Source organism: Plecotus auritus (genome assembly GCF_963455305.1).
Source record: "Plecotus auritus genome assembly, chromosome: 15".
Lineage (NCBI taxonomy): Eukaryota > Metazoa > Chordata > Mammalia > Chiroptera > Vespertilionidae > Plecotus > Plecotus auritus.
In genome coordinates, this window is record NC_137781.1 from 3,273,740 (window position 1) to 3,343,693 (window position 69,954).

Below are 69,954 nucleotides of genomic sequence, written 5' to 3' on the forward strand. Positions count from 1 at the left end.
CTCGCTGGCCGCGTCCCACGTGCTCAGTCACCACATGTGGCCCCCCGGTCAGGTGGCTCGGCTGGTTGAAGCATCGCCCCCCCCCCCCCGCCCACACACGAAAAAGTTTCGGGTTCGATCCCCAGTCGGGGCACCCCCCCTCTCGGGCCTTTTCTTCCCTCCTCCAGCCCCCCCCCCCGGAGTGACAGGCACCCGGTGTGGGTGGATAAGTAAGTACAGGAGGCATTCGATTGCATGTAAGCTTATTTATTTATTATTATTATTATTATCATTATTATTTTAAATATATTTGTATTGATTTCAGAGAGGAAGGGAGAGGGAAACACATCGATGTTTCCCTCCCTCTCCTTCTCTCCCTTCCTCTCTCTCTTTAAAAATCAGTAAAAACATACTTAAAAACGAACAAAAAATCATCATGGGACAATGATGCATTGAGGGGCAGCCTTGTTGTCTCGGTTCAGTCCCCTTTTCTGAGAGCGGTTGATTCCAAGTATTATTATTATTTAATCCTCAGTCAATATTTTTCCCCATTGCTTTCTAGAGAGAGTGGGAGGGAGGGGGAGAGAGAGAGATAGATAAATAGATAGATAGATAGATAGATAGATAGATAGATAGATATAGAGAGAGAGAGACATTGATATGAGAGAGACACATCGATGGGTTGCCTCACACACACACCCCAACGGGAGCCGGGGTTTGAGCTTGCAACTGAGGGGCCGGGGCCGGGGTGGGTGGAATTCTTTGGGGGTTACTCCTAGGGGAGGAGGGACGTGGGACACTCAGCATTCTCTCCTGGTCTGTGTGTCCCCGGCTGGCTGCCATCCCTGGCACAGGACCAAGGCCGCGCGGGGCGTTTCTGGGGAGCGAAGCTGACGGGTGACGTCCCGGTTTATTTCCTGGGCGCTGTTTCCAGCATCGTGTCGAGCTGGACGGCCTCCCCTGCTCCGTCCTAAGATATATGCTTCCTCCATCCTCTGGTCAAACCCTGTGAGAGGGCCATTTCGCACGGGGTGGGGCCCAGGGGGGCTTACAGTGGTCCGGGTAGAAAATAATAAGATAATGAATCAACAGCCCTGGCCACGTAGCCCGGGGGGGGGGGGATTCGCGTGTCGTCCCGATACAGCCAAGTTTGGGGTTCGATCTCCGGTCGGGGCACATACAAGAATCAAGCAATGGATGCATCAGTGAATGCAAGTCCCACCCCCTGGGGCTTGTCTTCCCTCCTCCAGCCCACCCCCTCGGAGTGACAGGCACCGCGTGTGGGTAGCTAAGTAAGAACAGGAGGCATTCGATTACATGTAAGCTTATTTATTTATTATTAGTATTCTTCTTCTTTTATTTATTTATTTATTTTTAAATATATTTTATTGATATTTTACAGAGAGGAAAGGAGAGGGATAGAGAGCTAGAAACATCGACGAGAGAGAAACATCGATCAGCTGCCTCCTGCACACCCCCCACTGGGGATGTGCCCGCAACCAAGGTCCATGCCCTTGACCGGAATCGAACCCGGGACCCTTCAGTCCGCAGGCCGACGCTCTATCCACTGAGCCAAACCGGTTTCGGCAATTCTTCTTTTAAATATGTTTTTTATGGATTCAGCAGGGGTCCTCAAACTTTTTAAACAGGGGGCCAGTTCACTGTCCCTCAGACCGCTGGAGGGCCGGACTATAGTTTTAAAAAAAAAACTATGAACAAATTCCTATGCGCACTGCGGGCCCGGGACGCGTCGGCTGCTACACAGGACAGGCAGCGGCACCCGGCGGGCCGGATACACGTCCTCGGCGGGCCGCCTGGGGCCCGCGGGCCGTAGTTTGAGGACGCCTGGATTTCAGAGACGAAGGGAGAAGGAGAGAGAGAGAAACACCAATGATGAGAGAGAATCATGGATCGGCTGCCTCCTGCACACCCCCTACTGGGGATGGAGCCCGAAACCCAGGCATGTGCCCTTGACCGGGAATCGAACCCTGACCTCCTAGTTCGTAGGTCGATGCTCAACCACAGAGCCACACCGGCCGGGCCACTTCCCGTTCCTAGTTGAGACTCCCCGACGTGCACCCCTGTGGAGGAGGGGTGTCGGCCCACGGATCTGAACACGGGGCGATGCTTTTCACTGCATCGTCCTGGGCACACGTGAGGGACGCTGGCCTCAACCAGAATGGACCTGGTCTCCTCTCGCATGGCCCCCTCCCCCCCGCCCCTTAATGATGACCTCCCACTGCTGTTACCAGTGCCCTTCCTCCCCTCCCCCCATGTGGACGAGGACAAAGTCCCAGCTGTCAGGACGCAGGAGGCAGATGAGCCCAAAGTCGACCCCCCTCGCCCCCCCCCCCCCGGGCACCCACCTCCTCCCCGCCCCATCTTTAGCCCTGTCCTGGGCGGGCGAGAAGCTCGATTGATTGGAGTCCTTGTCATCTCCCCACATTTTTTTTTTTTTTTTTGGTCTTTCTCTTCGTTCACTTCTTTCTTAGCGCTTCTTTCTCCTTCCTGACATCGCTCCTTGGAGAGCTCGGCCACCCTGTGGTCCAGAGGACACATTTGGGGGGAGGTGTGTGTGTGGGGGGGTCTTGTTCAAATGCAGATTCCAGGGCGATCCCTCCGACCCATGGACCCAGACTCTGGGTGTGGAGGCCTGGGCTGGCCGCGCCCCAGCCAGGTGCACCCACAGAGGCTAACTAACGCCTCAGCGGCCTCCCTAGCTTTTAATTGTTCATTTTGCTCTCAGGAGCTTGACTGACTGAGGACGCTGGAGCAGAATCGATAATGTGTGACTAAACCCTGAGACCCAAATGAGGTCGAAGGCGCTGCCGGCTTCATCTCTCCGGCCCCCCCCCGTACGGGCCCCCCCGGCGTGAATAAGCGGCAGGAAGTGAGTCTGGGCCCACTGGGGGCTCGCCGGGCCGCCTTGGCAATCATCAACCTCATTAATGCTCCTAACGTTCCCGGCGGCAAACGCGTTGGGAGGCAGGGGAGGGGAATTAAGCTTATTCTGTGCGGGTGACTCACACTGGCTCATGGCTGGGCACAGTCCTCCTCCAGCAGCGATTACAGATCAGAAGGCTGAGTGGGAATTGGGGCTGGGGGCGGGGGGGTCCTGGGGAGCCTGGCCAGCCGTGTCTGGGGGAGAAGCAGGTCCCTAGCAGCATCAGGGGTGAGAGAGACCCCCCCAGGGGCCACCCAGGGGCCCCTCAGCCGGACTGAGCGGCAGCGGCCCAGGTGGGTGCGGGATAACGCACCTCTCTTGGCCTCCTCCCACCCCTTCTCCCCCCCGTCCTTACTTCCTACCCAGGTGCTTGAATCACCCCCCAAAAGAAACCCTCGGCACCTGGCTCCTGGTCTCAGGATCTGTTCCTGGGGGACCCTCCACGGGAAGACAATTTCCTCTCTCCGCCCGCCAATTCGTCAGCGTGCACGGAGGGCTTAGCGCCAGGTCCTTGGCGAGATGCGGTCTTGTTAGTCATCACCACGGCATCCCTTTTAGAGGGAAGAAGCCGAGGCTCCAAGGAGATCAGCGGCCCAGCTGGCCAGTGTGGCTCAGGGGTTGAGCATCGACCTAGGAACCAGGAGGTCAGGGTTCGATTCCCGGTCAGGGCCCCGTGCCCGGGTGGCGGGCTCGATCCCGAGTGTGGGGCGCGTGCAGGAGGCAGCCGATCCATGATTCTCTGTCATCGTGGATGTTTATGTTTCTCTCTCCCTCTCCCTTCCTCTCTGAAATGAATTAAAAAATGTGTTTTTTTTTTAAAAAAAACCCACAACAATATATTTTATGTCCTGACTATCTACATGACGATGTGAATATAGCCCTGGCCTTTTTATAATCATCATGGTGGTTGACTGTCAGGAAAAAAAAGAAAAAGAAAAAAAATAGAACCAAAAAAAATTTAAAAAGACGACCTTTAGGGATTAAAAATTGCGTGAAGCAACCTCTCACAGAGCTCAACAGTCAGCATTCGCATGTTGATCATCTCCTCTGCTTAGTGTCACGCAGGCATAAGCAATGTTGCTTACCAACTCTATTCATGAGTCTCCCCTCGCCAGATGTTTAGCTGAGAAAAGAGGGTAGCTGTCTGCACCGATTTTTTTTTTTTTTTTGGTCTCTTCTGCACCATTTTAAATATTTTACTTCACCGAAGCACTTCCTTAGTGCATTAAAAAAAAAATATATATATATATATATATATATATATATATATATATATATATATATATTTTGTCCGAATCCCTAGGACAACCGGTGTGATATGTATTTAGAAGGGCATTAGGAACACAAAGGCGGTGGGCGTGATTTCAAAGAGCGCCGGCGAGGGCTGCAGCGTCTCTAAGGGGGGCTGCATTGATTGGCGTGGAGCTGTTTTATTCCGAGCGGCTCTGCTACGGTGGCGGTGGCGGCAGCTGGCGTTCAGTGAGCCTCCGCCTCCCTCCCACCCTCCAGCTGGGTGCCGGCAGGCACAAAGGGACCGCATGGCCAAGGTCAACGCGTAATTTGATGGGACTTCCAGGTTGTGGGTTTTTTTTTTTTTCTTTTTTCTTTTTTTCTTTTTGCTTGAATGCCTTTCTGATGCGGTCTTGGATATCGGTGCCGTTAGTGAAGATGGCTGGATGGAGGAGCAGCGATGTGAGGGGACTTGGTAGATCCTCTTGTTCTGTGTCTTAATGCCATGCGCCAGCATGCTGAGGTCTCCCCCGTGGCTGCTGCTGCGTACGCTGTTGCTGGGGTTCACAGCCGGTTACAGTTTCCTGCAGTGAATTAATTTGCCTGAGTCTTCTGTCCACCGCCCCCCCTGTCCTGCCCCTCAACACGCACGCACATTGTGTCCGAGGGTATATCGCTCTGCTCACACAGTTGCCAAGTGAAATAGCCCACGCATTAGACACTTTCCCAGCCACCAAGACGCGTGTTGGGGACGCAAAGCCAGGCCAGGGCCTCACCTCTCTCCAGGAACCTGAGCGGGGAGGGGGGTGGGGGGGACGGGCTGGGCCACAGCCCTGCCTGGACGTGGCCGAAAGGGGACCCTGTTTTCTGCGGGCACCTTCGCCGGCAGGAGGTGCCGAGGGCCGTGCTGTGACGTGGCCCGTGGCCCCGCGGCTTTGAGGCTCACGCTTCCACAGTTCACGTTGGGTAACACTAAGGGTCTCGCCCAAGGGAGGGGCGCTGGGACTCGGGGAAAGAAGCGGGTGCTGTGACATCATCGCGGCCAGCATGGCCAACCGTGACGACGGGAATAGCGACAAGGCAACCTTCCCAAGGCCCAGGTCCCTGTCCGGCCCCAGTCCGCTCCTCTCCGCGGTCACCCCGTCTCAGCCAGCGGTGGGATGTGGCACAGGTGCAACGGGCGGGTTTCATTTTATTTCATTTTAGTGAATTCTCACCCGAGGATATTTTCCCACTGATGTTTATTATTTTTTTTTTTTTAAATATATTTTATTGATATTTCACAGAGAGGAAGGGAGAGGGTAGAGAGCTAGAAACATCGATGAGAGAGAAACATCGATCAGCTGCCTCCTGCACACCTCCCACTGAGGATGTGCCCGCAACCAAGGTACATGCCCTTGACCGGAATCAAACCCGGGACCTTTCAGTCCTCAGGCTGACGCTCTATCCACTGAGCCAAACCGGTTTTGGCACTGATGTTTATTATTATTATTATTATTTTAGACTTTATTTATTTTTTAATTTTATTTTTTTAATTTAATTTTATTTTTTTTAATTGCTTGAATATGTACAAATAATAGTACATATGTCTTTTTTTTTTTCCCCATTGACCTCCCCCCGGCCTCCCCTACCCCCCAGTACATGCCTTTACCTGCCCCCCCCCCCACCCAGTGTCTTCTATCCATTGGTTATGCTTATATGCATGCGTACAAGTCCTTCGGTTGATCTCTTACAGCCCTCCCCGCCCCCACCCCCAACCTCCCCTGCCTTCCCGCTGTAGTTTGACAGTCTGTTCAATGCTTCTTTGCCTCTGTATCTATTTTTTTCCCCCCATTTCTTTCCTTTGAAAAATCTTGCCTCTGCAGACTAGAAATAAACATATAATAACAAAAAAGGTTTGAGTCCCAATTTCCATGTCCAAACCGTTCTGAGTCCCCGTGTCAATGTCCAACAGTTCCTTATGTGTACACGTCAGCAATGCTATCTGGATGGTGGGCCCATGGTGGCAATGCAGGTCCGACCCTCTCTGGTTTGGTCCTAGGCAACCTGCCGCGACGCACAGCTGCTGACCGCTGGCGTGGCAAGGTGTCGTCAGCGTCTTCCATCTCTGGACTGTCTCTCCTCTTGTCTTCGTGGTTGGAGCAGACCTGTCCGTTCCTCTCTGTTGCAGGAATCCACATGGTCTTGGAGTTGTTTTCTGAAAATATACAAACATATTCTCAACTAAAAGTTAATAAAGGAATCTTTTCTATATAATTGATTTTGGGATCCTTTTTATCCCGCTGATATTTAAGAGAGTAGCAGGGAGGGGGAGAGTCAGAGAGAGAGAGAGAGAGAGAGAGAGAGAAACACGGATGTGAGAGAGACACATCGAGGGGTGGCCTCCCACACGTGCCCCAACCAGGGCCGGCGATCCAGCCTGCCACACCGAGGAACGTGCCCTTGACCGGAATCGAACCCGGGACCCTTCCGTCCCCAGGCCGACGCTCTACCCACGCAGCCGCACCGGCCAGGGCCAGCAGGTGAGACACGTCGAGTCAGAGGTGCCTGCAGAGCACCCCGCGGGGATCCCATGGGGCCCGACCTTTCCGAGTGAGGTCTGCGTTCCAGGTCCCAGCGTGGTCCCTCGGGGACAGGGCGGGCGGCTGCAAATGGCAGGCCCGAGGCGGCGGAGCAGGGCGGACGGAGAAGACAGCGGGACGCAGGGAAAGAGCGTCTGCCAAGAAGGCTGGAGGAAGAGGGCCGGAGATGCCGGGGGGACTGCCCAGCTCACACCCCGAGGCTGCAAGGACACCAGCAAGCTCCATCCTGGCCCCAGTCTGGCGTTCAAACTTTCCACACTGAGTGATCGCAGACGGAGGATTTAAGAACAGGAGAGGGAAGGGCAGGGGCTCAAGTCTTTTTTTTAAAAAAAAAAATCCTCACCCGAGGGTATTATTTCCATTGCTTTTAAGAGAGAGTGGAAGGGCCCTCACTGGTGTGGCTCAGTGGATAGAGCGTCGGCCTGCGGACTGAAGGGTCCCGGGTTCGATCCCGGTCAAGGGCGTGTACCTTGGTTGCGGGCACATCCCTGGTGGGGGGTGTGCAGGAGGCGGCTGATGGATGTTTCTCTCCCATCGATGTGTCTAACTCTCTATCCCTCTCCCTTCCTCTCTGTAAAAAATCAATAAAATATATATTTAAAAAAAAAAAAAAGAGTGGAAGGGAGAGGGAGAGACAGAAACACCTGGGGGAGAGAGACGCGTCAACTGGTTGCTTCCTGCATGTGCGCGGGCCCCCCCCCCCCCCCCGCCCGCCCCCTTCCCCGGGCCGGGAACGAGGACGTGCCCTTGACCGGAATCGAACCCGGGACCGACGCTCTGTCCACGGAGCCACACTGGCTAGGGTGGGATTCAAGTCTCGAGAAGACTCCCCACCCCCCCCCCCCCCACTCCACCAAAAAGAACAAAGCCATGAGCGGTGGAGGGGAAGAAGGATGGCTCACCCTGTAAGGCAGGAGGTGGGGGCGTGCAAACGGAGGCAGGTCTGTGGGAAGAAGGCGGAGGTGTGAAGGTTCGTGCCTGAACAATGATGGAGATCATACTATTGCTGTTACTAAGCACTAACATTCACAGAGGGCTCATCATATGCCACCCAGTGTTCGTCATGGAGCTAATTTTGCTTCCCCGGTCTTTTTTTTTTTTTTTTTTTTTTTAATATATCTTTTATTGATTTCAGAGAGGAAGGGAGAGGGAGAAATAGAAATATGAATGATGAGAGACAGAGTCACTGATGGGCTGCCTCCTGCACGCTCCCTTACCGGGGATCGAGCCCGCCACCTGGGCACGCGCCCTCGACCGGAATCGAACCCGGGACGGGACTCTTCAGCCCCAGGGCCGACGCTCTGTCCGCTGAGCCAAACCAGCCAGGGCTCACAGTTTATCTGACCTTTGGGAATAGCAGGCAATAAAAAAATTGTGTGGGTTTTTTTTTTTTTTTTTCATTTTGATTCACCAGTTGTGACTCACATGGACAAGGAATTTTGAGCACTGAAAGAATCCTGTCAAAATATAAAAACTTGCCCTAACTGGTTTGGCTCAGTGGATAGAGCGTCGGCCTGTGGACTGAAAGGTCCCAGGTTCGATTCCGGTCAAGGGCATGGACCTTGGTTGCGGGCACATCCCCAGTAGGAGGTGTGCAGGACGCAGCTGATCGATGTTTCTAACTCTCTATCCCTCTCCCTTCCTCTGTAAAAAATCAATAAAATATATTTAAAAAATAAATAAATAAAAATAAAAACTTCACCAGCAATTGGAGGCAAAAATGTTTAACTGAAAAGGGTGAGTATTAGAAGGCATAGGTTAGTGAGTTCTCCCATAATCACTGAAATGTTGGGTCGTTCAAAAAACGTGTCCGGTTTTACAGGTGTGACTTCCTCTAGGGCTGCGTTGAGGACAGTGAGAGGGATTGCCAATCTCTTATGGTTTCCCCAAAGCCTGGCACAATTCTGGGTTAATAGTAAAAGTTCAAAGCTTGTTAGAGGAATGAACGCATTATGAAAAAAAAAAAAAAAAAAAAAAAAAAAATCGAACCGCTTTCTTACATGGCAATGAGGCAATTATTAAACACCTGGGTTTCATTTTGACTGGAAGTCTAAAAACCTTACTACTTTGTAGATACTATGGTGTTTTTCTGGGAAAATGCCCGTGAAGAACAATATGCGTCTGATTTGGGAGAAAAAAAATTTATTCATAAAAACTGCTATATATATATATTATATAGAGACAGACATGAAACACTTATCAGCATGGTGAGAATTCCTGACAACATTTATGCTGCTAATTTCTACCAGCAACGTTTTGAAAGTTTGAATATGGATAAGGCCAGGAACACAGGGGGGTTCTTGCCTCGTCTGACACTAGCATCACTCGACAACACCTATTGAATATTCATGAACTAAAAGGGCTGGTGGGGGGGGTAATTTCTCCAGATTCCAAGAGCAGGTTTTACTGATTTTTTTCAGGCAACTCTTTGGGAATTCAGGTATTTCTGCCACATTGTGATATACCAGGTTATTTATAAAAATTACATTTTATCTACCCAGACAACTGTTGCTTAGGAGGAAGCATAAAAGCGTCGTCAGATGCTAGATACTGTAGCAACATGTTGCTTCAATTACTCAAAGTCTTTAAGGATTTTCATTCTCATTTGCTTATTTTGATGATCTGTAAAGATAAGTCCTTAAAAAGGCTGTAATTTTAACTAATCTTTTCCATAAAATATTAGTGCAATTAGTTTCCAAAATGAGGCTCTGTAATGAGGGGAAATGATAAAGGAATAAGGAACCGAGTCGAAATTGTACATCATTTAATACCGTCACTTATCATTAGCGGTCGTAGAATAATTTCAATTCCTCTAGCTTGTTTTTTTTTTTTTTTTATAATGGGTTGTGGTTTTTTTTTTTTTTTGCTGTTTGTTTTATTAATCCTCACCCGAGGATATATTTTTTTCCCCATTTATTTTTGGAGAGAGTGGGAGGGAAGGGGAGAGACAGAGAAACATGGATGGGAGAGAGACACACCCAGTGGTTGCCTCCTGCATGGGGTGCCCGCCCCTGAGCAGACTGGGCCAGGGATGGAGCTCGTAACGGAGGTCCAAGGCGCCCGTGACCAGGAAATTGAACCCGGGACCCTTCAGTCTGCAGGTGGACGCTGGCTCCCTCTACCCACAGAGCCGAACGAGGGCATCATTGGTTAAATTAAAAAAAAAAAAATAAAAAAAAAATAGTTGGCTATAGTAGGGGAGCCTGGACTCTATAAAAAAACAAAACATGTTCTCGAAACCACAGCTAAATACTTTGTAGCGATGCTTGTCCAAAGCGTGAACACCAGGACTGGGAGCTCAGCTAGCGTTTCATGCATTTTATCAGCAAAGTTGCAAGATGTCCAGACAAGGAATTGTGAGGGATTCCATGCCAGCTTTGATGGTTACGTGTGGCAGAGTCACACCAAAGAGAAAAAGAAAGAAAGAATCCTATTAAATAAAATGGGGACGTTTGGCCTGGCTGGTGTGGTTCAGTGGTTGAACCTTGACCTATGCACCAGGAGGTCATGGTTCCATTTCCGGTCGGGGCATGGTGTCGGGGCACATGCCCGGGGCACAGCCGCCATCCTCCGACAGGGGTGGGTTTGCAGGAGGCAGCCCAGCCGCCCCTCGATGATTCTCTCGGCGTGGACGTTTCTATGTCTCTCTGAAATATATAAATAAAACCTATTTTATAAAGTTAAAAGGGGTGCTTCGGGATTAGATGTGAAGACGCCATGGCTTTCAGTGGGTTTCTTTTGTCATACGGATCAAAATGCAGCCTCCCTGCCAGCGGGGGTCGACCAGCAGGCCGCGTCCCCTCCGTGCACAGCCTCCCTGAAGGTCAGGCCTGCAGGTGACCGGCTCTCCCTTTTGTCAACGATGACACCACGTGTTGGCAAGAGCCTCCACCGGTGACCTTGGGCCCCTAAACGCGGGGGCCCAGGCTCTGGGGCTGCCTCTGCCTTGTGTACCGAGGCCGCGGGGGGAGGGGAGAAGTGGGGGGGTCGGAGACCTCGTGTCCCCTCTGCTCCCTTGTCACCGTATCCGTCCCCCCAATAAAACGGGGAGCGGTTAGGCCGAGCAAGGAGGGGGCTTTACCAACATTCCCGGAGACTCCAGGGGGAGGTTTCCACACGCGCCCCCTTCTCTCGGTCGGACCACGCACAGCACAAGCTGCCAAGTGACACTACCCCCTCCGCCCCAGCCCCAAGATGGCGACCGACCCTGGTGGGCGACACGGCGCGCGCCGCTGAGCCCCTTCCCCTTCCCAGCGGCCCCTGCGCCGGGCGACGCCGGCCAGCGGCGAAGGGGGCGTAGCCGAGCGCGGCGTCGCGGCGTCGCCCCTGCGTCGCGGTTGCGTCGCCGCGTCCCCGCCCGGAGCCCTCTTCAGGCCCGTGGCGCGCGCTGCCTGCCGGGATACTCGGCTCGCCCCGTCAGTCCTCCCGGCTCGGGCCGCGGTCGCGCGATCCGCGTTGTTCCCAAGATGGTGGCGCTGGGCTCCCGGGTGACTGCGGGAGGCGGCCGAGTCTGAGTGCCCCCCCCCCCTCTTCCTCTCACCACCCCTCATCTCCCCGCCTCTGGGCCGGAAGCTCGCCACGCCGCCCTCCGCGGCCTTGCGCCCCCCGCCGCCCCCGCTCGTGCGTCACCTCTGCCGACCCGGCGTGCGCTCACGGCCGCGGGCGGCGGCGCCTCCCTCGGCTCCTCCTCGGGGCCGCGCTCGTAGCAGCTCGCAGCCCAGCCGCGCCAGGCGGGCCCCGCAGCCCCCGGTGCGGACAGGCAGCGTCGGAAGGGGGCGGCTGGCCACCAGCTCGGGCTTGTTGTGCGGCCTCGGCGCCCGCTTTCCCGGCCTCGGTCTCCGGTGAGGGAAGCGCGGGTCCCGCATGAGCGCGGGCGGCGGCGGCGGCGGCGGCAGCGACAGGGGAACGAGGCGGTGGCGGCCGGAGGCGGCGGGCGAGGGCGACCACGACCAGCGAGGCGGCCGCAGCGGCGAGGGCCGCAACCCCGGCGCGGGGGCGACCACAGGTCAGCGTGGCCGGGACGCCGGGTGGGCAGCTCCCCGGGTCCCCGCCGTCGCCCGGGGCACCCTTTTCGGGGCCGCTTCAGCGAGGGCAGGGGCGCCCCCCACCCCCAGGGCGAGGGTTTGGGGCGCGTGGTCCGGGGGGCCGGTGCCAGCAGCAGGCCACGGGGGGCCGCGGCTGCTGCTGCTGCTGCCGTAACTGTCAGCGTCGGGGTGGCGGAGGGAGGATGGGGGGCCCGACGGGGGGCGCCTCAGGCCCGGAGGAGGGGGTGGCCCCGCCGGGAGCCGCGTTCGCCGACCCCTCCTCCCCGCTCCCCCCCCCCCCCCCCGCAGTCCCCCGGCCGCCGCCCCCGGGGCCCAGCCAGGGGAGGGCCGGCCTTTCCCGGCCAAGGGCAAAGCTCGCTCTTTTCTGGGTGTTTTCAGGGTCGGCGGCGGCGGGGGGGAGCATCGAGACGTGTGCTTTGGGGTGGGTTGGGGCTTTTTTTTTTTTTTTTTTTTTTGTCTCTCTTCTTTTTTCCTTTTGGGCGTGACGGGTTGGAGCAGGGAGCGCGGAGGGAGCCATACGTGAAAGGCAAGGGTTGTGTTTCCCGATTATTCACGGATTTTTGGAATGAAACGGGGGGCGGGGGGGGGGCCCCTCTTGGCGTCGGGCAGACCCGGTTCCGTGCAAACGCGCAAACTGTTGGCCTTTCTCCCCCCACCCCCACCCTCACCCCCACCCCCCAACCCCCACCCCTCACCCCACCTCCACCCCCGCTTTCAATTGAGAAAATGGAAAGGACTCCCTCCTCGCTCGTGGTAGGAGTTTTTTTGTGTTTTTTGTTTTGTTTTTTTTGTTTTTTTTTTTTTGTTCTTGGTGGTCGAGTCAGAATGGAATAGGGCACACGCTTTCAGTCCTTGAATGAAATGGTTCCGAGTCGCTGCACACAGGTGCGGTTTGGATGAAGCTGACAATCCTCGAAAGATAATTTCGCCTCTGAATTTTTTTTTTATTTTATTTTTATTTTTTTTTATTTATTTTTATTTAAACACACACGCTCACACACAACCAACCACGTCCTGATGGGCCTGCTCCAAGGGCTGTCACTCACAGCGTCTGTTTTGGGGGGTATATCTTTGTTAAATGCTGGGGTGCTGGCGGCAATGTAAGCTGGCGGCCTGTATGGGCCTTTTGAAGTCACCCCCCCCCCCCAAACACGGACACGTGTGACTGTGACCCCCCTCATGTCCAGTCTCCTTGCACTGCCTGCAGTATTGAGAGAAGCGGCAGATAATTCCATATTTTTGGGGGGGAAAGGGGAGGGGAAAGGACCTAAAGTTTTGGATAGGACTGCTGAAAAGTTGGGTCTCAGCCACACGAGGTGTACCTGGTCGTGAAATGGTTGTGAATGGGCTGTGGACAAGGAGGGTGAGAAGGAGGCGGCCTTCCTGGGGGAGATGGGTGTGTAATCAGAATTTAGGAAGAAGAAAGGGGGGAAAAATAAAGAAGAAGAAGAAGAAGACGGTTTTGTCCTGGGTATTGAGTGGACATCGCGCCGGAATTGGATCCCGCTTGTAAATCTGAGCTACTTACCACATTTTTAATGAACCGAATACAATATTAATCGAGGGCGGCTGGAAGCCCTTTGAGAGAAGGAAGAAGAATCACGACCAGACCGAAATATGAAATAGACGGGAGAAGGGCAGTGACTCTGTTTGCAGACCTGGGATGTGAGCTGGGACAGCCCGGCTGTGTCAATATTGACCGCCCCCGGGCGCCGGCTCGCGGGCACCCGTCCTCTGGACTCGGTCAGGGTCCTGGGGGTGCAGCGGGTCAGTGTGTGCTTCCTGGTCGGGGGCTCTGTGAGCTGGTGATGTCCCTCAGCGTTTTTCTGCAGTTTTGTTTAGATCTCGGCTCGTATAGGGTTAAAACGTAGGAACACTATAAGTACACGTGCAATTGTTCTCTCTCCCCTCCAAAAGTACCCTCTGACCCCCAGCCCCCCAAAAGAAGACACGTTGCTGTTCCTCTCGATACGCAGTCGGGGGTAATCCACACCCAAGCACCTGAAATGATGTTTACAGTTGCCCCATTTCTTTTTTTCTTAATGTCACCGTCTTTTTTTTTTTTTTTTAATAATTTTTATTGACTTCAGAGAGGAAGGGAGAAGGAGAGAGAGAGAGGAACATCCATGAGGAGAGAGGGTCGTGGATCGGACTCCTCCTGCACACCCCCGAGTAGGGATCAAGCCCGCAACCCGGGCACGTGCCCTGACCCGGAGTCGAACCTGCCACCTCCTGGTTCACAGGTCGATGCTCAACCACTGAGCCACACCGGCCGGGCTACAGTTGCCCATTGACCTGTGAACCAGGAGGTCGCTGGTTTGAGTCCAGGTCAAGGGCATGTGCCCGGGTTGCGGGCTCGATCCCCAGTCGGGGGTGTGCTGGAGGCGTCTGATCCACGACCCTCTCTCCTCATGGATGTTTCTCTCTCTCTCTCCTTCTCCCTTCCTCTCTGAGGTCAATAAAAAATATATATTTTGGAAAAAAATAAAATGATTGCTGGTTATGGTCTTCAGTGGTGTTTGCGGTTTGTTTAGATCTAGGCCTGTGTGGGTTAAGATGTAGAGACATAAAGTACGTATGCAGCTGTTAAGCATTAGTTTTCTGATTTTTACGATTGAGGTCAAATTTTCACACGTGATTTTTCAAGTAAAATTTTTGGGGAAAGCCCTAGACGCCCGCTTCATGATGATGCAGGCCAGCAGGATTTTGGCTGATTTTGATAGCGCGCCCCCCCCCCCCCCCGCTAAGTTGAAATACAAAAATGGAAGACGTTAGATGCAGTGGGAATAGCTGGGGAATTGGATCTTGTTTCGGATCCTGCCCTTCCTGGGGTCGTCCGGCCCTTGGCAAGTTCCTTCATCGTGGTGAGCTGCAGGTGTTCCGTCTGTACAATGGGATTGTGAAGCTGGTTCAGGGTTGCTGCGAGGAGGGACGTACGGAAGGCGGCGAACACAGACGCACTCCATAAACGGGAGCCCCCTTTGCAGCCTCCCGGCCCAGGTTCCCGACGGGTCTCGGCGCCGCAGTGCGGAGGGGCTTCTGACGCACTGCCCTGTGTCACCTCCTCTGCCCTGCTGTGGGCTCGCGCTCTGCCGGCCGGGACTGCCCCTGCTCCCGAGGGAGCGTGGGGCGTGGAGGACTCTGCTTCCAGCAAGTCAGTCAGTGGTCAGACAGCATCGATGGGGTCAACCCCACTGAGGTCCCCGAGCTGAGCTCCAGAGGTCGGGGCTGCCGACAGGTGTCATGGCCCTGTGCTTGGGAAGCTTCTAGTCGAGTGAAGCCCCATCCCATCGGGAGACTTGTTCTCCCGCACCCTTCCTCCCCAGTCCGTGGGCCCCAAACCTCCCACCCCCAGCTGCCGTCCCACAGAATTTGTTGTACCCCTTTCCTTTATACAGCTCTCTCACACATGGCCGATCCTTCATACCCTCACGTCGTGGCCCCAGTTCTGCCACCCAGTGTCCGGCACACTGTGTGTGTGAGTAAAATTAAAAAAATGGAACAGCTGTGTGTGAATACGCGAATATTTTCTGAGGTGTGGTTGTCGTCCATCTTCCGATTACAGATTCGTCCAGTTTTAAACCCGAGTCTCTGGGCTCTAGCTAGGCCTCGGGGCGCCTCCTGGTGTGCGCTACCTGGCGGAGAGGAGCAGGGGGCCTGCCCCATGGCTGGAGATGCGTGTTCCAGCCTTCACAGGGTGCCATCGGGGACCTTTCCTGACCATGACAGTCAGGGCAGGAGATAGGGCTTTCTTTTCTGATCAAGGAAATGAGGTAAAATCACAGTAAATAGCAGTGGTGTTAATCCAGAAACTTACATCCCATGTCCAAAGCGTGAGATGTTTGAAATGCTTCAAGATGCTGTATGAGTGATTTTCAAATGAAATTGCTTATGAATAAATACATAAGTCTCTTTGCGAGCTTTCCTTCCCACTTAATGTCAGAAACGTCCCCCGTAGTGCTTCGTCTAAGTTGCCTTTAACAAGTAAATACCATTGTGGATGACAAGTCAAGGAGATTATTAAGGCCTCTCGGAGAATGAAATAAAGCTAGTGCTTTTTCTTTTAAATGCTGCTATTTGCACGCAGCTGACAGTTGTCACTGCTGGGTTCTGAGCCTGGTGACTGAACTGGGAAGATTATATGTAAGATTTTAAGTGCCTCAGGGCCTCAACAGGTTCGTGAACAAAAGCCCCAGCAGCTAATGTGGAGGTGTCAGGAGATCCTGTGGGTCCGTCCTTCCTCCGCCGCCGCCCGCTGTGACGAGCAGGTCATTTAGCTCCCTCAGCCTTTGTTCAGTTCCGTCTGTCACGCGAAGGTGTTGCTTGCTTTGTCTGTTTCAGAGGATTATGCTTTTCAAATGGGATCGTTCTCGAAAAAATGGATTAAAGCGGACTTAGTGACTTGCCCAAGAAAACAAGTTGGTTAGTGGTAGACAGGGGATTGGAACTTTGGTATATTTTCATGCTTTCTCCATCGACATTTCTAACCTGCTCATAGACAGGTGTTTGGGGAAATATTTAGTGTGAATTTTTTTAATTAAGAAATTTTATTCACTTTAGAGAGAGGAGAGGGAGAAATTGGTTTGTTGTTCCACTTACTTATGCATCATTGGTTGATTCTTGTATGTGCCCTGACCTGCAACCTTGATGTTTCAGGAAGATGCGATGCTCTAACCAACTGAGCTGCCTGGCCAGGGCAAATGTATTTTAAATTTGGAAACGACATTTGAAATGAACAGTGGATCTGAATAGTTGGTGATGCATTATTCAGTGTCATTAACCCAGAGTCAGGTCCCCTCTGGGACTTGCTTTACTTTTGACCTCTCCTGGTAATTTATTAAATGGCTGACCCGGGAGGAAAGACGGTTTTGGAGATGTACAATCTACGAGATAAGATTACTTCAGAAGCGCACTTGTGGGAAATTTGCTGGAATCTCACACACGACATTGTGCGTGGACCACAGAAGAGAATCGTTCGTAGGTGGGACTGTTGAGGAGAGGCAGTACCTGTGTGCAAACACAAGCATGGGGGTGGCGTCCACGCCCTGAGTGACACAAGCAGCACAAAATCTCCCTCAGTGAAACGTGTGGCTGGCCATTGGGGGTCCCAGGTGGTGGGCAGCTCCTAGCAGCTCACTGTGTTCCAGAAGTGGCTCTTCTCCGCCTTCCAGGCCCATCGAGGTTGGTCACGCACAGATAGACCGATTCCTTCGTGGCACCGAGATGAAGCCTGGGAGATGCTTGGACCTGTCTCTGTGGCGTGCAGGCTCCGAGCTCTCTTAGTGCCTAACGGGTGCCCGTTGGAGGTGCTCTCGGTGATTCACGGTGTCCCTTCTCCCCTCCGAGACAGTGGTGCCCTCCGAGCCTCTGACCCATCCTGCTCAGAGCCTGCCTCTCCCGTGGGAGACGGCGGTCTTAGCATTGTCCTCGGGGACTGTAGCCAGCACCCTGACTCCTGTGCTGCTTTCATATGTATTTTAAAATGTATTTTTATTGATTGCAGAGAGGAAGTGGAAGGGAAAGAGAAATATCAATAAGGGGAGAGAATTATTGATTGGCTGCCTCCTGCACGCCCCCTACTGGGATGGAGCCCGCAACCCTGGACCCTTCAGTCTGCCGGCCGACGCTCTATCCACTGAGCACACCCGGTTTTTATATTCTCTGTGATGAAGAATGCGTTGTGAATTTCCCCCGTATTAAATACACAGACAGAATAGCAGCCGTGTGCGTGCCCTTAGGTACGGACAGGAGTTGTCACTCCCTGGGACTCTGGCTCCCCCTGAAACTGGTGTGGTTTTCCTCTGGGCCGATGGCTCTTTAGGCCTGACCCGCTGCCAACAACCACCCGTCTCCCAGAGGCAGAGCGCCGTTGCTCTTCGGAGGGAAGGGTGAGATGCCCCGTGTTCCCTGTAAGCGATGGTCATGGGAGAAGTGTGGGCCACGTCCAGCTCACTAACCGTCCCAGAACTTAGGGCTTTGAGTTAGCGTGCCTCTGCGTTTGAGTACATGTCAATGTTGATAGCCTTACCGTGTGCCATACGTAAGGACATTAAGTATTTACCTTTGGTGCATATTTACACTTCTTCTTTAGGGAACTTAAAAATACACTTGTCTCTTGGGCACCTGTTGTATGCGACGTGTCCTAATGGATAAATCCTTTTCACCAGAGATTAATTTCTCTCGTGGTGTTCCGAAGTGAGCTGATAACCCGTCCTAGTCCATGTTGGTAATAGGAACTGTACCGTCCAAGAGAAGTTTTCCTAATGACCCAAGTTGCTTCGTTCATATTTTAATTTCTTGCACATTTTGCTATGTCAGGAACACATTTCTGCAGACGGAATGTGTAAGTCCGTCCAAAACCCACCTGTGAGGGTGTGAGGAGGTGCAGCCTTTGGAGGGCGGTTGGGCCAGGGGAGTGGAGCCTCCTGAGCGGGTCCCGTGAACTCTCAGGAATTCATGCCCTTACCCAAGACTCCAGAGAGCTCCCTCCCCCCGCCACGTGAGGGCCCAGCCCGAGGCGCTGTCTGTGAACGCGGAGGCTGGGCCTCACCAGACACAGAGCTGCTGGCGCCTTGGTCTTGGACCTGCAGCCTCCGGAGCTGGAGGAAGGTTTCTGTTGATGAGCCACCAGCCGGTGGTGTGTCGTCACAGCAGCCTGAACGGACGGGACACACGTGTGTCAGCACCGGAGGGGAAAATGGGACATTACACGGGTAACTAGACTTCAGCATTCCAATCAGATCATTACACATTTCTTTACGTTTAATTACAGCCCAGCGTACTATAGTTCACGTTATCTTTAGAAGGAAAAAGTAAACTCTGTGGTCTCCCTCCCTCCCCCTGAACGTATGAAAGGCAGGGAGGGTGAACTTAAAAATAGATGGACCTCAACGGGAGGATAGATGGTCACTGTCACTTCCCTCAGCCAGAGTGAGAGAATTTACCCCTGGACTGAATATTCTGTGAGAAGAGGAATAGGTTTTTGTTGTCTGTCTGTCCGTCTGTCTGTCCGTCTCTCTCCGTGTGCAGTTTTAGATGCTTGCAAGTGCTGGGTGGGTGCGCTGCGTCCTCGTCAGGCCAGGGCTGCTGTTGGAGAGCAGGCACAGGACAGGCCTCCGGTCGCCTGCCCGGGGCTCTGCGCTAGGAAGATGGCGCTCCAGTGAGCCACAGTGCGGAGGGACCCCCAGGGCACTTCACAGAAACGGGCCGGGGCTGTGTGTGTGGCCGGGGGCTGTGTGTGCTTCTGGGATTGTTGACCAGGGTGAGTGATCTGTCATTAAAGAGAGGAGACTGCACAGTGAATTGGAATTTCTAAAGGGTCTCCATAGATGACACTTCAGATCAGCACTCACGTAAGATTCCACGTAATAAGAGATAGCATTTTGATATTGGCAGATCTGAACCTCCCCTCTGTGGTTATTCAGTTATTTACCTTCTGACATGGTCACAGGACCCAGGTGGAGGGCAGGGCGGACCAAGGGTCACTTGAGAGTCCAGTTCTCCCCTGGTGCACAGTGACTGGGACCCCGCAGGCTCTGCGTGAGGGACCACGCAGCCTAGACTTCCCAGCACAGCCTGGTGTGAATATTGGCTCGGTTATTCCCGTTAGTCCTGGAACCAGGAATTCTAGCGTTTATTTCCAGAGAGCCTCTAGTATGCTGTGGTTAGTTGCCCCCTCCACCTGCAGATGCTGGTGTAGAATTATTTTTGAGAGTGAGGACATACAGAAAATAAGTAAAGGGCTATTTTTCAGTATAAAAGTAACAATATCCTCTTGTTCTTTACCCAAATTCTAAGATAACAGTTGTTAAAATTAAGTCTAGAAAAACATAAAACTGTCTGGCAAATACCAGACATATCTGTGTAAGTACAGATACATGGAGCTATTTTCCTTTTTATTGAGGGGGCGGTTCACAAAAATAATGCCATGCATTTGGTATAGTTTCCAACTTTATTGGGATACAATTCACATACCATAAAATCCACCCTTTTAAAGCGTACCACTTCATGGGTTTTAGTATGTTCACTTCTACAACCGTCACTGCTATCTAATTTTAGGGTATTTTCATCTTCCCAAAAAGAAACCCTTGTATAACCCTTATAGCTGTTCCCATTTTCCCATCTTCAGCGCCTGGCAGCCACTAATCTGCTCTCTCTCTCTCTGGATCTGCCTGTTCTAGACATCTTGTATAAATGGAGCCATAAAGGTTGTGTTCTTTTTACTTAGCACAGTATTTTCTTCCAGCTTCACTCATGTTATAGCATTTAATATCACTTCATTCCTTTTCGTGGCTGAATAATGTTACCTTGTATGAGTATTCACAACTGTTTGGATTATTTCCAATTTTTGGTTATTAATTTTGTTGTTATCATTCCAAAGTGGCTGCACTATTTTATAGTTGTATCCGCAATGTATGAGGGTTCTTTCTGACTTCTCTGCTTCCCTGCCAAAACTTATTATCTGTCCCTTTTATTTTTAAGATATATTTTTATTGAATTTGTTGATTAATAAAACGATATAGGTTTCAAGTGTACAATAGTACATCGTCTGAATATCGTATTGTGTGTTCACCATCCGAAGTCAAGTCTCCTTCCATCACCATTGATCTTCCTTCACCGCCTTCTGCGTGCCCTTCACCCGTCCCTTTATTTTAACCATCTGTGTGGTGTCAAAGTGTCTCTGTCGTTTTATATGCATTTGCTTAATGACTGAGGGCGATGTCATTTCATGTGCTGATTCGCCATCTTTGCAGAAAATCTATTCAAAATATTTTGCTGTTGTTAAATTGGGGTGTTTTTTTTTTTTTTTAAAATCTTGGGTTTTAAGTGTTGTTTACTAGTATGTTACAGACATGTGTCTTGTCAAATAATATGATTTCCAAATATCCCCTCCCATTCTATAAGTTGCCTTTGCACTGCATGAATTGTGTGCTTTGAAGGTACACAAGCCGTAAATGCTGTGCTGTGATGTGAGGGAGGGCGCCAGCTTCATCCTCTTCCTTAGGGAGACCCACTTCTCCAGCAGCAGGGTTGAAAGGCTGTGCTTGCCCACGGGCTGGTCGTGGTACCCTTGTGGAAAAGCATTTGACCGTAAGTGTAAGAAGGTATTTCTGGACCCTTACTTTCCCATTGCTTTCTGTGTCTGTTCTTCAGCCACCGACATAACTGTCTCGAATACTATATATTTGAAGTAAGTTTTGAAAATGGTAAAGGTGAATATTTTAACTTTGTTCTTATCTTTCAAGACTATTTTAGCTCCCTAGGGTTTTTGGAATTTCTCTGTGAATTTTTTTTTTTTTAAATATATTTTATTGATTTTTTACAGAGAGGAAGGGAGAGGGATAGAGAGTTAGAAACATCGATGAGAGAGAAACATCGATCAGCTGCCTCCTGCACGCCCCCCACTGGGGATGTGCCCGCAACCAAGGTACATGCCCTTGACCGGAATCGAACCTGGGACCCTTGAGTCCGCAGGCCGACGCTCTATCCACTGAGCCAAACCGGTTTTGGCTCTCTGTGAATTTTAAGGTTAGCTTGCTTTTCTGCCAAAAGGGCAGCTGGGATTTTGATTGGGTGTCACGTTGAATTGGTAGACTTAAGGAGTATTGCTACCTTAATTTTATGTCTTGATCCATGAACATGGGCTGTCTTTCCATTTATTTTTTAAAATTTTTGTTTTTTAATGTACATTTCTCAACACTTTGGTTCAGTAGAAATGTAAATATATTTTTAAGTAAAGTTATTGCTAATGGAACTGTTTACTTCATTTCATTTTCAGGTTGTTCATTGCTTGTGTATGACGTTCTGTGTCAGGTCACAGAATCTCGCTGTGTCCTGTGTGGGTGGCTGCGTGTGCGGCTACCTCGTCGCTGTAGCAGATGCAGATTGCGCACCTGCTGTGCCGTAGGCGGTTTTGTAGATGGTGGTGCACAGAGCCCACCCAGGCTCCTGTTCCCTGGACTCGCACTTGTAGGGAAAGAGGTGTTACATACACGCTGTGTAAAACGTGTTGTCCATTGCATAGTGTACATTTTTTAAGGAGAAAAATAAGGAAATGGGATAGAAAGTGTTTGTGGATGGAGGGGATGTGTGCACACTTTAGGGTGGCCAGAGAAAAGCTCCCTGAGGTGGTAACTTGAGTGAAGAACTGAAGGAGATGGGGGAGCCAGCCGAGTGGGGGAGCCTTTGAGGCAGAGGTTAAGGAATTCGGAGACCCCGGGAGTGTCTCCCAGGAGTGTCCGGGGTGAGGAACAGCGAGGCGGCCAGTGTGGCTTTAGGAAAGGAAGTGGTGGGAAGTAGAGTCGGAGAATGTAGGGTTCAGATCATTTGGTCACAATAAGGAGTTTGATTTTTACCTCGGAGTCCCCTGGGGAGTCATGGAAGGTTCTTGAACGGAGGAGTGGAAAGGTGTGGCTTGGCTGCCAGGCTGGCCTCAGGAGATCACGTGCACGGTCAGATGGTGTGGCCGTCTCTGGAAAACAGCTGCCACGTAGACCATTTCCTGAGTCTGACAAACGCATACACCTCTGCAGCACAAACCCTACCAGGTTACAGACTCCCCCCCTCCTAGTCAGTTCCTGCCCCCCCCCCCGCCCCCCCAGCCTGTGTCCTGGTCTCTCTGACCATAGACGGGGGTAGCTTGCTCTAGACCAGTGGTCGGCAAACTCATTCGTCAATGGAGCTAAATATCAACATGACAACGATTGAAATTTCTTTGGAGAGCCAAATTTTTTAAACTTAAACTTCCTCTAACGCCACTTCTTCCAAATAGACTTGCCCAGGCCGTGGTATTTTGTGGAAGAGCCACATGTGGCTCGCGAGCCGCGGTTTGCCGACCACTGCTCCAGAATGTCATATGCGTTGTGTCGTAGTACTTAGTGGTGTCAGGTTTCTTTAACTCGGCATAGTATTGTTGAGGTCCATCCCTGTTAATGCGTGTGTCAGTAGCGTGTACCTTCCTTCTGTGAAAGGACACGTGGGCGGCTGCCGTGCTTGGCCTTAGGAGTAGAGCTGCAGTGGACAGGGTGAAAGCTGGCTATGTGTTTGGGAGTGCGATCGTTCGGTTTTAGGACAGTTCTGATACGTCTGCAGGTGGTCCCCCCAAATCGGTTCTTTGTTGTACACGCCCACCAACAGTGCTCAGTTGCCCTACATCCTGGTCAGCATTTGGGGCTGTCCGTCTTTCTGACGTAGCCTGGTGGTCCACGCATATCTTAGTTTGAGGGGTGTTTTCACTTGATAGAGAACTCTAGGTTTGAGCATTTGTTTTTGAGGAAAAGCTGTACTTTTTTTTCTTTTCCTTTAGTAAAAGTCTTCCCCCCCCCCCCAGCCTTTTAAAAAAGATTTTCTTTTTATCACTGGTTTTGTGAATATCCTGATGAGGATTTGTTGAGTTCTTTCCTCTTTTTAAAAATGTGTGAGTTTGCTTTCATCAGATTTGGAAAAGTGTCACTCATCATTTCTTGACACATACGTGGAACTGTCACCTCCCTCCCTCCCTCCTGTGCTGTCGCTTCATGGAGCTTCAGTTCCATGTACGTCGGACCATTGATCCGTCCTCGGGCCTTCGGCAGGCTATGTTTGATCTCTTCCTCTCTGTGCTGCCTCTGCTCTGTCTTCTCCGTCACTGTTCTTCTTTCCTAGGGTGTCAGTGCTGTCAGGTACTTGAGTTTGTGTTTCTCTTGATTGGTTTTTCCGTTTGATTTGTTTTAGGGTTTTCTCTTTCTTTATTCATGTGATGTTCTTTGAATCCTTGAGCGTGTTTCTAGTAATTTGAAAGTCCTTGTCTGCTGATCCCATCTTTCATTTCAGGATTTTTTATTGATTGTTTTTTTCTGATAGTTATGGGCCAAAATTTCTTATTTGCATTTTTAGTAATTTCTTATTGGATGTTGTACACTGTAATAGTCTGTTGTCTAGTGACTGCATTTTGTTTTGTTAGTGTCTATCTGTTTTATTTTATTTTATTTTTTAAAATACATTTTTATTGATTTTATACAGAGAGGAAGGGAGAGGGATAGAGCATTAGAAACATCGATGAGAGAGAAACATCGATCAGCTGCCTCCTGCACACCTCCTACTGGGGATGTGCCCGCAACCCAGGTCCATGCCCTTGACCGGAATCGAACCTGGGACCCTTCAGTCCGTAGGCCGACGCTCTACCCACTGAGCCGGTGAGGGCGTGTCTATCTGTTTCAGATGCCAGTGCAGTAACTTCTGGTCAGCTTGATCCTTGCAGGCTGTGTTAGGGTGTGTCTGGAGGAGGCTTCAGTTCAGGTCACTAACTACCACCAGGCGGGGCCTTAGTACTCTGCTGAATGCCCCCAGGGTTGGCCTGTTGTCTTCACTCTGGGGGGAGGGACTGGGTGGGTCTCTCAAGGCCTTGGGGCCGCTGAGACGGACAGCCGTCAGTCACCGGTGTCGGCCCTGGTGGAGGAGGTGGGAGGAGAGAGGACCGGCGCTGAGCTCTGGGTGCAAACAGGAGCCGTGGGTCTGCCAGCCGAGAGCCGCAGGCCTCACCGCCTTCCTGCCCTCCGGCAGCAGCCGGGCCTGTCGCTGGGTGTGTGTGTGTGTGTGGGTGCTCATAACATTATAAAGGATGAACCTGCTTTTGTCGTGAATGGTAGAAAAAAATGTTCTTTGGAAGTTTATCCCGTTGTCTATGTAAAAGGAAACTGAGTGAGGTGTTTTCTGTTTTAGGTTAAAACGCTGTAAGATCCTGATTTTAGAATCCACCAGCTCCTCAGAAGTTTGGCGAAATATGGTATGTTTCTATTTTATTTTTTTGGAATTCCAAATTGCACGTGTATGTGAATGTCTGGTTAGAGTAATGACATGTGTTCAGCAGATTGGGGTGCCAGTCAGTTTTAGAGCATCGTGCTAGCAGGTAGACTGTACGAGGTGCCCACAGGGGCTCGGAAGGAATTTAGAAGAGGCCAGTGTGCCCAGGAAGACGGAGGAGACAGCTTTGGCTGTTACGCTGTGAGTTAAAAATAGCTTCCATTTGTTGAGATCTTACTGTGTGCGGGCACTGTTCTGAACGCCCGTATGTTCGTGCGTTCGTTCATCCCCATGGAGTCTCTGACACAGGTTCTGCCGACGAGGAAACAGGCTCAGAGAGATTAAGTCACTTGCCCAAGACGCCCCAGCCCGCAGGTGAGAAAGGGAAGGGAGTGCAGGCTGGCCCCGCAGCCCATGTCTGTCCCGCCCTGGCCCTCGTGAGGAGGGGCTGAACGGGAGGGCTCGCTGGGCTACGTCATCTCCCAGCTCCACGCCGCCCTTCCGTGAACTCGTGCACCCCCATTAATCAGTTAAAGGGTAGGGTGGCTTTCCCGTTTTCATGTGGACAGGGGGGAAGGTTAGAACTGCGGAGCCTTCTAAATCCAAATGGACTATCCGTCTGTGAGAGCCCAGGAGGAATCAGTGTGCATGGCGGGGGGCCGCCCTGGCCTCTTCCCCGGGGCCTCGGGAATGTCCAGGCTCGCAGTAGGAGACAGGTAGCTGCGACAGGAAAACCTGGGAAAGGGCTGGTTTCCGGGGACTCGCATCCCTCGCCTCCTCTGAACGGGAAGCCCAGCTGACAGGCCGCGGAGGTGTGGGCTCCGTGTCCCTGGGCGCTCGGGCACCTGGCCTTTCTCCAGAGCGGGGTCTGGATCCTTGCCGGGAACCACCTCGGCCTTCACTTATAGGTGGGAAGTGCCAGGACCCTTTTTGTCTCCCTCCTGATGGCCCATCTTTCCCGAGTTGGCCTCTCAGATTTAGGGACGTCGTCAAGTTGCACGAAATGAGCCCTTGGTCCTGGACTGCAGCCGACTGACTGCGACCACAGCAGGATGCGCTGTCCGACGCGCTGAGCCGGGACTCGGGGCTCAGCCGAGGACAAGGAAGGGCTTCAGAGACCCTGGGCTGGGAGGGCAGCTGTCACCACGTAGCCGGGGACTCACGGCAGGGACAGAGCTGGCACATGGCACGCTCGGTTTCTCTAACAGGAAGTCGGGCCAGGCCGCGGTGACCGTGTGTATATGCACACACGTAACTATTCCCCTAAGCATTTGGCTCCCTGGAAAGCTGTACGACTATCAGTCCCATTTAAACATTACCATAGTCGTGGGTCCCAGTCCGTGTTGTAAATCTTGACTCATTCACCTGTGTTTCAGTGATGAGACTTGGTGTAGGAAAGCGAACCCAGCCAGACAGTTCTAACCCTGGTGGGACGCCAGCAGGTCTGGCTTTAGTCCCAGCTTCACCACTGACCTAAGGTCTTGGGCAAGTCCGTTAATCGCTCTGAGGCTGCTTGCTCATTTATTTTAAATTCTCACCATCGTGTTTGCCCTGATGAGGTGAGAGCCTAAGTAAGTTGTCACGAGACTCCAACAGATGCTGTTGACCGTGCTTGTGAACTGTGAGGCTCCATACAAGTGCAAGGGATGGTCGCCACGTTCTCCCGGGAAGAGATCGCTTAAGAAAAGTAAATTCTGGAAGATAGTCCTTAAACAATGTTTGTAATTACTCTTCCGATGAATGTTAATGCATTGACACCTAATTGGAAGCTTTGAAGATGACGTTTGAACAGTGAATCGGGTGTGTGTGTGTTAAAGTGTTCTAACTAAAGATTTGTTTAATTTATTAGAGTTATTAAATCTACGCTCAGACCAAGTTAGCAGCTAGACTGGTGTGACAACCTGTTTTTAATCAGTGACTCAAAGCTGTGATCCCCTGATGTCAACGAATGGCCACAGCTTGTAAAAGGTAATTTTTGAATGTTATTTTACAGCCTTTAAAAGGCTGTCGTTGTAGAGTGAAATATGGGCTGTAACTAAATGAAGAAAATGTATCGTTGGTAGGAATATACTGCTAAGAAGAGTGGACCACAAACTTGATTTGCTTCTCCACTTAAAATCCTTTCTAGAATATTTCATGCTTTTTTCTCCCCCAGACTTGTCTGTATGAATAAACAGGAAAATGCTTCTCAAAAAATGTTAATAAATGTTTTATTTTGAACATTAAAAACTATGAAAAAGTTATTAATATGCATTTTAAAGTGTGCCTTTTATGAGAGTTTTAACTGAACGTTTCTGGAAGTTTTAACAACTGTAATGAAACGAGTATACTTTTCTCTCCTAGAGAGTGTCAGTGGAGGTAGCAGCGTGTCTTGCAGGCTGGAGAAGCTGCACACAGTAGGGTTGCAAGTGAGCCTCCATGGGGATTTTCTATGTTCAGATTAGTGGGTGGTTGGGGACCACATTTTCTGCCATCCAAATCAAGACCTAAAAGTGAGACTCTCCCAAGCTTTATTTTTTTTGTTTTGTATTTTTTTAATGTTTCCTGCTTATTGTTTCAGTTTTAAAGTTTTGTTTCTGATGTTATTGTAACAAACTGCAAGTTAAACGAGTCAGTAGTTTTGTTTTTCCTTTGATTATCTCTCCTGAATGTGGTGCAATCTCAAGCATGTGTTGGATCCCGACTTTCAAAAACCTGGCAGTAAAGAATAAAGTCTGGAGCTGTTAGATACTTCATAGTTTTGAGAGTCTGGAATCCTTACCTTGGGATATTTTTTGGTAAATTATTTAGAATACTGTAGAGATACGCTATAAAAAGAATGACTAGGAATTTCATCAGGTATGTTCTGCTACTTATTCTCTGCTAGAAAGTATTTTTGCTAGTTCTGTGTATATTCACTTTTCTCTCGATTAAAGAACAATTTCCATGTTGAGTGAAAACAGCTTGTGTTAACCATGTATAAGAGACCTAGAATAGATCTGCTTTAGGGTAATAGTCCTTTAATCTTTTTTAATATTTTTCTTTTAGACTGAATTGGTTTAAATCACTTGGTTTGACTATAATGGTTTTGAGTAGCTTGCTTTACCCTGTTAATATTACATGACAACGTAGTATATTTGCAGTAATTGGGGGATGTTCGATGCTATAACATGCATAGTCTCGTGCTGAGGGTCAGAACTTGGGAAGTGGGATGTAGTTACATGTGACGATGTCTCTAACCTCTGTCCCTTGCAGACGCTCCACCTGGCGGCAGTCACACTGTGCTTCCAGGACTCGGACTTGCCTTCTCGCTGTGTCTTTCCCTTTTGCTGTCGTATTTTACTTTTCCTGTCACTGTCCTCACCCCCCCTCCTCTTCCCTGTTAATTTGAAAGTTTTGCCACCTCCATGTTTGAAAGCTTCTAATCTGCCTCTCTTCCCTTAGTGCCAGCAGGTTTGTTTTTGTTTTGCAAGCCTGCTCTGCCTCCTTACAGTATGACACCTGATGCTGGAGGGTCGCACTGTCAAAAATGAGTCAGCTGGCACATGGGGTTACCATCAGTTTTTAGCTCTTCTGTCTGAGAGATACCAGTTTGGAAGCAATCTTGGGGTACTTACCCACAAGGCTGGTGGAGACCAGGTGTGTCACCAAGGTGATTTGCTTGCTCCCCGGGGGAGAGGGTGGAGTGAGATTTTTGCATTTGTGTCACTGCCAAGTCACTGCCACCTCCAGCTTGTCCCAATTTTTAGTTGTGATTTAATTTTGTACGAAATTGAACATGTAAAATATACTGCAGAGAAAATCTAAAACAAATACTTGAGCTGCTGGAGTCCCTTTTCCACCAAATTTTTCCCCAGACTCTGACCTGTAGAGAGGGGTAATTTTGAAAGTCTGATAAAGAAATGAGTTTTTTAAAGATAAGAAATAGGCATAAGACCCATTCTTTTGTTGGTTGGCTTTGATTTTAAGATTCCTTTGTTGAAGTTGTTCAACATTTGAAGTCTCAAGTCAGTGATAAATTCAGAAATCAAGTTCTGGTAATGTCATTGTGAACATTTAGCTTTTGAACTCTAAAATATGTTTTATTTATTTTGAGAATTTGAAAGTGTTAGAAATCATGTTCTGTTGATCCACCTTCGTATACACTGACTGATGCTGTTTGCAACAGTGAGGGGGTGGCAGGGGTTAATTTAACAGCGTAGGTAGGTGGGTAGGTGGGTAGGTGGGTAGGTGGGTAGGTGGGTAGGTGGGTGGGTGGGTAGGGCCGGGCAACGTTGGGTCAGGCCCCAAGCTTAGTGAAGTCTTAGGGCTTTTATTGCTCCAGGAGACAGAAGCAGTGTATTAAAAACAATGGGACATAACTGCAGCTGTTCTAGCGATGCTCCCCCCCCCCCCCGGGTGGTTATCACAGCAGAGCCCTCCTGTACGGCCGTGGGCCCCTGGGCGCCAGCACCGCTGGGCAGCAGGCCCTGCCCTGCCCCCAGGCGGCAGCTGGCTGAGCCTGACCTGCAGTGGACTGTGCATACCAGTGATACCTTTGAGATTGTGGACGACCAGCTTGGCGGTAGAAAGCTCATAGTGTATGTTTTCACCAAAAGTATTTGGCTTTGGGAATTATTAGGACATTCTGCTGGCTTATATGTTGGTATCTAAATGTAGTGTTTTTACAGTTTCCTTTCCTTAATAAAAAAATGCACGGAGTTTTTAGTAGTCAGGCCTAAATAAAGGTGTTGTATGGCAATCTGACCTGACCACTTTTTCTCATGTCGAATTCCTTTTAAAACTGTTAACGATTAAGTGTTGTTTTCAAATTTGTCTCCCCAAATAACACCTGCCCCTTTTTGGAGCGTGGAGCGTTTTGCTGAGCTTTCCCCACTTGCGTTCACAGATCGCCAGGAGAACCGCAGTCTGACGACACTGAAGCCAGCCGAATGTAAGTGGGCGGCGGGGCCCCGCCTCTCGAGCTCTGGGTCGCTTTCCGGGGCTCCTGTTCGAAAGTAACCTTCCGCTCCAAGAGCAGTGCTTTGGGAGATAATGGGGAGATAGAGATGCAGCCTCGTCTTCCACCCGAATAAATGCCTCTGGACCTTGTGTCGCTGGGTTTCTGCTGCTCAGTGGGCACACTGCCGGACTCAGGTCTTCCTGCTCCCCGAGCGTGTGTGGGGATGAGAGCGATGGGGAGTTCAGCGTAACGGCCGTTGGCTGCGTGCCCGCGGTGTGCCAGGCACACAGAGACGCGTGGGGATTCGTTCCCAGCCCCCTCCGTGGGAAGACAGAGCCAGTGGTTTCCGTCGCTGTGGGGGAGGAGGCGGAGGGGGCGGGGAACATCCAGGAGGCCCAGGGCACTCAGGCAGCAGGACACCCGGCCCAGAGGGCAGGGAAGCTGGGTGGCCAGAGTGGCCGAGGTAGATCTGGGAGTGTGACTGGGAGGCAGGTGGCTGGAGCGAGGGCAGGCCAAGCTGGGCAGAGGCATGAGCAGTACTGCAGCAGCACCTACGGCAGCAGCTCTGTGCGGATCGCAGGGCGGGCGGCGGAGGAGTTTGGGATCACATGCCGACTGGATGCCGGGGGGAAGTGCAGGAGATGAGACTCAAGAAAGCATAGGGCCTTGCATGCTCTGTGCAGGGCCGTGGCCTCTCTGACCGTGTTTGGGAGTGAGGAAGGAATTTGGTAATTAAGGGCAGTAACCTTGCTAGACTCATTTTTAGTAACTTGGGCAGCAGGGAAACGGGGCTGAAGAGAACTGTGTGGTGTGGGGTGAGCTCGGTGGTTCAGTCAAGGGCGCTTTATCTAGGGCCGTGGTAGAATGGGATTTCAAGGTAAGGTTGTCTGGGTGTAAGAAAGATATTTAGGAAGTGAAATAGGTAAGGCTTCGTGCGTTAGTTGTGGGAGTTTAAGAAGCTTAAGATACAGGAGAGGCTGAAATTATTAAAGCAGGTGTTTAGAGGCATAAGGGTTGGAGAGAAGATTGTAGGTGTAGGGATTGCTCTTGAATAAGAACTAAGGCCCCCCACCCCCACCCGCTCGTCTTCTGAAAGGAGAAGAAGGGGGTAGAGATGGGGGGTGATGTTACACGTGCTTGTGGGCGAGAGGGGGCGTCGAGGTCAGTCCTGCCCTAACGAAGGGCTGGCTTTCTCGGGGAGAGGAGGTCTGCAGCACCACTTGCGTGTGCTCTGAGGTCACGGGAGGCGCTGCGCTGCTCGAGAAGGGCTCGTGGTCACACACGGTCAGGAACTGCGGCTGAAGCGCAGGCTCCTTTCCTGCTGAAACCCTGCCGTGCTGATGCGCGTTGGGACTCCAAGACGGGCTGTACATGCACTTCCCGTTCGTGAGAAAACCTACCCTTCTTTCCTCACATGTTTGTTTGTAAAACGATCATAACAGAACTTACCATGCTGGCTCTTTGAGTTCACAGAACCACCTTCGACGTGAGCCTGCCCTGTGTAATTCACCTCTAGTGCCGTGGCGGGCCAGGCCGAGTGATTTCGTGGGCCTCACACGGCCCGTGGGCCACATGCTCCCAGCCCTGAGCTACAACTGGAAGGACCCTTGATTTCTCTGTCTCACTCAGATTATCAGCAGGTCTTGTTGACTCCACCCTCAAAATACCGACAGTGTAGCCACCTCTTCTGTACTCCTGTGACTGATGACAGCTGTCATCTTGTGCCAAAAGGATGGGATTGTTCCCAGGGGTCTTGCTCCTCCTTGTCCCTCACAGTGTACTCGGTTGCGTGAAACCATGTTCCTGATGCTCTGAACCTTTCAGAGACTGCCCCCCCCCCCACAGGCCCCTCTGAGGTCTGCGAGGCCCTGCACGAGTGCCCGCCCGCCCCGCCGTCCCTGCTCTCCGTCCTGCCTCTCCTACGTCTGCCGTCCTCGGGCCCTTCCTTCCCTGTGAGGCCACAGGCTCCCTCGCTCGCTTCCGAGGGCTCTGCTCGAGTGGCGCCTCGTCAGGAGGCCTTCCCTGACCCGGGCCCATCGGAGAAGGGTCAGCTCTCTTCTCCATCCCCCCCTCCTGGATCTGCGCCACGGGGTTGACTGTCATTTGACTTGCTTCCGATTGATTCTTTGTCGTCTGTGTGGCTCACTGCGTACTAGCACGGAAGCCCAGTGAGAGTGCCTGCATAAATGGGTAGATACCGATTATGAGGGAATGCAGCACTAAACGTTTGCAAAATGGTTATTTCTGCCCTTTTAATCCCCTTTCAGACATGTAGGAATTCTCTGCCATCCGTGTGTTTGTGAGTGCACTGTGTGCGCACAGCCCAGGGCACGCGGACAGGCACACCCACGTCTTCACGAGCACTTACACTGACTGTATTCTGTGAGGGAGGCGATGGAGATAGATATGCATATGTACACCTTTATATACATATTTAGTTCTATAATTTTATTTTGTATTTACTGTATAACAAGCACTCTGGGTTCTAAAGCCCAATAAATCATTAATTAGGGGTTATTGTTCTGTTAAACATATTTCAAACGGTAAAATTACTGATTTATATTTAAAAAGTTTACGTGGAGCCTGTATTACATCATCGTTTCAGTCTTGTTGGCTGGACTAGGGTACCAGGAGCTCACCCAGCGCACTCCGCGTGGTGGAGACAGGCCCAGCCTTCGCCGGAACGGCGGCCGAGGTCCGCAGGGATTCCTTCTCCGAGGCCTGGTGTCATGTAGGGGTGCCATTGCTCACGCTTCCAAACTCTCATTAGATGTGGGCGGTGGCGTGTTTGCAAAGGCAACATCCTAGCAGGGACAGAGACGTCCCACTGCTCGGAGAAACGGGGGGCGGTGCTGTGACCGCTTTTCAGACTGACCGCAGCCCGTCCGGGCTCTTCACCTCTGGCTCCTCGGTTCCTCACAACCTCACCCGCCTGCGTCTTCCTTAAAGCCTGCTCACTCAGTCACACACTCTTTCTGAGCGCTGCCGTTTTAGCTTCTGCTGCTCTCCGCTTTACCCACCATTAGTTCCATGCTGCTTCTCTCCTGTCATTTTAATTCTGATCTGCATCTTGTTTGCTCATCACTCACTGACACACCTTGGCTTTCTGACAGCCGCTGCTTTTAGGGCTCATCTCCATCCCCGTGCTCATCACTTCTTTCCGCCCGCTGTTACAGTCCGTTTAGGGTCTTTTGTCACCGCCGCCGCCGCCCGTTGTCGGCAGCCACTTCTGTGGTTCCAGCCCCAGTGGTTGGCCATCGGCGGGGGCGGGGGGCGGGCACTGAGCATCCTTCCCTGGTGTTGGTCACCGGACGGGTGAAGCGAGTTGTGTGCATAGTTGTGGTCACTTACAGCTCTTACATTTTCATTGCTGCTGTGATGGGATTTTGTTTTTCATCTTTATTACGTCCTGGGATGTGTGGGTCTCTTTCTCCCTCCGCTCCCCTCCTCTCCCTGTCCTTTTTGTCTCTAAGTATACTTGGGGAAAGGCGTCCATGTTGCTGCACTGATTTGCTGAGGGGAAGAGAGTGTGGAGCCGTGTGATTGGATGGAAGTGTCACCGGAGGGCAGAGAGCAGGGCGCTAAATAAAGACCTGAGACATGTTTCCGTGAAGCGCCAGGTGGGGTTTATTTTAGGCTCTGCAGCCGTGCAGTGTCTGCGGTGGCAGTGTGGACACAGCCGTGGACAGTCGGGACATGCATGAGCTTGGACACTGAAACGTGGATTCTATGTCATTTCCCAGGTCACAAAACGTTCCTTTCCCTGACTTTTCCCACCATTTAAAACGGAAAAAGCCATCCTTAGCTTGCAGGCGGTAAGGGCAGGTGGTAGATGGCCCCGAGCTGTGCTTTGACGCTTGCTACTGGAGAGGAGTCCGCCTTGTACAGCTTCTCACCCCTGCCCGTGTGAGTGCGCACACGCCTTCCCCACTGAGGCCCTTTGTGTGGCTACCTTTGATGGGTACAGAGTGGCACACAGCTAATTCGGGGTGTCACCGAGTGAGGAGAACGGGAGGACGCCACTAGGCCTGACCCATCGATGACCAGCGGCTTGGCGCGGCTCCCGTTCTGCCCGTCCGAGTGGAGCTGCAGAGCCGAGTCCTTGGGCCGCCTCCTCCCGTGCTGGTGGTACATCTCCCCTCAGGTATGGCCAGGCCAGTTTGGAGCCAGGCCTGGGTTCGGATCTCTGACTAGACGTGAGGCTGCTGTGACGGAGGAGGTGGTGGTGATGGAAAGAAGGGAGCGGCTAGCTCCTTTCCGTGTGCACTGTGTGCCGGCGGCGGCTACACACTACATGCCTTGCTCGCTCCCCTCAGCCAGGCAGTTAGTTCTCAGGTGTGCACCGTTCTGCAGGGAGGACTGGGACACCCCCACGAGGACAGAGCCCGCAGGTCCCTGGCTGCCAGGCCTCCGGGGTGAGCTCGCTGCCGGGGCTGCCGCCTTCTCGTTCGCGATGTGTGAGGAACACCGTTCCTCACCAAGTTTTTTATTCCATTGTCATCTTTATTTACTCCGCTGTGTGAGTGGTAAGCACTTAGGTAATCCTCTGTTGGCAGGCGTGTTGATTTTTTTCAGATTTCACAGAGACTGCATTTTCCAAAAATTGTCCCGTTATTTCCCTCCGGTGGGATCTCTCACCGTCACGGTTCATGCTCCGGTTACTTTGAAGACTTTGGTAACTGATCCTAGTTTCCTCCAGAAAGGAGTACACACTGGCTTCCCTTCTCGTAGAGAAAGCCCTGCCCTTGGGAGAGGGTGGCAGCAGCCCGCCCTTGACTGAGGAGTGACATGCAGAGCCTCTCTCCTTGTCACGTGTCACTTGCATAGTTTGCATGGAAATACATGTAGAACAATCATCTTTATTTTTTAGAAATGGGCTTGTGTATAGCTATGTATAATAAAAACCCCTTACGTCACGTGCCTGTAGTTTTGAAGCTGTGTGGGGGGCTGTGTGTCTTTTTCTGTTTGCATGGTGAGGGTGAGTCTGTACGGGGCATTTGAAGACTAGAAGTGCCAGAATGAATAGGGTGTGTTTGCATTGTTACTTTTTGCCACCTTGATAGTTTCAGACAGAGTCCGACTTTTGCAGGAAAATTGGACTTATTAACGTGTCCCTCCCTTACCTGCTGCTTCTCTGCCTTGCTGTGAGTGCTCAGTTTGCCATGATTAACAAGATGCATCTCACAGTGAACAAGACGCAGACTTGAATGCCATGGCCGTTAAGTCCTGCGTAGCAGTAAGATAACCGTGGGAACCGTTTGAGAATTAAGTTAGGTAAATTTTGTCTAGGGTTTTGATTTTTCTCGGTGGTTCTTAGTCCTGTGTATGTGAACTTGGGACCGGAAGGAAAAGCGGAGTCGCTCCTGTTGATCCAGCAGCCGCCTCTGCTTCAGTTATGGTGCTGGGTCTGGGCCGAGCCAGCCCTGGAGCGGGGCTTCTGCAGTGTCACCGGGGGCTCTGCCGGACGGTCACGGGGGACCTCCATCGCCACGCAGAGGAAAGGAACAGACGGCTTTGCCCTAGGGCAGTGACAGTACTTCCTGTTCCTGTGGCATGAGATTAATGAGGAAGTGTAACAGCATGTTTTAGGTTCAAGTGTGTGTGATATAGCACAGTATTGGCTATTTCATTTGTAAATTCATTTTAAAGTCCCCACAGGGAAGGTAAGGGGAAAAACACGTTTTCTTCTAGATAGAAGTTCTGTTAACTATAAAGCAGGTATTGTACAAATGGGTGAAATAACATGGTGATTATATAAAGGAAAGTTGGATTTATACTTTAAATAGACTCTCGTTTCTTTTTTAAAAAAAAAATATTTTATTGATTTTTTTTACAGAGAGGAAGGGAGAGGGATAGAGAGTCAGAAACATCGATGAGAGGGAAACATCGATCAGCTGCCTCCTGCACGCCCCCCACTGGGTATGTGCCCGCAACCCAGGTACATGCCCTTGACCGGAGTCGAACCCGGGACCCTTGAGTCCGCAGGCCGACGCTCTATCCACTGAGCCAAACCGGTGAGGGCTAGACTGTCATTTCTTAACGTTAATTTTTAAAGTGAGAAAATACTGAAATTCTTACCATACACCCTGTGATTTTCACCAGCTATGGTGCACAGTTTAACATATTTACCAACAAGCAAGCTCCCCCCTTAAACCAGCGGAAAACGTACTCTGCTGAAACAGTGATTTTGATCAGCATTGTCTTCACCGTAGTCTCCTAGGAAACAGTCATCAGCTGTCTCACTGTTAGGGAAGCCTTGTGTCAGTGGGTCTCCGTTTCCACAGCGCATCTAACGTGCAGGTCCGTGACTCCGCGCCTGACTAACTTGCCGGTGTCTGTGGCGCTTTCTTGGGGAGAGCTCACTAACCACTGTGCTTACGTTTGAATGTTGGACAGGAAGCGAGCCGCTGCAAAGCATCTGATAGAGCGCTACTACCACCAGCTAACCGAGGGCTGTGGGAACGAGGCCTGCACTAATGAGTGCTGTGCTTCCTGCCCGTCCTTCCTGCGCATGGACAACAATGCGGCCGCCCTTAAGGCCCTCGAGCTCTATAAGGTCAATGCCAAACTCTGTGACCCTCATCCCTCCAAGAAAGGGGCCAGCTCCGCCTACCTGGGCAGCGCCAAAGGGGCCGCCAACACCTGCTCGGACGTGAAGATGAACAAGAAGGACGGACTCGCCACCAGAAACGATTTTAAAGGTGAGGGAGGGGCTCCGTTTCCCGGGGGATTGGTGACTGGAAACCAGCGAGGAGGGTTCCGTACGGGTCGGGCTCTGTGTGACTCTGAGGGAGTGATGATAGCGTGGGGGAACTAACGGTTTCTCTCTGGTGGTGACTGAGCCCGGGGCTGGACTGTTTGCTGTTGTAATGGTTTCTTAGGAGAAGCGGTGTCCTTGTTCATGGAGTGCTGGGAACTTCTAAAACATTTTCCGCTAGGAGAAAGGTATTACTTAAGTGGTAGCTGATCTCCTACACTAGGCTGTGTAGGGGGCACGAGTGTGGGACCCCAGCTCAATGCGGCGAAGGAGGATGGGTTGTCTTCTATTTCCGAAGGCAGGGCAAATGTAATAGTTACCCGAGAAGTCACTCTGTTTCCCTTCTAGTACTTTCTTCCCTTACTCTGCTCACCTCCCCCAGGCATGTGGCACGCCGCTGCCAAGAATCGCCGCCTGCCAGTGGAGGTCTTTTTTTTTTTTTAAGTATATTTTTATTGATTTCAGAGAGAAAGGGAGAGGAAGATAGAGATAGAAACATCAATGAGGAGAGAGAAACATGGATAGGCTGCCTCCTGCCCCCCCCTCCACCCCCCCCTTACTGGGGATCGAGCCTGACCTGGAATAAAAACCGTGGCCTCCTGGTTCATAGGTCGACTCTCAACCACTGAGCCATCTGGCTGGGCAGAGGTGATTGTATTTTAAAAGAGGAAGCTTTTTGTTCAGGACACACATGCGCTAGAGCACAGCACTTTATTCGGGCCTGACCGCTGGCCGCAGGTGGCCATGTCTGCCAGCCTCGGAGCTTGGAGGAAGGCGTATTGATGGCTGTCCACAGAACGCCCGCCTGGGGCAACCAGAAAGGGAGGCCCCAAAGGGGCTGCTGAAGGACCTTTCCTAACCCGTGCTTCTGGGTCTGGAGGACAGAGGAGTGAAAGAGGTAGCAGTGTGCGGGCGAGGGCGAGGGCCAGGGCGAGGGCCAGGGCGAGGGCCTCGCTCAGCGTACAGTGCCTGGGGAGCTGCGGAGCTCAGTGAGGCCCTGTACTGAAGGATGGAAAAGATGGCGAGGTGTGGGTGTCAGCAGTTTATTAAAAATAGGTCAGCATGATATTTTGTCGAACTTTTTTAACAGAATTGTCATAAATGGTGGCCATTGAATGCACGGTATTTGGTGATTTTACTTTTCACTAGGACTCATTAAACACTAAACACACATACATAAATGTTCTCTCTTTTTCCCTCTGATTTCTAGATGTGACTTTCCTGACCGAAGAAGTCGTCTATGAAATTCTTGAGTTATGTAGAGAGAGAGAGGATTACTCCCCGTTGATCCGTGTGATTGGGCGCGTGTTTTCCAGCGCGGAGGCCCTGGTGCAGAGCTTTCGGAAGGTCAGGCAGCACACCAAGGAGGAACTGAAGTCTCTCCAAGCCAAGGACGAGGACAAAGATGAAGACGAGAAGGAGAAGGCCACGGGCTCGGCCGCCGCCGCCGCCGCCGCGGCCACCGCGATGGAAGAGGATTCCGAAGCCTCTTCCTCCAGAACGAGCGGCAGCTCCCAGGGCGACGGCTCCCAGCAGCCGGGCCCCGAGGACGTGTCTGTGGACGTTGAGGCCATTCGCAGGGTCTACAGCAGGTTGCTGTCCAACGAGAAAGTAGAAACTGCCTTTCTCAACGCACTCGTGTACTTGTCCCCTAACGTGGAGTGTGACTTGACGTATCACAACGTGTACTCCCGAGATGCTAACTACCTGAATTTATTCATCATCGTCATGGAGAACAGGAACCTCCACAGTCCTGAGTACCTGGAAATGGCCTTGCCGCTCTTCTGCAAAGCAATGAGTAAGCTCCCCCTTGCAGCCCAAGGGAAACTGGTGAGACTGTGGTCTAAGTACAGTGCCGAGCAGATTCGGAGGATGATGGAGACGTTCCAGCAGCTTATTACTTACAAGGTCATAAGCAACGAGTTCAACAATCGGAACCTAGGGAGTGAGAGAAACCTAGTGAACGATGACGATGCCATTGTTGCTGCTTCCAAGTGCTTGAAAATGGTTTACTATGCAAACGTGGTGGGCGGGGACGTGGACACCAACCACAACGAGGAGGACGACGACGAGCCCCTCCCGGAGTCCAGCGAGCTGACCCTGCAGGAGCTCCTGGGGGAGGAGAGAAGGAACAAGAAGGGCCCCCGGGTGGACCCCCTGGAGACCGAGCTCGGCGTGAAGACCCTGGACTGTCGGAAACCACTCATCCCTTTCGAGGAGTTCATCAACGAGCCGCTGAACGACGTTCTAGAGATGGACAAAGACTATACTTTTTTCAAAGTCGAAACCGAGAACAAGTTCTCCTTTATGACCTGTCCCTTCATATTGAATGCTGTCACCAAGAACTTGGGCTTATATTATGACAATAGGATCCGCATGTACAGCGAGCGGAGAATCACTGTGCTTTACAGCTTAGTGCAGGGGCAGCAGCTGAACCCGTACCTGAGACTCAAAGTCAGACGTGACCATATCATAGACGATGCGCTTGTCCGGGTAAGTTGGGCTAGGGTGTAAAAAGCAGTACTAGATCAGATACCTGATCACTGCCAATTCACTTCCTACGTGGCCCCGAAAAACATAACCGAGGAACACACGGACATGTTTTCCTTCCTGTTGAATTTACTGGGTGACATCGGTTAATAAAGTTACACAGGCTTCAGGTGTACCGTTCTGTGGTACACCACCGCTAGATGGTCTGGTGTGTTCACTGCCCCAGTCAGGTCTCCGTCAGGCGTTTTTTAAAACTGTAAACGTAAGTATTATACTTTGGTGGTCCTGTCCAACTTACACAGTGTGTCCCACAAAGGACTGGTTGTCTTCTATAATGACCCCCCCTCTTCGAAAAAAAAGAATAGGTTTTCTAAAGCTTGATCACTAACCCCAAAGGCTGCTCCATTCAGAAGAGAAGTGGATGTTGGGGACAGACGAGTTCAGGACCAGGGGCCGCGTGGAGTGGCCAGGAGTAAGTGTGAGTGCCGCGTCTTGGCTGGGAGAGTGTCACAGCAAACACCCGGCCGAGCGACACGGGCTGCCCACGCCTCCTCACGCAGCTCGCTGCCACGGTGCACTCGGCCAGCAGGCAGCGCTGTCACGTCCGAGGCCCCGTGTGGGTGTGGTGCACGGACCCCGTGAGGCTCTGTGGGTGCACTCGGCCAGCAGGCAGCGCTGTCACGTCCGAGGCCAGTACTTTGTGGGTGTGGTGCACGGACCCCGTGAGGCTCTGTGGGACACGCAAGGTTCCCGTTGTTGGAGCAGAACCGCACGTCCCCCCGAAGGGCCTCAGGTTCCCCGGGGTTCAGAGAAGTGTGCCCTCCTCCCCTGTCTGTCCTCTGCGCCTCGGCCCACGCAGCCTCTTTCCTCCCCGTCAGGCACTTTCTCCCCCGTCTACTTCTTTCTGCTTTCCACACGACTTTTTGGATTTTGAGGAAAGTTACCCAGTTTGGTTTATAAGGCCTTCCGTTTGAAGCAGGCGTTAGGGTAAAATGAATTGAGCTTTTAAATAAATGCTAACAGGTTGTTTTAAAAATGAGTTCTACGTAATACGTCAACGCTGAAGATGACCGGCCTGCTGTCGGTCAGTGTTCACTAGGTGTGCCCACAGCGCGGTCCCCTCCTGGAGTCTGGGGGTGGGGAGGCACTTCGCTAAGAAGGGACCTGTGCACACAGACCAGGAACCCCCCACCCCGCCCCTCACCTTGGGGAGCTGCTCCGACGCCTCGGAGCCCTCACTGAGCAGATCTCAGATCTCACTTTTTTAAAAAATATATCTGTATTAATTTCAGAGAGGAGGAAGGGAGAGGGAAAGAGAGACAGAAACATCAATGATGAGAATCATTGATCGGCTGCCTCCTGTACGTCCCCCAATGGGGATCAAGCCCGCAACCCAGGCATGTGCCCTTGACTGGAATTGAACCTGGGGCCCTTCAGTCCGCAAGCCGATGCTCTATCCACTGAGCCAAACCAGCCAGGGCATCAGATCTCACTCTTAACTTTCCCTTCCTAAGTGGCCTGTTTGCTTTTCTGAGAGATTCATAGGATGTACTAGTCAATGTGCGTCAGCAACAGAAAGTGGGCTTACAGCAAAAAGTAGGAGGAGGTCATCCTCTCGGGTGAACTATCAAAAGTACTGATGGATTTTCGGCATCTGTTCCCTGAGGGTACACTTGGCTTGTCTAAAGCCTCATTCTTCATCTTATGTCACAATTGGACAAACAAACCTATTGACCACTCCTGTGCGATCTGTTAATTTTGAACTATGGAGTGGATTCAGGAAGAGGAAACGACACTTTGCAGTGAGCTCAACTGAGAGTTAAACAGCTAAGGCTATAGGATCCCAGACTTCAATAGCTAAAAAGGCCTTTGTGTCCATCTTCTCATTGTTGACCAACGAGGCCCAGAGAACAGTTACCACGTACATGACACCCTTGAACATGTTTTCTGTTGGGTCTTACATTTCAGTTATTAATTACAGATTGACAAGCTTGGAGGCGAAGGAATGGGTAGCAACTTCAATTAATTCTATATAATAAAATGCAAATTGTCTGATTGGGGTGGGGGGGTGGTTAGACCAGGGGTGGGGCTGGCCAGCCAACCGCTACGGCCTCTTCCCCACACCGGCCCGGCCCCAGTTGGGCGTGCGGGCGGGCCAGACCTCACCCGTGCACGAACTCATGCAGCGGGCCTCTAGTAATAACAATTTTTTAAGAAGAAGAATACGTATTCACTGCTTTCATGTATCATGTAATTCAAACTAGACTAGCAAATTGTTTCCTGGCTGGAGTTCTTAGAGGAACTGTCTTTGATGTCAACAGAAGGATTTGTGTTTTTACAGCATTTTATTAGACGTAAAATACCATTGATTGCAGGACACACTATTATTTTATTGCTACTAAACAAGAAAAAATGCTGCCAATTCGTTGTAAGATGCTGTCACTTGTATGGTATGTCCAGATTTCAGAGATGTTAAAATGTGAAAACAGAAATGTGAATTTTAGGATCACTGAAATCTAATAAAATATAAGCTGCCTTTCCGGAAATGGATACCTGAGGGTCATTTTAAGAACTACCCCCGCCCATATGGGGCTGGACTACTTCCCCCAGGACTTGTCGCACCCCTCCTCTTAGTCTCCACGGCAGTCTCTCCCTATTAAACTAACGTAAAACAGACCTAACCAACAAAACCTAGAGAGGAAGACCCAGGTCTGCATATTCAGTGAATTCATTTCAAGGTGTAAACAGATTGTCCTTTTCAGAACGTTCATTGACAAATTTTTCCAATTTTCGAATATCCTGCATTCCAGACAGCTTTTGATGTCTCTGTTAAAAGTGATACAGCTTTACAATTTAATTCTTTAATTATTCTCTAATTGAACCATGGGTTCAAAGTGGTTACTTTTAAGAAAAGTAAAAAACATAGTTTTTTACATAATAATGGTCTTTGTCTAAATGCTTGTTGCTAAATTTTATGGTATGTTATTTGTTGCCACATTTATTAAAAGTAAATTTTTTAAAGGTAGGCTACCCACGGGTATGTAAAAGTACAGTATTTTACAGACGCACTTATTTATATCCGGACTGATAATCTGAGACAGATAATGTGGGAAGTTTTCACCAGCAGAATTCAGTTGCTGCCTGGTTTTCAAATACTTCTTTTTACATATTTACATTTGAAAGCTCCTGATTCTAAAAGTAACATATACTTCCTGTAAAAAAAAAAAAAAATTAGAATACAGGAAAGCATAAAGAAGAAAATAAAAGCCACTCCTGATGTTTAAAAAGACTTCCAGTCCTTGGTGAGGGGCAAGTGCAGGAGCCGAGAGCTTGCTGTCTCAGAAGTGAGTGATGTTGATTCAGATTGGCAGAACGTTAGGGAGCGCTGTTGATAGGACACACTCCCTAACGCCAGAGTCAGCTCACAGTCAGTCTCCAACTGGAAGGTCCCCACATTGTTTCCGTCTTTGTTCCTCCATACACAGAACGGCAGCCACCGTTTCACAAGAAGTAGATGCCATTCCCGTATGGAATGCATTCCGATTCCCCATTGGTCGCAGACCCCGGAGTGGGTTCACTACCCCGTCGAGCTGCAGTTGGCAGTTAGAGAAACACTGGTCTAGGGCACCTGACCTGACTCATTAATGCGGGTGTACGTACATCTAGCTGGAACGTCCAAACCAGTGCTGTTAGGACTCCAGTACGCTTATTCTAGGGATGTTTGCCTTGCTCAGAAATGGTCTTAAAATTCTAGTTGAGGGGGGGGGGGGTCAATCGGGGAAAAAGGAGACATGTAAAACTTTAGACAATAAATTAAAAAAAAATTCTAGTTGGAATTTTGCCAAATAACATGAAAACCCTTAAATATTCTGTCTTGGCAAATTAAAAAATGTTTTTAACAGTAGGCATTTAATTTAAGTAAGGTGGATGATCAGTTAGGCATGCTGTTGGTAAATTTCAGATACACAAAACAAATTGCAGTGCAAATATTTTACATTAGAATCTAGTGGGTTTTTTTTGGGGGGGAGAGCAGAGGAGAGAAGAATCTAGTGTGATTTTATGATTCATCTCATAATGACTGTTTATTCAGCATATACAAAGAAATACTGGGAAAGCTTGGTAGTTGAAATGGTAGGTTTCGATACCGTGTGAGAAGTCAGGAGGAAGGGTATGAGCGAGCGCGTCTCTTCTTCTGAAAAGGAGTGGACGTGGACTGTGCGCTGACCCAGGAGAGGAATGAACACTGGGTGCCAGCTAGGAGGTCAGGGGCTTTCCTGCTCACCACGCGTGGTTTTGGCTGGAACTCACTTTACTTATGGCCTAACAGACATTAAGACTTAATTCCTGGGTTTGTGGGAGTAGTCCTGAGTTCTGCGGACTTGTATGCCTAACCCTATAGCCCAGGTGTCTTGCATACAAGGAACAGGAAATCTTACTGTATGCTAATTTCCGTCAGTCAGTAGAAAGGAACCCTGTCGTCACCCTATGCAGGGTTCTTTTCTGCCTCATTTCCCCCCTAAGTCTGCCTTCACTGGCTTCTTCCTTCCATGTAAAGCACCCCCAAAAGTCAGGGCCTCGTCCTTGCTGCCCAGCCCTCCTTCCTTCGCGTTTGCGTGTCCCTGTTTGCACGTTGCCGTGCCCTGGCGCCGCAGTCACTGCTCCTTCCTTTCACTCCCCAGCTGGAGATGATCGCCATGGAGAACCCTGCTGACCTGAAGAAACAGTTGTACGTGGAGTTCGAAGGAGAACAAGGAGTTGACGAGGGAGGGGTTTCCAAAGAGTTCTTCCAGCTGGTTGTGGAGGAAATCTTCAACCCTGACATCGGTAAGGACTCAGCGCCGTGCCACGGTGCGTCCTCTGGAATTGAGACTTTGTTGTCCTAGGCGTGTCCGTGTTCTCACGCAGGAACAGCAGCAGCAAATGGTCTGGTACGGGTTAACCTCGACTCACCAACCCCGACAGAGTCTGCGGCTCCTGGGACTGATGCACATCGCTCACTCATCACGCTCTTACTTAGATCACTTGGCCAAGTAGTGGAATACGGGGATTCTCTCTCGGATACACAAAATGGCGCACACTTGAGAATGGCACACGGGGAGGCCTTCTTTGTCTAAAACAGTGGTTGGCAAACGGCGGCTCGCGAGCCACATGCAGCTGCTTGGCCCCTTGAGTGTGGCTCTTCCACAAAATACCACGGCCTGGGCGAGTCTATGTTGAAGAAGTGGCGTTAGAATAAGTTTAAAAAATTTGGCTCTCCAAAGAAATGTCCATCGTTGTACTGTTGCTATTTGGCTCTGTTGACTAAGGAGTTTGCCGACCACTGGGCTGAAACATGCGTCAGAGGCACAGCATTTCTGAGACAAGTTTCATAGGCCAGTGGTCTGAGCAGGTGAGGGGCAGTGAGTGCCCCGTGCCGGGGTGGGAGTGCTGGCTGGTCCCCGGAAGCTGGGTCTCGGCCCTGCAGTCCCCACTGGGAGCCCCAGAAGCCCCTCCCGCCCACACCCGCTGGTCACTGCCGCCCGGGAGGGTTCCCCTGAGTGCAGTGGGGACGTCTAAGCTGCTTGTGGAAGAATCTGAGTTTCTCTGAGTCAAAGTGACACAACTGGTTCCGTGTCTACACTGGACCCACGTGCTCACTTTTATTCATTAAATATGTTTATCCATCTCAGAGAGGAAGGGAGAGGGAGAGATGGAAACATCAGCGATGAGAGAGAATCATGGATCGGCTGCCTCTGGCACACGCCCTACCAGAGATCGAGCCCGCAACCTGGGCATGTGCCCTGACTGGAATCAAACCTGGGACCCTTCAGTCCACAGGCTGACACTATCCACTGAGCAACACTGGCCAGGGCCAGTTGCTCACTATTAATGGAATGCACGACAGTCGTAGGGCAAGGCTTCCACTCAAGTGCCCTCAGAACCCTGAAGATGGGCAGAGTCATGCAGGGGGCTGCCAGAGGCTGTGGCTGCCTGTGGGTTCCAGGGCGCACCGAGCTGGCGTTCCGGGCCCGGTGCTTAGCCTGCCATCTGAGAGGCACGGACGATGAGTTTGTGACAATACAGGTGTGGGAAGACTGTCTGCATTCTAGCGAACGTTAATTCATAGAAGCCATGCTATTGTGAGTAGTGTGTTCAAAGTAAACCTCTAAGACACATAAAATCATGTTCTTTTTGAGATAGAAAACTAATTTGTAAGCTTCCTAAGCTTGGCAAACCTCAGCACTAGTTTCTGATGTACCTAGAAATGTTAGACATTAGCTACATATTTACATTATTTGCAGAACTACTAAGAAAACCGTACATGACACGTTCTGCCTGATGTAGGGGAATGGAACGAGGTCAGAGGAAGAGTGAAAAAGGACGTTTCCGAAGAGCCACACGCTTGGTTTTATGGGGCTTTTTCCTGGTGCCCATCGTCCCCAGCGCACCTCCTGGCTCTCCGTCACCTTCCCGCGTGGACGAGGCCGCGGTCTGTGCGGTGCACGCTAGGCCGTCCGCAGTGGCTGCTTCTGAGACCAGGGCATCCGTGGTGAAAGGTCCTGAAGTTGGTTAATTAACCGCAAGCACTTTAGACTGGCTGACCTGTCAGTGCTGTATTTATGGCCAGAGGGAGCTTTTAGCACGCCACGCGAGTTGTACTACTTCAGACCTGGAAAAATGTGAAATCCATTGGGTTGTGTTCAAATTGTTATTCATGAACATTCCATCGTGTTAGAAAAACGTCCTGGCTTCATTTAGGCTCTACCTTCCAGGGGGCATTTTAAAGTTCCTTTTATATTTAACTCAAGCTAACTGAAAATGAAGCATTTTAGGCTTTTAAAAATCTTATGATTTATGTGCTGTTATGGTTTCTGAGTTTGTTGTACTTGAAAGACTTTTTTTTTTAATATATTAATTTCAAGAGGTAGGGAGAGGGAGAGATAGAAACATCAATGATGAGAGTCATTGACCGGCTGCCTCCTGCATATCTCCCACTGGGGTTTGAGCCCACAACCCAGGCATGTACCCTGACCAGGAATCGAACCGTGACCGCCTGGTTCATAGATCAGTGCCCAACCACTGGGCCACACCAGCCAGGCTCCAGATTTAATTCTTAAACTATATTTTTCAATAGCAACTGAAAAACATTTTAGTAAAATAAAATATTGTTAAGTTCAATTACAAGATTGTTTAACCTTGTCCTTAGATGTTAAAGGGAAGAAGGTAATTCTGCCTTAGTAATTTTGCCTATTAAGATAGGCAAAACCAAAGATCTATATTTTTAATGAATGGTACAAAAAAGGTCTCCAGGCTTGGATTTTGAGTGGTGAAGACCATAAAAACTGGAAGGGGACTGGGAATAGGAACAATGTTATTTACTGGCTCAAAATTAGTGTGAGTGTTAACCAGCTTTGAGTTTACCGAGTTCACCTAAGGGCATGGGCTTGACATCATCTGACTTGGTCAGAAAGGGGCTCGACACACGGCAGGGCCCCGTGCACTTTTGGAAAAGCAGGCTTCTCCTTCCTGGATCCAGAATGGTGTTTAAAATGGGACGTGGGTTACAGATGTTTTTAAAGTGAAACATTTAACAGGACAGCCTTTTCTCTCTTTTTTTTGCATTTTTCAACCATTTGGTGGATAAAGTATGAATGCAAATCAACTTGGTTTGTGTTAGAGGAGTAGAGAACGTGAATCTAACTTTTTGGTAAATGCCCCCAAATTGCTCGTTTCCTTGGCTTCTTTAAAATTACATACTTTGCCACAGTTTGCAATCATCATACATGTGAGCTTTGGTTTCTCAAGTGCTAATGTAATAGAGATATACCTATTATATATGTTTACCTATGTAATTATTTTATATTTGTATTTATCAGTCTTTAATATTTTGCCTTTTACAAAATCTCTTCTTACAGGCATGTTCACCTATGATGAAAATACAAAGTTGTTTTGGTTTAATCCATCCTCTTTCGAAACGGAGGGTCAGTTCACGCTGATCGGCATCGTGCTGGGCCTGGCGATCTACAACAACTGCATCCTGGACGTGCACTTCCCCATGGTGGTGTACAGGAAGCTCATGGGCAAGAAGGGCACCTTCCGGGACCTGGGAGACTCCCACCCGGTGAGCCTGTCCCTGGGGCCTGGGGCCGGGGGCCGGGTCTCCGCCCAGCACGACTGCTGACTCCCGTCTCCTGTCCGAGTGCCGTGAGCACGCTGACTCCCGTCTCCTGTCCGAGTGCCGTGAGCACTCTAAAGCGTCAGGGGGTTCTTTCTAGGTGTCGCTGTCAGCAAACATGTTCTGGAGGCCTGATTTTGTAGGAAGTGTTTTTTAATCCTATGGGATTACCGGGGGAAGCCACGCGGAAGGGCGTGGTGGCCACAGTTGGTGTGTTTCCTCTGCCCAGTGTGAACCCACCGCTGGCCTGGAGGCTGGGCTCCTGAGCAGAGTGGACCTCACCGGGAAACCTAGTTTCCATGTTGTGAACTGTGTTTTAATTTTCACCCGAGGAGTGAGGACATTTTTTCCCATTGGTTTTTTTTTTTCTGAGGTGGAGGCAGGGGGAGACACATCCATTGGTTGCTCCCCACACATGTCCTGACGGAGGGTGGAGATCGGACCTGCAACCCGTCCTACAGAGAATCAAACCCTCTACCCTCCCGTGTGCGGACGGGTGCTCTAACCATGAGCAGCGCGGGCCGGGGCGCTGTGTTTTAATCTCACAGCGCGGGCCAGGGCGCCGTGTTTCAATCTTACGGTCGCAGTGTGTCCTTGCACCGCGCGGCCTGCAGCGCTGGTGACCTGCGCCCGTTTGTGCCGCCAGGTGCTGTTCCAGAGCCTGAGGGACCTGCTGGAGTACGAGGGGAGCGTGGAGGACGACATGATGATCACGTTCCAGATCTCGCAGACGGACCTGTTCGGTAACCCGATGATGTACGACCTCAAGGAGAACGGCGACAAGATCCCCATCACCAACGAAAACCGGAAGGTAGCGCCTGTTCCTGCGTTGTTTTTTGTTTCTATGAACGGAATTTCCAAACACACGGGGCCTGTAATTGTGAAAGCAGTTTCTAATGCGGTCCCGGCTAAGCCCCAGAAGTCCGTTAACGGAGTTGTCGATGCAGAAGCCGCCGTTTTCTAAATCTGGGACATGAGGTGGTGTGAGACCCCGTAGGTGACCACTGACGGCCTCGGGAGCGGGGAGGGAGCCAGGCGCTGTGGGTGATCGAGAGCAGGGGCCGGGGTCTCCTGCAGAGCCTCGAGGTGAGAACCACGTGTCATGTGGACGTGTGTGTGGCCTAAACGCCTGCTGACCAAAATGTAAGCATCTGGAAACCGGGGAATGACCCAGAACACAGCAAGGAGTTTGTAATTTCTGATAAAAACACACACACCAAGTGAAACACAAGGTATTTGCTGCTTCCCAAACACTCTGGCTAGAAACCACGAGGCTCCTGGCTGCTCCCAGGCACTGCCTTGCACGGTCCTGTCTCCTGTTGGCCTGCGTTGTTGAGGGAACCTCAAAGCGGTCGACACATGAATGTAAAAGCTGGGCATCACGTAGGGGTTTGGTTAGCTTCCCGAGCTGAATGTCAGAACGGACACGTCTTCACTGGTTTCCGTACACGGCCTGTTTACAGGCTAATGTCACATCACAGCTGTGAGCTCGTTCAAGGTGCACTCCTTGGCATGTACGTAATTGGATTTATAAAATACTTTTTCTTTGGGAATGTAAATACAAAAATAGTCTTAAAAGCTGTGCAGCCCAGTAGCTTGTGGTGTTTGGTTTGTACAGCATATAAGGAGTTCTTGTGGTTAATGTTTTCTGCAGGAATTTGTCAATCTCTATTCTGACTACATTCTCAATAAATCAGTAGAAAAACAGTTCAAGGCTTTTCGAAGAGGTTTCCATATGGTGACCAATGAGTCTCCCTTGAAGTACTTGTTCCGACCGGAGGAGATCGAGTTGCTCATATGCGGAAGCCGGGTAAGAAAGCGGGTGTCTGTGACGCTCCACGTGTGGCGTGGCTGTGGCAGTGGTGCGCTGAGGGGATGCTAAGATGTATTTTTTAAAAATTTGCAGAATCTAGATTTCCAAGCGCTGGAAGAAACCACAGAATATGATGGTGGCTATTCCAGGGACTCTGTTCTGATTAGGTAAGTTGCTTTAAAAAAAAAGTTTTTAATCCCTATCATTTTACTTAAAATGCTGAAATTTAGAAACTGTAGTTGTCATGTACTGTGTTATTTTCAGGCGTGCAGCCTGGCGGTTAGACATTCATTCAGCCTTCAGGGACCCACGTCCACAGTCACCAGTATGTTACTCGGGGTTCCCGGGCCGCACTCCCCCCGTGACTGTACCTGGGGGGTTGCCGTTCTTAGCTCCCTGCTTCTCCTTCCCTCTCTCCATCCCGCCATCTGGCAGCCAGCAGTTGGTTCTGTATCTGTGAATTGGTTTCTATCTTATTTTGTCTGGTTGGTTGGTTTTTAGATTCTACGTGTAAGTGACATCGTAGGGTGTCTGTCTTTCTCCATCGGACGTGTGTCACCGCCGCTCGAGGCTTCCTCCTTCAGTCTCACTCAGCCCGCCTTTCCTCGAGACACGTCCAGCTCGTGCCCCGCAGCCCTCGCACCCCACTGCCGCGTGGCTGTCCTGGGACGGATGTGCCATGGGCGCGTCACCCTCCACCTGTCCCCGGACCCTGGGGTGTTCCCGTGTCAGTGAAGCCCCTGTGTACGTGTGGGCAGATCTTTGTGAATTAGGGTGTCATTTCTCGGGTCAGTGCAGTCACTGGCCCTGCGCTCCGTGGGCCGTCTCCTCGCTGCAGGCCCCTCCTCGCGCTGGCAGCTTTGTTCCGGAGTCTGATGAACAGAGCCCGTCCGGTGTGTGTGTTCTAATAAAAGGCGATTGGTACACCGAGACCACTGTATTTCAGGTCGTTACGGATGTGCGAGGGCTCACGTTGGCCATCTTGTTCGTTTTCCTTTCTGCCTTCTCGGGGTCACGGAGCTGGGACTCCCGATGCACCTTCTGTGCAGCAGTGTCCTCTGGTGGGTGTTGGCGTTGCTGCACGTGCACCTGTGGGCGGGTGCCGCCCTCTGCAGGGAGCGGCAGCCTTGCCCCCATGGAGCTCTCCTTTCCGCCTTCGAGCGGGCTGTCTGCTGTCTGAACGTTAGGCTGTTAATGTTCCAGCCTGTCAGCCACCAGATCCGTTTGTGTGCGCCTGCTCTTCCCTCTGCCTCCTTTGTTCCACGTTGTCATCTGCGAGGGCACGTCTGCTGGTGACAAGCCCCCTGCTTTCCTCGTCTGAGCACGCCCTCCCCCTCGTTCCCGAGCGCCGTGTCACGTATGGGGTTTGGTTCGCTTCCTGAGTGTGTGGGTTTGTGTGTTTTTTTTTTGCCAAAACTGACAGTTTTTCAGGGCCTCTGGTGTTCCGTCACCGTCATTGTCCCACGCGGGCCTGACATGTGATCCATGTGCTACCACGTCGTGTGGAAGCCCCTTTTTGTCTGAATAGTTTTTTAGAAAGAACCAAAGAGACAGCTGGTCAGCTGCCGCCTGCACTCCAGGGTGACTGACAGGGTCTTGTCTCGCTGACCCGCGTGGGGGTGCAGTCCGTCCTGAGGGAGGTGCCTGCAGGCTGCACGTCCGAGTGCTGGCCTGCTCTCCAGGCCCCAGGTCAGAAGCGGCGTCGCACTGACCAAAAGGCCACATGCTGGTGACATTCGGTATCTGCCCAGTGTGTGGCTGGCCGCCTGAACACCCGCCCAGCAGGCCTGAGTGCCTTCCTAAGCTTCCCTTTGCTCTCAGCCAGGTGACAAGGGTCCTGTGGCCTGGACTCACCAGGAGGCCCCTGGTGGGGAGGCCCCTGGTGGGAGGCCCCTGGTGGGGAGGCCCCTGGTGGGGAGGGCAGACAGACCAGCTCCCTCTCCCCCAGCGCGCGCCCTCATCAAGGTCCTGGTCCTGCAACTTGGTTTTGTCTTTTGTTCTGAATATGCCACAGGTCACGTAATTATTCCTAGTGTTGGTCACGTAGGTTCACCCGCTTTTACTGTGTAAATAACGTCACAGTGAACATGAGCTTTTAAAACGTGTCCTTGAGGTAAAGGTTGCTACGTGGAGTTCCTGGGTTCTCTCCTAACACGGGAAGTGAGATCCATGCTACCCCCAGCACGTGCCGTCAGCGGGCGTCCTTTCTCCTCCACAGGGAGTTCTGGGACATCGTGCACGCGTTCACCGAGGAGCAGAAGCGGCTCTTCCTGCAGTTCACCACGGGCACAGACCGGGCGCCGGTGGGCGGGCTCGGCAAGCTGAAGATGATCATCGCCAAGAACGGCCCCGATACCGAACGGTAATGGGCACACCGCGGCACACGCCGACATGCCTGCATTCTAGCCCGCGCACGCGTGACCTGTCCCACGCTGCTGAGCACACTCGGGGGCATGCAGAGGTCTCCACGCCACCGCGCACACCCATTTTCAAACACTGCCTCGTTCAGAGCCCCTGCAGGGCCCGTGAAATTTGCACACTGGCATGAGCCAGCTTCTGGCTCAGAATGCTTTACCCGAAAGCCACGTTCTGTGATCTGCAGGAAGGTTAACCTGGGGCTCGGAGGGGGGTCAGCACGAGGTTGTCGTCGTGGTGATTGTGTGAGTTAGCCGTCTGGGGAGGAAGGCCCCTAGATGGGCAGCACCTTACTGCTGCTGCAGGGCTCCGAGGTGCAGAAACCCTGGTGTCTGGTACCAGTCACATCCACGGGGCTGTTCCCAGCACGCATTCAGGGCACCTCAACCTTGGCTGGGACCTCTGCCTTAGAGTAAGACCTTGGGGTTTCAGCTCTGGGGTGGGACACCCAGCAGGTGATCTGCTGGGAGGTGACGTCCCTACATCCGTCGCTCGGGTGCAGTGTTAGCAGCCTCCTGAGCACTGAGGCTGGGACAGGACGCGGCAGGGCCCCCCGACGGCTGCGTGTGTACGGTCTGCCCCGCGGACCCCTCCGCGCACAGACCGTGGAGAGCAGGACCGTGTGATCCTGCGCGCTTTCCCACGATTTACGGTGCCCCCCCCCCCCCCCCCTTCTCTCCCTGCAGGTTACCCACATCTCACACCTGCTTTAACGTCCTTTTACTTCCGGAATATTCAAGCAAAGAAAAGCTGAAAGAGCGGCTGCTGAAGGCCATCACTTACGCCAAAGGCTTCGGCATGCTGTAGCGAGAGGTGGAGGGTGCAGTCCGAGTCCCGCGGGTGTCCGTGCGCGGCTGTCAGTGGTGAGCGGTAGTCCGTCCGAGCTCCCTCCCTCCCTCGGGCCTGAGGCTGGGACAGCAGGTTTCAGCTCCTCTGTGAACAAATCCCTCCTTATTTTTCTGCGTGAAAGTGTTCCTTATCCTTTCACTTGTATGTACAGAGAGGTTTTTCTGAATATTTATTTTAATGGTTGTTAAATCACTTTTGCTTGTGTTTATTACTGCTTGAGGTTGAGCCTTTTGAGTATTGAGAAACATATACCACCAAACTGCTCCCCTAGGGACGCGCGCCACATCTGTAGACCATGTGACCTTCAAGTAAGTATGTGCTCTCTGCGCCCTGTATCTAACTCCAATCAGGAACTGTATTTTCTTTTAAACAATTTGCTTTTGAAACTTGAAGTCTTGAAAACAGTGTGATGCATTCGCTGCTGTTCTAGTCCCCAAAGAGCTTTCTGTGCAAAATCTTGAAATCAATAAAGATGGAAGGGAGCCCTCGGAACGTCCCTGAGCCCTCGGAACTCTCCTTTAGCCCAGCGCCCGTGCCGGTGTGCGCCCCGCCCCGCGCCAGGCACCTCCGCGCAGGCGCAGGGCAGGGCCGCTTTTGTTCTCATGGTTGTGGTTCCTTCAGTTTCCTGGGAAAAGTGCATTTGGCCAAAAGAAATGGTGCGTGAAGCCTGTTGCAAGAAAGTTAGGAAGTCTGTTGTCTCTGAACGCGAAGCATGTGAAAGTGCACTTACCATAAATGTGGATGACTGCTTACCTGCATCTCAGTCGACAATCCAAAGTCCTCCCTTGGTGTTGGCTTCATCTTGTCTGCTCGGCCCGTCGGGCACGTGACCAGTGCTGCACCTGAGGGACAGCACGGCTGCGGGCCCCGCCCCTCAGCGCCGCGGCAAGCAGGCCTGCAGGTGAGGGAACGCTCCCGTCCCGTCCTGTGTGTCCCCGAGACGTCAGTGTTAGTGCTCCTTCCCTGCACCGTGGCAAGTACAATAGGCGTAAGTTATTGGACGTTCACAAGTGAGTAGCTTCCCCTAGTCTGTGTCTATGATGTTCGTTTCTCTCACGGCAATTAAACAGAAGGATGATGTCTTTTTAACGGAGGAGAGACACGCCACGTCCTTGTGCCGCAGCTGCAGGCTGTGCTCGGCGTGTGCCTGGCGTGTCTCAGTCACGACGACAGACCGACCGGGTGCTGTGCTGGCAGCAGGCGGGAGAAGCGCAGCGTTCCAATCCTGGGAGGGGAAGGGTGTCTTTCAGGGTTAACGTAGTGACCGATGTAGAATGCTCTGTACCATCACGCTACATAAAACCGCGGCATTTCACCACCATTACTGCAAGAGGACATGCTTTCCCTGCTGGGAGGAGGCAGCGGGCCCTGGGCGCCCTGCTGAGGGGGCGCTCGGCTCCGACACGAGGGACCCTCGTGCGGCCGCCGCCTCGCCTGTGTGCGGCAGTGAGGAGAGGCTGGGCGTTTTCTATGATGAACCCGTGACGAAACCTGTGCTCTCGGTTCGCGCTTGCTGTGACGACATCTGTATGACGTTTGTGATGTGATTGCGTCTAGGTTGTCAGCTCTAGAATAGACTTGGAACAAACAGGAAAATAAACGACCCTGAAAAACGCTGTGAGAGGAAGTGTTGTTAGTGATCAGACCGGCTGCTCGGAAGGGGTCTGAACAGTCACCCCGGGCCCGCGGCCCCGCCCCCACCGCACCTCCTAGGAGGAGGGAACGGAACACTTTACCCCACACGTCAGGCTGTGAAAGGTGAGCTAAAGGGTTACAGTTGCGCAGGGGAGAAACGGAGTTCATTCTTGTATTACCAGTGTTTTCCATACAAACCACCGTAACTCACTTTGCCCACCCTGCATTTGACGCCTGAGTCTGCCCACAGCTGCCAGGAAAACTGGCTGGTGTCTCATTCCCGCTTTTTATAACCTAGCAACACCATTCCCTGTTCCCTCAAATACACGTCTCAAACCTTCCTCCAGCCCCTGCCCTGAACCCACAGTGTTTGCGAAGAATTTCCTGATTCTGGTCAAGGTTGCAGGGCAGGTAAGCTCGGTCCCGGCATCTCCCTTAACCACAGAGCAACCATCACTTGAAACCACCTGAAATCTCTGGGTGACGTGAGCCGTAACTCAGGCCAGCCCAGCCTCAGGAAGCTTGAGGAGGAAGGGGGAGGCGTGCTACCTGGTACCAAACTGTCTTACCAGGTCACAGTGATCAAAACAGCCCGGCACTGTCACACACACACAGGAGGCACAGGCGTGCGAGGGCAGACACTCCATTACCGGACAGACACGTGCAGAGAAGTGGGGAGCTTAGACCACCTCGTACACCACGACTCACAGCGGAGTCAGGACTGAAATGTGAAACCTGAAACCATAAAACTGAAGGGAACACAAGCACTGAGACCTGACATCCCTATTAGAGAATTTCCTGACAAACCCCATGCAAATACACAAAAGCAGAGCACACGGAGGATGTCAAACCGGAGTCCAAATTTATAGAGAACTCTGCTCACCACCAAAACCACCACCAACTAAAAAACGGGCGGGGCAAGAGGCCCTACAGATGGCCCACAGACATGAGAGGCACATGAAAGCCACAAGGAGGCCCCACCTGTCAGGTGTGAGGCGACCAGGCAGCCCGCAATCCCACCTCTGGGCATGTACACGAGAAACCCCAAACGCTAGTTAGAAAGCACGCATGCACACGTGTGTTCCCTGCGGCGTCACTCACCAGAGGCAAGCTGCGGGAGTGAGCCAAGGCCACCTGCCGATGAGCGCAGCGAGCAGCAGTGGTCGAGTGGGCAGGGCAGTGTTGGCCATTCGAAAAGCGAGGCCGCTTACCTTTCGAGGCCGCACGGAGGGGCCTCGAGGAGGATGTGTTAAGTGAAGTACATCAGCCAGAGACAGACACACCATATGACCTGTCACTCGCATGTGAACCAGCTAAAGAACCGAAACACTCGTCACACACAGCAGACACCAGCAGCAGCTGGCCTTGTTCCCAGTCGGCTTCTCGGGGACACCCCGCCCCCAGGTCCCTCATGCTGGTGGCCCCAGGAGGGACGCGCACGCTCCAGGAAAGCAAGTCCTGCTCTGGGGGGGCCCAGGCCCCGCAGCCTCCTGTGGTGGGGCCAGTCCCACGGCCGCCCTGCCTGCAGGTAAGTCCCTCGTCCTGCAGACGGCACGAAGGCTCAGCTGCAGGAGGAGGATGCAGAGCCCACACGCCCGCCCGCCTGCCCGGCAACTGCAGGCCCAGCTCCGTGACTGGGCCCCACAGGGCGCCCCTACCCCTGCCCCTCCACCAGACGGGGGGGGGGGGGGGGGGAAGGGGAGCGGCTCTGCCTCGTCCACAGGGACAAGCTCAGGCAGGGCCCCGAGAGGCAAGGAAGTACGCCCCAATGACGGCACAGGAACCTCCGGGAGAGGAGTCCCCCCCCTGCCCCAGACCAGTCACACCGAAAGGCCCCACAGCTGAGCCAGACGGCCACACGTTTACCCAGTTACTCACCCAGGTCCGTCTCAGGCCGCTCCTTCCTTGGTCCACCTGTGAGCTCCCCGCTGGACACGCTGCCAGGCGAGTGATGGGCCGTGAAAAACAGACCTGCTACTTCAGATGCAAACATGAAGTGCTCCCATCAGGAGGCGTGGGGTGGGGGCTGGGTGGGGAGCGAAAGCAAGGTATGCTGCCTGCAGGACACTCACTGCCGATAGGAAGCGGGACTGTAAAGGGCCGGGGAGGGTCTTCCGGGAACAGAAACGGCAAGAAAAGAGGCGGGGGCAGCAGAACTTCCCGGGCAAGAGACCTTCAACCAGGAGGAGGGAGGGCCCGGCACTGCAGCTGTGGGTCGTCGTCGGAAGCAGCCCCACACACTGCCGTGAAAAGACACCCCCATACGCTCCCGTGTCCATCGACCGGGGAGGGGACAGAAGTGCACAGTGGTGGGTGGACGAGGGCTCCACCCTGACAGCCACACCTAAAGGGCCTTGTGCTGTGAAATAAGATTTCATTTCTGTGGGGAATCTAAACAGCCAAGGACACGTAGAACGGAACCGACTCCAACAGGTCTGCCCGATGGAAGAGGAGGGGTGTGTGCGAGGGAAAAAGGAGAAGGGATTAGGAGAAGCACCCACATAGTGCGGAGATTACCGAGGGGCGTGGGCTGAGCAGAAGAGGGTGACGGGGGAACAAACGGTGATGGAGGGAGACTTGGCTTGGGGTGGTGCCCGCCCAGTACCACATCCAGATGCTGTTTCACGGAGCTCTGCGGCTGAAACGTGATTTCATTTACGTCGTCACCCCAATAAATGCAGTAAAAACACTGTGAAGCAGACTCTGAGACGGGTACCACCTCCGCTTCCTCCTATTGTCCTTCACCCAAGTGCCCCTGCTCCTGCTCCTGCTCCTCCAGGGCCCCTACCTGTGCACAAGTCCAAGTTTGTGGCCTCACAGACACCCCCTCTCCACCTTCAGAGGAGGGACACACGTGGGCCTTCTCAGGGGTTTCCTGGTCAGGGGTTTCCTGGGGAACTGCTGAGGGAGACAGGAATTCATGGGCATTTGGCAATGTTTGTGGTTTTTTTTTAAGTAGCTCTTTAAAACACACCTGGAAACACACCAGCAACACCCAGGAAAAACGCCCACAGTATTTCACGAGAGCCCCACTGGTGTTCATTCACACGTAAAAGCACCGCTTCCTCCATCTGTTTGCCTCCTGAACATCTGGCTAATAATAAAAGGACGTCAGTGGGAGCAGGGAAGGGGGAGGGAAGAAGACCAGACAGACTTTGGGTGGTGCACACACAATACAACAGACATGCTGTAGCCTAATACTGCACATCTGAAACCTATATAATTTTAGCCAGTGCCACCCCAATCTATACACACACATAAAGAAGCCTCAGCGACTGGTAGCTACGATGCGCACTGGCCACCAGGGGGCAGACACTCCAACCAGTAGCTATGATGCACAATGACCACCAGGGGGCAGACGCTCCGATCAGTAGTTAAGAGCACAATGACCACCAGGGGGCAGATGCTCCACGCAAGAGCTGCAGTGACTTGGCAGCTGCGTTTCTCCGGTGGCGTTCCCGGAACCAGAGAGGAGGGAGGGAGAAGGCGTCACCCGAGAACTGCCTTCTCGCAATCCGGGACCCCTTGGGGGATGTCAGAGAGCCGGTGTCAGCCTGATCCCCGCAGGCCAAGCCGGGGGGGGGGTGGGGGGCACTGGTGCACGAATCTGTGCACCGGACTTTTAGTAAATGCAATAAGACAAAATAAAATTTAAAAAATAAAGATTTGTGCTGTTTTCAGAGAAAAGTGGGAACAAGGGCCTGAAGGTGTTCATCTTGCCCCAGGGCAGCCACCCAAACCTGCTTTTGTGACACATTAAAGGCACTGCCCTGGGGACATTTAGGGCCAAAGGCAACACCTAAAAGGTCGTCTTGTCCAACCTCACGTTCCAGGTTCCAGGTGAGGAGACCGGTGAAGGGCTTCGCCAGGCCGCCCGGGGCCACTGCACTGACAGACCTTTCCAGCAAAAAAGCTAGAAACCAGGGCCTCTGCCTCCCACAGGCTCTGCACCCAGCCAGTCGGGCCAGTGGGCTTCACGCACATCGTGAGCAAACGTAAGGACCCGGGGCTCCCCTCGGGGTGCAGGGCCGAGGGACCGGGCAGCTGGTTCTCATGTGACGGTTTTTATTGTGAGAAGGTCAGACATCAGAGCCGGGTTCCCAGGCCCGTTCCCTCCGCCAGCTGCCACCAAACCAGATCTGCTCACGTCCCACAAGTTACTGCCCCCCCCCCCCTCTCTTTCTCTCTGGGAAGCGCCACGCTGGTCCCAAGTTTCCCAGAATCCTCCTGGCAAACTGTTGGGTGTGGCGTGGAGGTGCCCGCCCCGTCCGAAGGGCCGCAGGGCCTGCCCCGCCCCGGCCGTGTTCTCACGCGATGGTCGCGGCTTTGCAGGAAAGGAACAGCACCTTCCTCCCTGGGGTCCAGGCGCAGGCTGAGGTTGGGGGTAGCATTTCTCTCAGGTGGGAGGCAGGACCTCATCACTCAGCGGTAACCCGGGGAGAGTGGGGGCGGGGCTTAGGAAACACAGGGCGTTCTGGGGGTGCAGTGGCTTCCGTTTGCTGTCCAGTCTCTCCAAGGACAGTCTCTGGCCCTGAACGTACAGGCTGTGGGGAACGTGGGGCTCTGCCCTCCCGACACTTGGCTCTCATTCACGGGGCGCTCCACGGCGGGGACCGGGGCCCGCCGCACCGGGGCTGCTCGCACGTCCTCGGGACCCCGCTTTGTCCCTGGGCCGCGGCCTTGCCTTCCTGGGCGGCTCCGCACCGAGGTCCCCGTGGATCACGTACAGCAGCAGCTTGCCTTCTGGCTGCCTGCCAGCGTCGGGAGCTGGGAGGCGATTCGGCCCGGGGAGCTCGCTCTGCTGGGCCGCGGGCGCCGGGCGACTCTGGGCGTCGACAGCGAGAACCCACCACGGCTCCTCTGCCTCGATGGCGCCCTGGGAAGCTGCCCGCGGCCCGTCCTCCCCCGGCCGACCACCCCCGATGGGCGGGGAGTGCTGGGTGGCCTCCAGGCTGCAGGGGCGCGACCCCGCGCCCTCGCTCCCCAGCCGGCCCTCCAGGATGGCCCGCACGGCTGCCCCGCTCTCGTCCGAGGTGCCCGGGTAGGACCACCTGTTCTGGCAGGTGAGCCGCTGGACCAGGTCCCGGTCGCCCCGCAGCCGGGCGTGGGCCAGCTCCACCCGCTGCAGCTGTGCGTGGCAGCGCCGGTAGAAGGCTTTCTGCTCCGTGAGCCGGGCGCTGGCCTCGTGCTTCTTCATGGCGTCCAGGAGGCCCAGCTGCCTCCGCAGCAGGTGCTCCTCCTTCCAGTGGAAGGACAGGACCGAGGACGACTTCTCCGTCTCCAGCAGCTTGGCGTGCCGCCCGAGTGCTGAGCCGCGCCAGGGGCCCAGGCTGGCCAAGCCGCCCGCCGGGCTGGGGCGCTCGCTGGGCGGGTGGTTTCTCCAGGAGCTGCCTGGCTGGGCCTGGCCGTCTGCCATGTCTCTGCCCAGCCAGGGAGCCGGCGGCCGGGGGTGAGGGGTGGCAGGCGGGCACTGTGACCACAGGGTTCTGTTCCGGGCTCCAGTGTTTGCTAAGAATTCTGCGGGTTGTCGGGGCGCTTGCTGGTGGCCAAGGGTTTCTCCCCTCGAGGGCGGGGTCCTGGGGGGTCCTGGTCCCCTGGCCGAGTGACCGCAGGCCCAGCTGCCACCTGACAGGTCCCTCAAGCCCCACCTCACGGAGGCCGAAGTCCAGAGCAGGGCAAGGGCTGACCGGGCACAGAGCGCGCCTGCCAACACCGAGAAGGCGGTGGTGGTGATGTTTTGGAATAAAAACATGTTTTTATCGATTGCAGAGAGGGAGGGAGAGGGAGAGGGAGAGAGAGAAACATCCACGCTGAGAGAGAATCATGGATCGGCTGCCTCCTGCACGCCCCCTCCTGGGGACCGAGCCTCCACCAGCTATTGAACTGTCACCTCCTGGTTCACAGGTTGGCGCTCAACCACTCGGCCACACGGCCAGGCTCCCTTCCCAATATTTACTCACACACACACACACAACAATTCAAACACACACATTGCACCGCTATGGTCATTGCAGCATTCTTTACAATAAGCAAGCTATGGACGCCAACCGAGTGTCCATCCAGGACAAAAAGATAAAGAAGGCCTGGTGTGCGTATCTACAGTGGAGTGTGACGCGGCCACACAAGGAATGAAATCTTGCCATTTGTGACAGCACGGATGCACCTAGACCAGGGGTGGGCAAACCTTTTGACTCGAGGGCCACCATGGGTTCTTAAACTGGACCGGAGGGCCGGAACAAAAGCATGGATGGAGTGTTTGTGTGAACTAATATAAATTCAAAGTAAAGGAGCGGAGGGGAGAGCAAGAGAACCGGATAGAACAGCCGAACGGGCCGGATCCGGCCCGCGGGCCGTAGTTTGCCCACGGCTGAGTCCTAGAGGGTCCTACACTCAACGAAGTCCGTCGACAGATACGAATACCGTATGACTTCACTTAGACGTGGAATCTAAAAACCAACCTACAACATAAATGAAACAGATTGAAGCGGAAACAAACCTGCAGATGCAGAGAACCAACTGATGTTGCGAGATGGTGGGAGGGGGACGGGGAGGGGGAAGAGGATGAGAGGGATGGCGGAGTACGGCTCGCGGGTTTACAGAGATTGTCCCGGGATGTGAACGCAGCAGCAGGAGGAGTCGTCACTGAAGTGTGAAGCCTATGATGGTGTCAGATGGCACCAGACCTCACGGGGTGACCACTTGGTCTCATCCCGAAGTTGTACACCTGGAACTGATATAATATTGGATGTCACACTCCAATGGAAACGTAAATGTGAAATAAGCGCTTGGCCAGGGAGCCTTCCCAATGTCCTTCACCGTTTTCATAATAACCTTTTTCATTTATGCTCCTAAGGGATTTCTACCCTTTTCTTTCCCTATCGGAGTGAAGACAGTGAACACGCAGTTGGCCCCTGAACAACATGAGGGTGAGGGGCACGGACCCCCAGCAGAGCAAAAAAAAAAAAAGAAAAAAAAAAGGGGGTGTTTTAAGTTTAGACGCCCCCAAAACCTAACTATAAAAGCCTGCGGTTGCCCGGGGGGTGCTCCGGGTACCATGACCTTCCCGGGACGCATCTTGGGCGCGTCCTGGTGCTATTTGAGCCCGTGTCCCTCCCACCGGCCGCGGGAAAGGACGCGCTTTGCAAAAACCCTCAGGAGGGGCTGTGGGGACGCCCTGGGCGCCTTCCGTCTCCAGGTGAGCGGTCTGCCTGGAACCCCCCACCCCGCACCCGGCCCGCGCGGCGCCCACACTGGCATCGGGAATGAGGGGCACCTGAGCGCGAGTTCCCGTTTCCCACAGCGTAAGCCTGGGAACGGGGCGGCCCTTCCCGGGGGGCACGGAGCACCGAGCCTCCGCCCCACCTGGGCCGCCGCCCGCCAAGGGCGCATCGGTCACCGCACAGCAAGGACACGGACACGGACACGGACACGGACACGCTCTCCCGGTGGGAGTCGCACTCACCTGGCCCGTGCGCCGTCCACGTGCTCGCACCGGAGCCCGACCCGCTCCGCTCGGCGACCAGGGCTGAGGAGGGAGGCGCTCACCGCTCCGGAGCCGGTCCTCAGGGCTCGTCCTCTCGCCTCCACGGGCGGCGGCGGCGGCGGGGAAGCCGGGAGGCAGGCGCGCACTCCGTGTAACTTTCCGAAAGAAAAACATCCGTCACTCCTGCCCGTCCTTCCGCCGTGCGCTTCTCTCTACGTTTCCGGCCGGTGCCGACCGCTCTGCTCCGCCGCTGGCTTGCGCTCCGGCGGCGCCCACGCTCCAAACCCGCCAGCGTCCGTCTCCACGAGCCGGAACCCTCCGCCAGGCCGGCCAGCTCTGCGTCCCTCTCCGCCTCCTCGTCCGGCTCCCAGGCTCCCGCGGCCATCACGCCGTCCGTCCGTCCGGCTCCCGCGCCCTCCTGGCGGGGGGTGGGGGTGGGGGGTCCCTCGCTCCGCTCCGCAGTGTCTCCAAGACCCGCCGCCCGCGCGCCCCCCGCGCTCCGCTTCATGATGTCTGATTGGCTCCTGAAGTCCTGAGAAGTGATGTGCGCCGCACCGGACCGGCTCTCTCCCGCGGGAATGGACGGGTTCGGACTCCACGGCCCGCGGGGCCCTTTCTCTCGCGACCATGGCATCTCTGCGGCCTCGCCCTCCGGACCTCCAGGTGTTGCCTCTCTCGGGCGCTTCCTTCCTGCGCTCGGCGACCTTTCCCGGGAGTCCTGCGCCCGGCGCTCCCGACGCGTCCTTCTGTCTTTGGGGGGGCCCGACCCCACGCGATGGTCCCGCGGGGAGGGCGGCCGGGACCGCGCCCCCTCTCCCACGCACTTCACTTGCGGTCCCTCCGGCCCAGGCCTCCCGCGCTCCAGAGGCAGCGCCTCGATGGAATCCATCCAGAGGACGGTTCTCCTGTCTGTCCGGGTCTCTCTGTCGTCCAACCCCAGCTGGTGTCCGTCTGTCTGTCTTCCTTCAGCGCTCGGGGCAGGCAGCCCAGCCTTCGCGCCTTCCTTCCCGGTGCTCACGCCTCTCCCCTCCTCCTCCTTCTCCATCCGAGTGGGTGCGCCCCGCCTTCAGCCTGCGCCAGCAGCTGTCCTCCTCCTCCCTCACGTCCTTCCTGGTCCCCCAAACTTGCCCGCCGCCACTCAGCCCTCCGACGCTACCATCATCGCTCTGACATTTCATTTTTTTTTTTTTAAAAAAAGCAAAACTCTTTCCAAAACGATCCCATCGTCCTTGCTGACACCGCATCTTCAGTTTCACCTCCTTCCCTCCCCGCGGCTTCCCGTGGTCCGCTCACGCCTCCGCTTTTCTCTGGAATCATCCTTGGGTCGTAGGTGCGCGTCCTCTCGTTGCCACACATCCTGTGCCGCGTGGACACGGCTCCCGATGCGAGAGGAAGGGTCCGCAGGAGGTGCGCGCCCGGGCCCGCTCCCAGCTGCCGCCGCCTCGTGTCCTCCTCTTCTCTGCCTTTCCCTTGACTTTCCGCCGCCGCCGCTGCTCCACCCACAGCTCACTCACGTTGTGACGTTTCCCTCGGCTCAGTCCAGCGTCACCAGGGCACTTCCTGGGGGCCCCGTGGTGGTATCCGGGGCTACGGTTTTGCACTGAACACGATGAAAAAACAACACGGGAGAACCACAGAGGTCACATTTTACTGCGACAGACAAGCGACACGAGAGACAAACGGCTCACACACAGAATGACCAGCGTCACCCAAAGGCGGCCACAAGGTGAGCACACGGAGCACCGTGGGCGCCACAGGTCAGCGGGGGCCGCTATGAGCGGTCACGCGTTATCTGCACGTTCTATGCTGGTAAAGAATAGAACTGACCCGCATGTAACATGTAGGTGGTGCGTTCGTGACATACCCAACTTCGAAAAAGATTTTCTACGCAGTTCACCTGCCTGCCAGTTTTTTTTCCAGGTGGTTCCAGATTCCAAAGAATTTTACAATATAGTGATTGGGGGGAAAAAAAAAAGTCTACATATAAGTAGATCCATGCAGTTCAACCCTCTGTTATTCAAGAGTCAACTGTGAAGTCACTGGTTTGGAATCTGTCTTCTTTCTCAGACAGACGTTTCAGTGCTATAATTCTGCCCCTAAATACAGCTTTAGCAGCACCCCATACATTGTGATATGCTATGTTTTCATTGTGATTCAGTTCAAAATACTGTTTTTTTTTTTTTTTCAGGGAGAAATAATAACTTTATTAGATCATTACATTCAAAACAGTTTTTATTTTTTAATGAATTGATGGGGGTGACATTGGTTAATGAAATTATACAGGTTCCAGGTGTACAATTCGATAGCACGACATCTGTGCGCTGTGTTGTGAGTTCACCACCCCAAGTCAAGACTCCTTCCCTCACCGCTCACCTCCTCTTCTACCTCCCCCAACCACTCTTTCCCTCTGGTCATCACCACACTGTTGCCTGTGTCTGTGAGTTTTTCTGTTTGTGTGTTCTTTGCTTAATCCCTTCACCATTTTCACCCAGACCGGCAATTTCTTTTCCTGTCTTCTTTGACTAATGAATAGGTTGTAAGTGCTAATTTCAGTATTCAAATATTGAAGGATTTTCAAGAGCCCTGTCTCCTATTGATTTCTAATGGAAATAAGGAAACACCGTGTAATAAATTAATACACAAATTAGTATTACTACTTGATTAGAACCAGGGACAGAAAATGGCCAAGAAGAGAGTTCATCTAGCCCTATGGCGTTAATCACTAGGTCCCAGGCAACACTCAACCTTCAATACCACTTTCCAGGAAATGCAGGGACCCCTCTTCTCCTAGACATAGATATTTCACATTTTAGACAGAAATAATGATATACTATCCCCATCTGCCTCCCACGGCTACTGCTAATAAATCCTTTTTTTAAAAACACAAAGTGGTATTGACATTTGAACTATTTTGTGTTTCAAAAGGAATACTGCAACCTTTCCTGCCCCCCCCCCAAAGTAGTTGACCCATGTTATCTTCTTTCAACATTCTCTGTGACTTCAGATTATGCCACATCTTTGTCAACATTTGAGGTTGTAAAACCTTATTGTGTCCATTAAATTTATTAGGGTGACATTTAATAAAATTACACAGGTTTCGACGGTACTATTCTATGATACAACATCTGAATATTCCATTGTGTGTTTACCACCCAAAGCCACATCCTCTTCCATCATCATATATCTGACCTCCTTTACCCCGACACCTCTTCCCTCTGGTCACCACCACACTGTTGTCCGTGTCTATGAGGGGTTCACAGATGGCCAATAAGACAAAAAGGCAAGCGATCCAATGGGAATAAGACATCTGCACACCAGAGCCCTGATGAGGGGTTCATGGTCAAAATATATAGAGAACTCACACCACTCAATACCAAACAAACAATCCAAGAGAAGAATGGGCAGAGGACCTGCACAGACACTCTCCCCAAAAGACCCACAAACGGACAACGGCGATATGAAAAGACACTCCAGCTCACCAGCTATTGGGGAAATGCCAATCAAAACCACAACGAGCTACCACCTCACCCCCGTTAAATTAGGCCGCGGTCAACAAGACAAGCAGTTTAAGTGCTGGAGAGGTTGTAGAGAAAAGGGAACTCTCATTCACTGCTGGTGGGAATATAAATTGGTACAGCCGCTATGGAAAGCAGGAGAGAGAAAGGGTCTTCAAAAAATGAAAAATAGACTTACCATATGACTCAGCATTCCCCCTTCTGGGCATCTACGCAAAAAAAACCTGAAAACAATTTATTCACAAAGGTATATGCAACCCGATGTTCACTGCCGCATTATTCGTGGTGGCCAAGACATGGAAACAACCCAAGTGTTCCTCGATAGAGGACTGGATAAAGAAGATGTGGTACATGTAACACCATGGAGTTCTACTCAGCCATAAGCAAGGACAAAGTACTGGCCATTGGCAACAACATGGATGGACCTGGAGAGTATCACGCTACGTGATATACCACAGACAGACAGAAAAAGCAAAGCACCATATCCTTTCACTCGGTGGGATATCAGACTGAAAGCAACAACTGAAAAAAACAAGAAAAACAAACATGCAAATTTTATCACATAAAATCTCCAGGGTTGGAGTGAGATCAGCACAATTTTGCATACAATTTTCCATATTGGAAAAAGGAGAAACAATATATCCATGTCAATCTTGAAAGAGTTAAAGAGAAATGGAAATAAGAGTGCAGTGTGACCACAAAAACCTATGAGCCATGAAGGTGCCATTCAGAAATCTGAGTAATTTAACAGATCACGAAACTCTGATAATATTTTGGCACGTTTTGGTTTTCGCTACAATAGTTTGTGGTCCAGTTGCTGAAAACTCTCTCCATTTCTCCATTTTATTCATCAAAGCAAAAAAAAAAAAGGGAGTGAAGATGGAAGAAGAAATTACAAAGATTCGATGACGTAGGTAAGCTTGGTGAGGGTCTTAAAGAAGAAAATGGCGTAAATATTTTCAAATAAGGCTCTAAAACCGGGGTGGGGAACATCTAGTCCATGGCTCTATGAGGCCCACCAAGTAATGTGGCCTGGCCCTGCCAAGGCATGAGGGGTGAGTTAATTACATGTTGGACCACACAGCAGGCTAATTTGTAAGTGAATCATTTTGTATGATTCCCCCCAATGATGGTGTCAATACCCATACGGCTCTTGGCAGGAAAGAGGTTCCCCACCGATGCCCTCACAGGCACGGACAGAGGTGGCAGGACCGTCACAGGACACGTGCCACATCAAGTAGGTACTCACCCCGGGCCCCTGAAGTGACAGACCTTGTTTCAGCCCTCTGTCTTGGCGAAACATGACAAAAAGCAAAGACGGAGATCAGAAAATACTTGAGTGTAGAAAAAATCACAAACAGCTGCAATGCGTGCCACGGCCATTGTGTCAACACACTGTTACTGATTTCCCAGAGGAAGGGAGAGGCAGAGAGCGACAGAAACATCAACAATTCTCTCTCGCCATTGATGAACCAGAACCTTGCGGCTCAATTCAGAGAAGGACACAGAGAGCCAGATTTTGGGTTCCAGCCCCGGACAAGGGGGGAAATGAGAGGGAACCTGATGATTTTTCTGTCGCAAATAAATGAATCCCAATTTCGCTCTCTCTCGCCGCCCCCTCGCAATTTCTCCATAAAATCAATAATAACAAAGAGAGGATGCAAACATTACTACCCAAGGGCACACCTGCTCCCCACAGTAGACAAAGGACATCCACTCACCTTAAAGGTCAAGGCACCAGCCACCGTTTTCCAGATGCTCGCACTGCAAGACACAGTAACAGAGAAAAAAAAATTAGTGAAAACGGCCCTTCAGTACGGCCTTCTGGGAGACACCCCCAAGAGCCCGTGAACAGGAGCTGGCCACATTCAGAAGAAATAGGAGCTGGAGAGGCACATGGGATTCCCTCCAGGCACTGCTTCCTCAGGAACTCACTCCATTGTTTCCCTGGGAAGAGAGACTCCTCAACATGGCGCCTCAAAAGGGTCACAGACACAGAGTCTCAGAACACTCACACTGAACTTTATTTTGGTCATCACCTCTCTTCGAGACCATGCGTTCTCATCATGGCCCCAACCAAGGCCCGACGCAGGCATCATAGATACAACAGCACACTCGTTGGCTCACCAGACGTGTTTCCTGGGACTCAGGGCAGAGCAAGGTGGGCTACAGAGCTGCGTGGTTCCGACTCGGGAACGAGCCAAACAGACACAGGAAGCTCTGGGTCCATGGAAACCCCATTGTTTTTCCCACAACAGGACCTGGACAAAGAGGAGAAGGACGGCCGCTAAAGGACCTCTCTCTTCCCTCTTCGGAACTGAAGCTAAGGCACGATGTCAGTTTATGTGCAAATGATCATGCCAAAAACTAACAAATAAAAGAGGAAAAAAATCCAAAACAGAAGCAGGAAATGCTCCAATGGAAAGCGGGGCCCCATGGATTCCATAGGAACACGAACAACCAGCCACAGGATTCTCACTACACACACACAAGGCTTTTGCCAAGATGGCTGAGGAGAAGCCCTACAGCTCACTCCTGGGCAGGGTCCTCTTGGACTCAACAACCTTGTGATGGGCCAACACTGACCGTGACAGTCAGCATCCACTCAGGAGAGGAGGGGGTGCTATGGTGCTCAAGCCGTGCACATATCACAGGACACTGTCACTGACCCCAAGGAAAGACCACTTTGCGCCCTTTAAGTCGGATATCTTTCCAAGTGGAGGGACATCTTTGGCTTTGGGTCGGCCCATGCCCAAAGACCTACAGTCACCAAGAATGTAGTACACGGGACTGCACTGCCCAAATAGAGCATCCCCCTTGGACTCATGCACACGTGCTCTCTGTACAACAGAAAAGACAGCCACTCACCTTGAACGTGAAGGCCACGACCACCATCTGGAGAGATGGTCGCACTGCAAGACACAACCAGTGGAGAGGCCTGCTTTAACAGGTGGCCTCTGGTCTTGCTCTCAGTGCATAACTATGGGGCACCTAACACACCCGTGAACATGAAGCTAGCCATGTGCACAGAGCAGTGATCGGAGAGAGGCACGTGGCATTCTGTCAAGAATCCGCCCGCCTCGAGAACCCAAACTCTTAACTGGGGGAATCCTTACTGGGCCTCAGCGTACTACCATTGAGAATGATTTTTAAGTCATCACCTCACTTCAGGAGTATGAGTTGTCATCATTGACCCACGAAGATACTCTGCAAGCATTGGTACAACGGCACACCCGTTTGCTCACCAGAGATGTTTCCTTAGGACTGTGGGCACAGTATGGTGGGCTTGAGATATGTATGGTTCCGACAGGGAAAGAGCACGCCAGACATCCAGGTAAGCTCTAGGCCAAATGAAGGCCATTTTTTGCAGAACATGACCTGGAAAAAGAGGAGTAACACGCCTTCTATAGACGACCTTGTTCTAACGAAACCCAGGAATTCTAGGATACTTGTTCATTTATGCGGTAATGACCATTCCCAAAAGCAGTAATATAGCAAACGAATTAAAAAATATGAACAAGAAAACAAATAATAACGAATCACATATATAATGCAGCAATAGAAATCGAAGCACTGTGGATTCAACTCGAAAAACAAAATATAACCAGCAATCCGATTCTCACAACACACACGGGCAGGGTTTCCAGGAAAGCGGAACATGAGCCATATTGCTCATGTTTAGGCGTGGTCCACTTGGACACAGGAATCTGGCGAGTTTTCAACACTGACTTGGATATTCAGTATCCACTCAGGAGAGGAGAGGAAAGTGGAGGTGTGGTCCTCAAGCCATGCACAGGTCACATGACACTGTCACGGGCCCCTATGGAAAGACCACTTAGCGCCCTTTCAGTCCAGTTCCTTTCAAAGAGGAGGGACATCTTTGGCTTTGGGTCGGCCCATGCCCAAAGACCTACAGACACCAAGAATGTAGTACACGGGACTCCACTGCCCAAAGAGAGCCTCCTCCTTTGATGCATGCACACGTGCTGTCAAACACAAAAGACTGCCACTCACCTTGAACGTGAAGGCCACGACCACCATCTGGAGAGATGGTCCCACTGCAAGACACAAACAGAGGAGAGGCCTGCTTTAACAGGTGGCCTCTGGTCTTCCTCTCAGTGCATAACTATGGGGCACCTAACACACCCGTGAACACGGAGCTGGCCATGTACTCGGAGCAGTGATGGGTGAGAGCCACGTGGCATTCTGTGAAGAATCCGCCCGCCTCGATAACCCAATCTCATCGCTGGGGGAATCCTTACTGGGCCTCAGCGTACTACCATTGAGAATGATTTTTAAGTCATCACCTCACTTCAGGAGTATGAGTTGTCATCATTGACCCACGAAGATACTCTGCAAGCATTGGTACAACAGCACACCCGTTTGCTCACCAGAGATGTTTCCTTAGGACTGAGGCCACAGCATGGTGGGCTTGACAGCTGTATGGTTCCGACATGGGAAAGAGCCTGACAGACAGAGCCCAGGAAGCTCTAGGCCAAATGAAGGCCTTTTTTTCTAGAACATGACCTGGAAAAAGAGGAGTAACAAGCCTTCTAAAGACGACCTTGTTCTAACGAAGCCCAGGAATTCTAGGAATACTTGTTAATTTTTGCGGTAATAACCGCTCCCAAAACCAGTAAAATAGCGAACGAATGAAAAAATATGGAGAAATAAACAAATAATGAGTAGTCACATAAATAATGCAGCAATGGAAATTGAGGCACTATGGATTCCACACGAAAAACAAAATATAACCAGCAATCCGATTCTCACAACACACACGGACAGGGTTCCAGGAGAGCGGAACAGGAGCCATACTGCTCCTGCTTGGGCATGGTCCCCATGGACACAGGAATCTGGCGAGTTTTGAACGCTGACTTGGATATTCAGTATCCACTCAGGAGAGGAGAGGAAAGTGGAGGTGTGGTCTTCAAGCCATGCACAGGTCACATGACACTGTCACGGGCCCCCAAGGAAAGACCACTTAGAATCCTTTCAGTTCGAATCCTCTCAAAGAGGAGGGACATGTTTGCCCTGGGTCGTACTATTCCCAAGAACCTACAGGCCCCAAGAATGTAGTACACGGGACTCCACTGCCTAAAGAGAATCTATTGCTTAGTCTCATGCACATGCGATCTCTGTCCAACACAAAAGACAGCCACTCACCTTCAACGTGAAGGCCAAGACCACCATCTGGAGAGACGGCCGCACTGCAAAACAGAACCAGAGGAGAGGCCTGCTTAAACAGGTGGCCCCTGGTCTTGCTCTGAGTGCATAATTATGGGCACCTAACACACCCGTGAACACGGAGCTGGCCATGTGCACGGAGCAGTGATCGGGGAGAGACACGTGGCATTCTCT

At 52.2% G+C, this 69,954-nt stretch overlaps 2 protein-coding genes across 6 annotated transcripts in view; one reads left to right on the forward strand and one right to left on the reverse strand.

The window, feature by feature from the left end:
- The first annotated feature begins 11,600 nt into the window (after positions 1 to 11,600).
- Positions 11,601 to 52,456, forward strand: UBE3A (ubiquitin protein ligase E3A). Of its 5 annotated transcripts, XM_080651433.1 has the most exons (14): positions 11,601 to 11,740; positions 24,480 to 24,543; positions 26,410 to 26,528; positions 28,033 to 28,191; positions 29,428 to 29,472; positions 35,878 to 36,182; positions 37,449 to 38,731; positions 43,408 to 43,552; positions 46,624 to 46,829; positions 47,530 to 47,694; positions 48,538 to 48,693; positions 48,790 to 48,863; positions 50,915 to 51,058; positions 51,798 to 52,456. In XM_080651433.1, coding segments are annotated over exons 5-14 (2,601 nt in total). In that variant the 5' UTR covers positions 11,601 to 11,740; positions 24,480 to 24,543; positions 26,410 to 26,528; positions 28,033 to 28,191; positions 29,428 to 29,470; the 3' UTR covers positions 51,919 to 52,456. The 5 variants fall into 5 exon arrangements, 4 of the variants coding, with proteins under 4 accessions (XP_080507559.1, XP_080507557.1, XP_080507558.1 ...); XM_080651431.1 differs by lacking the exon at positions 28,033 to 28,191; XR_013959665.1 differs by lacking the exons at positions 28,033 to 28,191; positions 51,798 to 52,456 and having other exon boundaries at positions 48,790 to 50,556; positions 50,601 to 51,058.
- Positions 52,457 to 63,263: 10,807 nt separating this feature from the next.
- The window catches only part of LOC308238971 (uncharacterized protein), a 7,088-nt gene continuing 397 nt past the window's right edge, over positions 63,264 to 69,954 (reverse strand). The window contains exons 1-8 of the mRNA XM_080651486.1: positions 69,760 to 69,954; positions 68,985 to 69,120; positions 68,608 to 68,651; positions 67,839 to 67,971; positions 67,462 to 67,505; positions 66,721 to 66,854; positions 66,315 to 66,357; positions 63,264 to 65,879 (exon numbers count right to left, since the gene is read on the reverse strand). The exon at positions 69,760 to 69,954 is cut by the window's right edge and continues 397 nt beyond it. Of these exons, the coding sequence (XP_080507612.1) occupies positions 66,760 to 66,854; positions 67,462 to 67,505; positions 67,839 to 67,971; positions 68,608 to 68,651; positions 68,985 to 69,049 (381 nt within the window). The 5' untranslated portion in view covers positions 69,050 to 69,120; positions 69,760 to 69,954 and the 3' untranslated portion in view covers positions 63,264 to 65,879; positions 66,315 to 66,357; positions 66,721 to 66,759. The remainder of the gene's footprint in view (positions 65,880 to 66,314; positions 66,358 to 66,720; positions 66,855 to 67,461; positions 67,506 to 67,838; positions 67,972 to 68,607; positions 68,652 to 68,984; positions 69,121 to 69,759) is intronic.

What these genes read in the sequence shown, in the direction of transcription:
- UBE3A (XM_080651431.1), top strand. Translation starts at nt 26,509, where the DNA reads ATGGCCACAGCTTGTAAAAG. An exon ending in AATCTTCAACCCTGACATCG is followed by an intron (nt 43,553 to 46,623) that starts GTAAGGACTCAG and finishes CTCTTCTTACAG; the next exon opens with GCATGTTCACCTATGATGAA. An exon ending in TCACCAACGAAAACCGGAAG is followed by an intron (nt 47,695 to 48,537) that starts GTAGCGCCTGTT and finishes TGTTTTCTGCAG; the next exon opens with GAATTTGTCAATCTCTATTC.